The sequence below is a fragment of the Electrophorus electricus genome, chromosome 3, assembly GCF_041902795.1.
Source record: "Electrophorus electricus isolate QZ-2024a chromosome 3, ASM4190279v1, whole genome shotgun sequence".
Lineage (NCBI taxonomy): Eukaryota > Metazoa > Chordata > Actinopteri > Gymnotiformes > Gymnotidae > Electrophorus > Electrophorus electricus.
In genome coordinates, this window is record NC_137499.1 from 24466991 (window position 1) to 24534490 (window position 67500).

The 67500-nt window shown below is 40.1% G+C and overlaps 2 protein-coding genes across 4 annotated transcripts; both read right to left on the bottom strand.

Annotated features, from left to right (window-relative positions):
* Positions 1 to 16147: 16147 nt before the first annotated feature.
* On the bottom strand, positions 16148 to 36968 carry LOC113575302 (uncharacterized). Of its 3 annotated transcripts, none has more exons than XR_014119911.1 (6): positions 36297 to 36531; positions 35052 to 35136; positions 34539 to 34604; positions 34285 to 34398; positions 17293 to 18125; positions 16148 to 17101 (listed from the first exon to the last, which is right to left on the bottom strand). XR_014119911.1 is itself a non-coding variant. In XM_081707684.1 (6 exons), the coding sequence occupies exons 1-4, from the start codon at positions 36846 to 36848 to the stop codon at positions 34342 to 34344; spliced, it is 333 nt and encodes a 110-aa protein (XP_081563810.1). In that variant the 5' UTR covers positions 36849 to 36968; the 3' UTR covers positions 16148 to 17101; positions 17293 to 18125; positions 34285 to 34341. The 3 variants fall into 3 exon arrangements, 1 of the variants encoding a protein (XP_081563810.1); XR_003410400.3 differs by having other exon boundaries at positions 34993 to 35136; XM_081707684.1 differs by lacking the exon at positions 36297 to 36531 and adding an exon at positions 36724 to 36968.
* Positions 36969 to 41465: 4497 nt separating this feature from the next.
* sox8a (SRY-box transcription factor 8a) lies at positions 41466 to 45018 on the bottom strand. Its single transcript, XM_027006768.3, has 3 exons — positions 44389 to 45018; positions 43846 to 44078; positions 41466 to 43661 (listed from the first exon to the last, which is right to left on the bottom strand). The coding sequence occupies exons 1-3, from the start codon at positions 44790 to 44792 to the stop codon at positions 42940 to 42942; spliced, it is 1359 nt and encodes a 452-aa protein (XP_026862569.1). The 5' UTR covers positions 44793 to 45018; the 3' UTR covers positions 41466 to 42939.
* Positions 45019 to 67500: the final 22482 nt, after the last annotated feature.

The following is a 67500-nucleotide window of genomic DNA, read 5'->3' on the forward strand; positions in this document are numbered from 1 at the left end:
CTATGTAGCCCAGTACACTGGATCTGAGCTAAAACCAATGACTAATTTGAAAGAACCAGAAGTTGGACAGTTGGCAGTTCAGTTGGATTTTGTGTGTGTGTACTATCATTTGTTCTTACTCATACTAATACTTTGTCCTTGAAATATTTCTGGCTCAAAATATCTAGATGGACCACTGGCATCTATAGATACTGTGGCTAGCACAGTAGGCCATCAATTAGAGACCGCCAGAATATTAGATGTCAATAACATCCTCTGACATGTCATATGATGTTTGTGTGATGATACTGTATTGTTTGAAGGTATAATTCATTCCTTCCCCAGAACTGTGTGTGAAATATAAAAGACATGCCCCGTTTCATGCTGAACGAGAAATGAAATCCTGCCAGACACTTTGAAATGATTTTCAAAGATGTATTTGAATGACTGCTTGTCAAGAGACACATACTACATGGAACAAGTAGAATAGGTGCACAAGAGTCAGGTTATGTAAGTCCCAGAACATTGCAGAGACTGAAGCTTCTTGCTGGGCCTCTCAGTCATCTTCCTGAGGTTAATTGAGAAAATAAATATAGGCTTTTTTCCCTTTTCCTCCACAATGTTGTCATGATGTTTAGTTATAAAACAAAAGTTACTTCCATCACTGCTCTTAAAGGTGCCATAGAATGGATTTTTTATTTCCTGTATATATTATTCCATTATTCATGTCTTTTTAATGATTCTACCAGCTAGTTAAACTATTCCATTAAATTTATGTGATAAAACTTTCCTTTGGATTGAGACAATTACTACAGTATCTATTGTTGGTTCATGTTATTTTTGTTTATTTCTGAGATAATTTTGTCTTGTTGGAATGGTGCCCTGTATATGTAAATTATTATTATTATCAATAATAATCATGTCTAATGGCACATCCTGGTTGGCACCCTGACAGGAACAGGAACATGAACACACACACACACACACACACACAAACAAACAAACAAACACACGTCACCTTCCGCAACCACTCCCCTTCATTTCAACCACTCCCAATCAGCCATTTATTTATGTTCACCTGTTGCTAATCACCTCCCTTCCTACTTCAGCCTCACAGGTGCCATCCTCCAGTGCTTCACAGTTAGCCTGCTATGAACTAAAGCCAAGCCCAGCTCACGTCAGTGGACTTCTGAGAACCTTTTACATTTTTTAGAGTTGTCTTTGTGATTAAATCCTGCTTTTTGGTGTGTCTCGTTCCTTTGCTGGCATTTCACATGTAATATATTAATTAACATAAATAATTCATTCATAACCCCTACATTTGGTTTACCCAATATACTGTAGACATAATCCCCTCAAAATATTAACATCTTGGATATTTGAGACTTTCACGTCAAAGTCTTGTTTTCTTTTAAACATTTTACTAGAGTACAGATCCACAAAAACAATATAACCACCAACAAAATTTTTACACATGGCAATGTTCATATTAGGCTGCCACTTAAAAACAACCAGTCAGCCATGGTTGTTTGGTCAGAAAAGCTGGGGGTTGGATAACACAAATTATATATGGCATTATAAGGGCTATAGTCTATAACTGTATTCCTACAAGGTGGTCCTGATAAATTATTTTTTTAAATTTAAATAAAAATTGTAAAATGTGGATGTTGAATGTAAATGTCAAAGAGCAGGTTATCACCATAGTGACCATGAAAGGTAAGGAAAAATTTAATTGCTATACAAGGCCATTGTTCAGCTAAAACACAAAATCAATTTTGTTATATTTATATGTATATATTTATATGTATATCTATAGCGTAGTCAAGCACCACAACAATTAATTAAATGGTCAGTTCTATTGTGGTAACTTTCTATCAGGATTGTGTGCTTTCTAATGGACACTTTGACAAACGTACATGCACAGCTAACAGCCACTGTATGCACATTAATGTGATACAGGGACTCCCTCCCCAACACACGCCACACTCTCACACCTCAACACTGTGTGACTCCAGTGTGCATACAGCTAGCTTTCTAAATAATAGCACAGGCTGTGTGTGACTCCTTCACGTGTCCACGTGTTCGAGGTCTGATCAGTCACAAGACACCGAGACAGCACACATACTGGGCATGTTTCAAAAATGAGCATAAGGCAGAAAGCTCTCTATTATTCCTGAACAATGGCCACCGGTTTTGCATCTGTGGCTGTTGCTGTGACTATATACAGCATATGTACGTACACAAAGGTGTAACAAGACCCATGCATTCAGTGTGCTTACAAGCCTGTGAAATGACCAGGTAGTGAAAGCCAGTTTAATCTGATAGTTGACTCTTTTATTTGGTGTTATTTATACTGCTGATGTTCAAAACAGTATATACCATTTTAAATGCAATGTCATAACCAGTACAATGAGAAAAAAAAGTGTGATATGGTACTCTGTTCATATCACAACTGCTGCCTTAGCATAACATCCATAATGCACACTTGGTGACTGGCCAAAAGAGGATCCTATCTCAGCTTAGCGTAGTCAAGCAGAAGACCAGGCTCATGTGACTGCTTTTCTTGACCCTCCAACAGAGCGTAATGTGCTGATGACCAGGTTATTCTGCTCTGCTGGATCTGAAAGCTGCATTAAGCACTGCATTAAGAGGACCAGAAGTCTGAACATGACACTGAACATGACACAGCAAACGAAACTTTGTAAGCTTAAGCAAGTGTCAGCACAATAATTATTTGTGTATATTATTATATTCTATATTATGTCTATATTTTGTAGAAGTGGGAGGAAACTTCAGTTTGGTGTGTTTTTGGGGGCTCACATAGGGCTAGAGAGAGAGAGAGAGAGAGAGAGAGAGAGAGAGAGACTGTACTCTTTTTAAGTGTGAAGATGGCAGCAGCCAAACACAGCCACAGTGGTAAATTATTAATTGTTAATTGACTGTTTTAACTCACACCGACAAAGTTAGCCCCTATATGATCTTGCTAAGAATACCCCCTAGCCAAAATGAAGCATTATAAATGCATTTTAACAAGATTTCTTTCCACATTTATTTATTTAAGGGCCATTAGTAGAGATTTTGCACTAAAGTAAAATTTAGTTCAAGACTAAATCTGACTGGAAAAAGATGATCATTGATCTCACCAAACTGCACTCTACTGTATTTCTACAGCTCTAGGTTTAATTATGCTGGCTGAGTACTTCTCCTTATTGATATAAATTACTGATATAATTCAAATGAACTATGATGACAGTGGGGCACACAGCTCTATAATCTGAATTTGTAAACAAGGGACAAAAGCAAATTCTCGTTTTTGCCCCGTGTTTACATGTTCAGATTAAAGAGCTGTGTGCCTTCATTCATTTTATTGCAGCTATTTTGACTTTATCAAAGAATGAAATGTATGGAAATTTCATAGATTGCATTACCTTTTAAACTTTCAGACAGGTTTTCACCTCTGTGGAAGAAGCAATAAAGACAGTCAGCAAATTGTACCATTTTCTTTCTATTTTTGGAAAAGGCCTTTGGCAGTTTAAACCTCCATCATATCCTACGGCCAGATAACCTGAGCCAGAAAGATTTCAGTGATGATAGCTGTATGTTGCTATGGGAAATGTAGGAAGTCATTGAACATTGCAAATGCTGGCTTATAGCTTTGGTTAACAAAGTTTTGTTAGGGGAGTCTGCCTGATCTTTAAATGAAAATATGAGCATTGCTCTCAATATTACATACCTATAATGTATATTTTCTACATGTTTTACAGTGTGTGTGTGTGTGTGTGTGTGTGTGTGTGTGTGTGTGTGTGTGTGTGTGTGTGTGTGTATGCCTGTATATGTATATGTAATAAAGTTAAAACATGTTCAATTTGTCTTCCCCGGATAAGTGCCATATACAACCACAAGCATAAAAACACAACCATATTGCATAAATTCTGAATGATTTTACCATAAAATCATAACAAAATAATTCTCTTATCTTTTTTGTTTGGTTTTTTTTTTGGGTTTTTTTGCCATACTAGTTGAAATTACTAAACAGAACTGTTTTGGTTCCTGTGCCTAACCACAACATTCAAAAAAGGTCAGATCTGTAACATATGCCAGAAGAGTTACAAGATCAAGTGTGTTGTTTTCTTTATCACATCTTATCACACTATGGAATTATCAGTAATTATCAAAAATAATGTGATAAAATGTTAGCATATTTTGCTGTCTTATTCTGTGCCTCGTGGAAACAAATGGAAGATAAATATGTTGCTTTATAAGGAGTGGAAAGTAGCTCTATAACTGATTCCTGAGATTTATTAGGAGCAAATGCAAATTCAGCCAATTTGTAAAGCCAAGACATAGGGAACCAGACAGGGTTTAAATACATGAACTTAACAAGCCTAGAAACGAGGAACAGGTGAAAGCAATGACAGGCATGGAAAACCAGATGAGGGGTGGAGAAAACGAAAATAAGAACTGGAACAAAAATAAGACACAAGACAGAGAAACCATGAAACATGGAAGCCAGAAGGAACTAACCATAACAAGGTACACCTTGATAGTATCATGTTGGCCCCCATTTTGCCTTAAGAGCTGCCTAAATACTTTGTGGCTTAGATTCAAGAAAGGTGCTGGAAACATTGTTCAGACATTGCTTTTGGTTCATATTGATATGATAACATCACACAGTTGCTGCAGATCCATGATGCAAATCTCCTGTTCCACCACATCACTATTAGATTGAGATATAGTGACTGTGGAGGCAATTTGAGTACAGTGAACTCATTGTCAAGTTCAAGAAACCAGTTTTGACATGATTTGAGCTTTGTGACTTGGCTGGTTATCTTGCTGGAAGTAGCCCTGAGAAGATGGGTACACCTTGGTCATAAAGGGATGGACATTGTCAGTAAATAGTCTGGTTTTCTGCTGATGTAGCTCTTCTGCTTCAAGGTTCAATGTGTTGTGTATTCAGAGATGCTCTTCTGCATATGTCAGTTGTAACGATTGGTTAATTGAGTTACTGTTGCATTTCTATCAGCTCAAACTATTCTCTGTAAACCCTAGAGAAGGTTGTGTGTGAAAATCCTAGTAGATCAGCAGTTTCTGAAATATTCAGACCAGCCCGCCTAGCACAGACAACCATCCCACGTTTAAAGTCACATAAATCATCTTTCATCCCCATACTGATGCTCTGTTTGAACTGTAGCATGCTTAAATGCATTGAGTTGCTGCCATAGGTGATTGCCTGAATAGGTATTTGTGTCAACAAGCAATTGTACCTAATAAAATTGTACCAAATAAAGTGGGTGGTGAATGTATATACATATAGAAAGTGTATAAAAGCTATGTTTACTTTCTAAAAACATAATACTGAAGGATCACCCAGTCACAGCGGCTGTTTATCTGCCACACCAGTCTTTTTGATGCTTTATCTTGAATTTTCATTGTTTACTTTAAATGGAATTTTCATTGTTCTCTCATTAAGTGTGGCTTTAATGCCTTATAGCATTGAACAACCTTGTCCCAAAAATGTACAACACTCTAGGCAAAGTGGGTGGTTATGGTTCCAGTTCAATTTTTAGCAAATCAGAAATCTCCAGCAACACTGTTACAGTAGCTACAGCAGTTACAGCAGCCATTCAGAGTTTTAAAATGTGTAGCATGAATGCTCTATAATGCTCCCATTGCTCTACTCTGTGTATTTATCTTTCTGCTTTGCACATCTGCTCCACTTCAGGAAGAAAAGCTTATGGTAAACGAAGATGAATCATGGTAATTATGACATGTGTTCTCTAATTTTTGAGGATTTTAATTGGAAAAGGGTTATAGTCCATATACCAGACGTAAATCACACGGATGCACCACCCACTTCTCTGAACTAGATACCCACAATAATGAGCTCTCTGCTCTGCTCCGATGAAACAGTTCCGCAGTGGCATCTTTGTAGTGCACACGAGTGAGGCAATTAATGTTAATTAATGCTATAACTAATGTTAGTCATTTCTAGCAGGTATAGCTGTAGTTTGTTGGCAATGTGTATTTGTTTACTTCTGTAAATCGCATTCCTTTTAGGTTATATTAGCAATTTTAAAATGCATTAGCATGAAGGTTGCCAAGTTACAGTAGTTGATAAAAAAAAATGGAAGATTTATGGTTAAGCAATGATTTATTTTTGATGCATTCAAACTGAAGTGTGGCAAGCTAACAGCCTAATAATGATTCCTTGGTTAATTCCAACATGGAGATCAGACAAGGAATTAAACTGAAAACAATTTATTATACACTATAATATAGTGTCTTTACCTTTGTATTAACTTGCATACCATGAATTTCCTTTGTGCTGTATATCCTTTTTAGTGTGCCACCCCAAGATTTTCCGGGACCTCCATCTGACCCAGAAAACCTGATCCAGTAATGTGATTGGCAGTCTTCACAGCACACTGCAGTGGTTTCCTGTTTGAGGTGGAGCTGTTTCCCTACCAACCAGTGACACTGCAGGTCATGACACTCTATAATGCTGCTGTAGCACATCACAGTGTGCACATGCTGGCCTTCTCCAGTCTCCATAGGAACGGGAGGTGCTGTTGAGAGTTCTTTCACAAGGAGGAACTGTTCACTCTAACATATATGCCCCCACAAAGTTATAGATTTCTGAGAAATTAAAAAATCTAAAGGTAACTCAAACAGCATCCATCATATTGAATCATTTGTTTAGTTTTCCATCATAACAAACCAGTGAGATGTTCTTCTCTGTTTATACTTTTTTTCTTTCTCTTTGTTTTTCTGTATTATGTTTAGGTCTTTTACCTATTTCACAGCACTAATTCATTCACTTTGCATATTTATTGTTTGTTTCATTGGTTGGTTGTTTTTTGCTCACATTTCCACCCTTCCTGAGATGACCTTAAACTAAAATGTAAAATATTTGTAATTTAGCTAATTTGCCATATCTTATTTAACATCTTCAGACTGAATTACCCATTACCAGCTCATCAGAAGCTATATAAGTAACTTATAATAAGTAACTAAAATCTTAGATGTTGATCAAGCTTATATTCAAAACTTGAAATTCAAGGAGAAGTTGATATGTTTTGTGGTCTAAGACATGTGAATCCAATAATGTTGGCATTATATATGGAAGAAAAGAGCTCCAAGTGGGCAAGTAAACTTAGATAATAACAAAGTGGTGTTATTATCTTGGGTATAAAGCACTGTGATGCAAAGTTACCCCATGCCCCACTGCCCAACCATCACATCACATACAGACACCCCCCCCCCCCCCCCCCCCCCACATACACACACACAAACACACAAACTGATACATGGCTTATAAGTAAATCAGATGACTTTCAAATATTAAACCAGCTTCCATGCATTTCACTAAATAAACGCACACACACATTTTACCAAATAAATACCACTTACACACACATGTTCACATGTGCACACACCAGTCTGTACATAGTACTGTGAGTTCTTTAGTTCCTTTGTCCTTCGGGGTCATGGATAGACTTGGAGATTAGCCTGGACTGGTTCCATATTAGATCGCCAAGTCAGAGAGAGAGTGAGAGACAGAGTAAGAGAGAATGTGTGTGTATGTCAGAAAGAGAGAGATTGAGATAGTGTGTGTGTGTGTGAGAGAGAGAGAGAGAGAGAGAGAGAGAGAGAGAGAGAGAGAGAGAGAGAGGGTGGGGGATCTATTTCAGTGCATTCTTCAGGTCTATCTATGGGTTACATTGAACGTACTGAGTGTTCTTGATCCCTCAGGGTTGCTCTGTATTCCCAGCAAATTCCAGTCAGACAGAAAGACCAAAACATACACATACGTGGTAGCCAGGTCTAGCATGCACAGACCTAAAGCCCTGGGCAGAGACTTTTACCTAAGTCCAGCAACTTAAACAGGTACATGACAGGAGTGAAGCAAAAAAAATCGATTTCCGCCCTGGTCCTGCTTTTTTTATTTTTTTGCACACATTCCAAAATGTTTTATTTTTCTATCTTGTTTCCACCAAAACAGGCTTTTCTGAATCAACCTCTGATGAACTGTGTATGTAGCCATACACCTTCACTACAGGCCATATAACTTTAGAATTACATTACATCCAGTATTCCTGAGATAATTCCCCAAACTAAATAACAATGATCAAGTTTCATCTTTCCTGTAGTGCTCTGAGGGTCAACAACTGTATCATCTTTACCAGTGCCCCTGCCACATTGCTAGGCTGCCAGAACTGTGCATGAAAATGTCTACTCTTGTTTACGTTAGCGTTATTCCAAGTCACTAACTGACAAAATAAAAGGGCTAGCCAATGATGGGACATAACTGAAACAGCATGAACCTGGCCAACGTATAAGCTTCTCATGCAGCAGACTACAATGAACTATTGTCCATATCTCCTTCTTCTCCCAGCTCTCAGATGCTCCAGCTTGGGTTCAAGTTCAAAGCCAAGGCCTACGGAGTAGGAAAACGTCACAGGATGGAATACCAGCAGTAGACACAGCAAAAATTGTGGCAGCTGTCCTCTCACTTGAGTACATTTACATTTCACATTTCTGACATTAGTGTCCATTCTAGTTGAAATGTGGGAGAGAGAATGTATGGTTATCTGGAATTGATTTTCTACAATGAAGTTTTCCTTTTTTTACATTTTCACTGCCAACTGAAAAAAAAGAAATTGAGAAATTATTTTTATAAAGTCGAATTTATTTTTTATACTATAATATACAATGGCTCTAACATAAAATATGAATTTACTATGCTGTAGGTATACTGCAACACACCATTCAGCAATAGAAACTCTCTCATAGAAAAACACATGGCACATCACCATGCTGACGCCAGAGACATACAGAAACAAACAGGAGCATCAAGCAGAGAATGAACCCTTACTTTCATCTTAAAGGAGGGAGTGTACTCAGTTCCCTTCAAACTAGTCAGAACAACTTTACAAGCCATCACCACAGCCTGTAGTGAGAAGTGTCCAAACTGAGCTCTGCTGTGTTCTGTGTTATGCAGTATTATGTTATGGGTTCTGGTCTGCTCTAGTGGAAGGAGTGATAGAAAGGGTTTATTATTAGCCATGTTCTGAGCATCCCTCACTCTCTTCATCCCAGTTCTTATGCTCCCTCATGCCATTCAGCATCTATTCCTGAGTGGCAGGACCAGAGAAGCATCCATTAGAGACCTTTACTCAGCCCCCAGGCCAGTTATATATGACTGCAGCAGGCCAACATCGGAACTCTGTCACAGAGATTGAGGGAGGGAGCTTTCACAAAGTGGTGCTAGAAGGGTGTATATGGCGATGAGTAAGATAGTGGGTTTAATTTTTTAGGATTTATGAGTAGAGGGAAACCATCATGCTCCACTGGAGATGTTTCCCAGCATACCCCATAGTGGACACTTCCACAGAAGACTGTAATGGTGAGCTAGTGGCCCCAGGACAAGTGGTGTCAGTTCCTGTTCACTCAGTCCCTGCAATTCAGGTTATTTTCAGCTTGACTGCTTAGGACAATGAGTTCATTCGGCTCTCATAAAACTAGAAGAGCTTTATGAGAATCACTAAGTAATGACAAAGGCAAAGCCAATGCATAAATATGGAGAATATCTTGCCAATTATAAACGCTTGGCGCCTCCAGAATTAAGTGTGGACTGACCAGGGTCAGACCACTGGACAGTAAACCCCGCACCAACGGATCATGCACTGGGTATAATAAGAGTATGACTATGGCAGACAGCAAGCCTTCCCCCAATAGAGGTGGCTTAGGTGAAAGTTGGAGAGAGAGAAAAAGACAGAAAGAGAGTTACTGGATGGTGAGTACAATGGGAAATGTCTTCTGGCATTGAAAACCAGTTAATTTGAACTTCTTATCACTAGTATCAATATAAAAGAGTAAAGGTAAATGTTAAATGTAATGTTAAATATAAGAGATTTTGCTGCAGTATACAGTGAGTGTTGTAACTTTTTCTTGAAAACTCCTTAACAATGCCAGAGAATCAGTTTATACACCCTTAAAATCTATGCTGTATGTGTTTACGTAGCTCTGTCTAACACCCCCACCCTCCACCCTGCCGTTTTATTTTGCTAGTCATGTGATCTGATGATGAAGCAGGGGCCTTACTGGTTCAAATTCCATACTGGAGCCTATTATGTATAATTAACCTTGAAGTGTGGGCCCTTTCACTCTCTGTCTCTGTTGACCCAGGAGTCATTTGCTGGGCAAAGTCTGTGCGGCACCTACCACTAATGGCTTCACTCCAGCACTCTCTGCTTCCAGTTAGCAGGTGGGTGGTGCCAGCGCATCCCTGACCTTATGTTCCCCACACAGACACAACAAACCCGAGGACCCAGCTGCAGACACGTCCATCAATCCCAGCTCCAGCTCAGTGAACACTGCTGCCTGGGAGCGTGGTGATCTGTCTGCTGCACTGTTTCCACCAACTCATTACAGCTTTGCCATTTAGTGTGCTATAGTAATTGCAGGTGTTCCCATTGCACACTAGTACTGGGTTGTATAAACAGTGTTGACAGGTGGGCAGGTGACATGACACCTTCAGTGAACTCGTGATGATTATAATACACTTGCTCCTAACAGAATAAGCTCTTCATTAAACTTTTCAATGTGATAACTCTCCCAGTCTGGAATTGTAGACTCCTGGTGTAGAGACTTTAACGTTATAACATCTTACACCAATAGTTTTCCTTGCTGCCAAGCCAAAGTCAGCAGTTCACTGATATGTTTTATCATTGTGCCAGAGGGTTGTCCTTACAAATGTACATTCACATCACACAACACAATGGCACACCCATTACAACTCTGTGTCATACTTATCTGACTATGACTGTGATAGCCTTGGTGATGACCCTTTTTGGCGAATATGTTCAGTTCTCAGTGTGGTGACATTGACACCCCCTGAAATGGCTTGCTGCTCATGTTGCTGTCTCTTACCCAGTTCTAAACCAGCAGCAGCAAGCAGCCGCGGGAGAGATGTCAGTGGGATGGCTCAGACGTGGACGGGATGGAGAGATGTCAGAGATCTCAAATGTGGAGTCTGATCGCCTTTTTGTTAATCCAAGCACCTGTGAGGCTTTTGTGGTCCAAGATGTTGACAAAGCAATTCGGCTGAGCAAAAAAACAAAAGAAAAAAAAACAACCTAATTTGAAACAAGTACCAAGTACAAACAAAAGAGTGCTGTGTTCTTGTTTTGCAGGAATTATCTGGCAATATGGAGGCAAAGTGCTTGAAGATGTACATCACACAGCATCTGAAGTTATCACTGATCATTTATGTAAGGATGACACACACACACACACACACACACACACACACACACACACACACACACACAGTTTAACTGCTCTTAACAAAAAGCAGCTGTCAGAACATGCCCACTTAGATGTGATTTTCTGCCTTATTATTCACATATATTTTATTTCTATTTCTAAAAATGGATTTATACTGATATAAGACTCTTTTAAAATGAAGGCAAGGAATCTCACCAAATACATACATTTGAATAATCACCATTAGAAACATTTATTTGAAGGTACATACTAACAGTTTGATTGTGAGTTCTATCTTACAATTGAAATTTACTGGACAGCAGTGACTGTCTGTTGCTACAAATGGTAGTAGCTAACATGAACTGGATCAGATACAGGACTGAAAATCCAGAGTCTTATAGGCTAGGGAAACAAGTCTTTTCCATGACAAAGTCCAAGAAATACTGATGAACTCTACACCATTCCCAAAGTGACAGCTGGCCTTCGAAAGCTAAGAGAGGTCACGCCAAATTGGCCTAAATTAGGAGAATGGTCTAAAACAAACAGCAATCGACAACAGGTTTTTTACATTAACCCAATGTATGTTTGTTGTGCTTTGTTCAAGTACATCTGATAAGTGTGGAAAAGGCCTATGAACACAAGGCTGTCAGAATTGCTTTGTGGAAGCAGTGGGGTGGATGTGTTCCAAGAATTAATACTGTGGCATCGTCACAGACTAGGGAAGCAGAGAAGGGCTCATCTAGGCTCCCGTAATGCCATGCTCTTTTCCCAGGTTTAATTAGTTTAAATGTAATATTTAACCTGTGTGTTAATATTTAACACATTTGATTTGTGCATATATGGTTGATTTAAGTTAGGCATGTTCTTATTACATTTAATTGGGGAGTTATAAGTTGTTACTGCCCTTGTAAAGTATATGTCTGCTACTTGAGCCCCACCATTTGCTGATTTAGTTATTTGTTTCTTTCTGCTTGATTTTGTTGTGTGAGCCTTCAATAAAGAGCACTTCCTTGAGCAGAAACATTGACTTCTGGCTTTCTTCCATGCCAAAGCTATTACATTAATGCTGCATTCATGAACATGCAAAAGGAGGCATCACGGTGCACCAAAGCCAAGATGGCACGAGCAACCGTCATCACCATGTGGCTGCTTCCTGTTTTCATCTACCATCCCGGGCTCGCTCCTAATGGAGCTAATTTCGCCAGCTCCTTGGAAAGGAACACGTAGCCTCGTTTTCAATCCCAAACAAAGCGGATCTGCCGGTGCCCACCGAACGCCCCGCGCCACGCTGACTCACCGCGCGTTTATCAGCACGCGCCGGCCACGCTTCTGCTCGGCTTCTGGCGGGGCTCACGCTGAGGTCCCCGTCCTAGCTGTGACTGCGCATGCATACGGCGCATTCCGCTAACTAGGGCTCGGGTTTGACGCTCATTAGCGAGTCGGCGTGTGGCCAGACGGGTTGTGCCGTACTTTTAGCGTCACGCAGCGCAGAGGAGGGGACAGGTAGACTGCACAGACATAAACAAACACAATCCAGCTCTGATAAATGTTGTGGAACAGCTTTTACCAAGACCTAAAAGCACTGCGGAAAAGGAAAGAAAAATGGCCTGGTCACCTTCTCTGTTCTTTGCGATACACTTGTAAACAATGTGGTGGTGCAGCTAATCTAATACTGTGCATTAGTCAGGGAATGGAAGTGCGCTTTTAAAGGAATCACGCCTCTGGCTAACAACGGATATAGCAGAAGTCGTTGTATAATTCTGAGACTGAAAGCTGAGGTTTACCGAAGACACTCTTTTTAAGCTGTGAAAGGGTAATGTGTTTTACATAAAACTACCCCAATGTCACTCTGACCAGTAGTATGGTACTACAGCTCTGCGTAAGAACCATAAAAACGCATTAGGTAAAATCCTGTTTAACACGGTCGTTTCAGTATCTGGGGTTAGACTCAGTTCAGTTTCATCAAGTTTATTCATGAAATAACCTGAATCAGTGTAACAACAACAAAGATTTAGAAAAAAAAATGCTTTGAGAAATACATTTTATATATAATAATCTTTATGTTTATGAACTCATTTAGTTTTATTATATGTTTGGATACCAATATTACCAATGTTAATGTAGTCAGTTTATTCATGTTTAGCAGTCAAAGAGCTATATTAATGTTTTCAACACTTTTAACACAGTACATTACAATTTTAGCAGCTGAAAGGAGTCTAGCAACAGACAGCAGTTATAGGGCTACATGAGGAGGCTGAGAAAGGTTTTATTTGTTAAAGCCTTTAGCTCTTTATCTTTTAGAATGATATGTACTGCCTGTATATCTACAATAATGACTAATATATTTATATATGTAAACCCTGTCTTACTTGCACCTACACTATATTAGGCATGTCTGTTTTATAGGTGCATGTTTTTATCAACATCCCTCCAACTAATTCATCACTGATAAGTTTCTGATTACATCAGTAGTGCTGAGCAGATATTATTTGAGCTTTCTACCCAATAACATCCAGCCATTGTCCAAATCTGTCCAAAACATCCAGCCATTGTCTAAAACTGACCACTGAGAAGACAAATTGGAGATGGCTAATCCAAATGGACATGGCACATTACAAGATATGGTGTAATTATACAGCAGTTCCAAACAGGTAATTTTATTGGACGAGACATTCCATGAGTGCTGATACAGAGTATAACAGGTCTATGACTTTGAACTATACTTTACAGATACATTCTATTAACTGTTAATTACAGCAACAATAGCTATCTATCTTACATTGTAACAAAGATCGCTGTTAACTCATCTGTGATTTAACTAATAAATTCCGATTGTAGAACTGTTGTATAAAAGCAATATCACACTTGAGGTTGTGCAGTTATCCTGAATATCAGCATGACTGTGATTCAGTTGAGGGGACGAAACCAGAGTCTGAGGGTTGAGGATAATCACAGCCATGCTGCTTTTCAGTATAATCCCTCTCGTGTGATATTGCTTAACTGAGCAATTACAAATTGTTTCCAAGAAAATGGGTAGCGAGTGAACATAAGTGCCTTTTATAGCTGTTTAAATACAGTGGCCCTTTTTTGGCTTGTATGATGCCTCCCACTGCACCATTCATCTCTAGTGAGGTTCTGACCACAGGATATTATTTAGCAGTGTTGTGCAGTCACACACTTAAGAGAAGTAATAGCAAAGATGTGGACAAAATTATATTAGCATATATTTCTTAAGGGATATAAATTTTTTTTAAAATGACGACTTCAGATAGGCTCCTTTGCATATTCTTGGTTACTGCAGGATACATGTGGGTTTTTTTGAGTGAAAAGGTGCTGTACTAACCAAACAAAACTGCTTGTTAGAATGACTTTAGCGGCTTACTGCTGTGAACTTGACTGCTTACCCCTGCTGTTGAGGCACTCTGTAATATTAGCAAAATGGAAATCTGATCAGAATTTATGACCAATCACATTTATGATTTTCACTTAAGGGGTTAGTCTGTAATTGTCTGACCCTCCCTACCGCTATGTGTTGTATGACAAGTCACAAACTTCATTGTCTATGCACATGCCAGCTTAGGAATCAAAGGTTGCATTTTGACTGCAGGTGAGACATTGTGGTGTGGCATGGATTTGTGTATTTGTGGGCAACATAATGTGTTATACAAAAAATGAAGCTTTAGGGAATTATACAGATAAGTGAAGAGTTGTACAGAGTAGATCTGCACAGAATTTAGAAGAGTAATGAAATACACCCCATTTTTGTTTTGTTGATTGTAATTGCATTTTGAGCTCTTCTGTATTCTGAAATCCATCCAACTTAATAATGTGAATATGGTGGGTGGGTAGGACTTAATACAGAGAGGGTACCTGCTTTATACACTGCCCCGTTATTGGGTGGTAGACTGCTCTCATTACAGGTTTAACTGTGGCTGTTGGGCAGAGTTGGGGTGCCTATATGTCTAAGTGAGTTCCCTTTGCCTATGAAGGTTGTTGATGACTCAGTATTACAATTCCTTTATTACATTTGGCACCACAGAAAGAGCTGTTGTAACCCTTCCTGATTTGCCTTATCGTATGCTAAATAAACACAAGGATCTCCCCAGTTCATGGGGGATACTATGGTTTAGACATTTTATTATGATAATGATGCCTGTCACGGCACAGCCCCCTTGTCCCTGATGTCTCCCTGTGTGTGTGTGTGTGTGTGTGTTTGTTTGTTTGCCTGGCCATGCCCTCCATGTGTATCACACCTGTTCCTCGTTTTATGTGCATGTATGTAAAGTCTTGTTTAGTCTTTGGTGTTTGTGTTTGACCCTCTATGTAAGCTTGTGTGCTTCATAGTTCTTCATTGTGTTACGTGTTCAACGCGGTTCGTCTCTTCATTCTGCCATGCCTCCCGCGTTACAATGCCAGTGAGTACAGTGGGGTAAGCCATTCACCTTTGGGTCCCCACTGTAATGTCTTACAGTACATTGTCTAAAAAAAGCAAAAATTGAATGTGTGTTGAGGGATGAAATTTAAGACTGATTTTTTTCCCTCACAAAACGAGAACTTCACACAGCGAAGAACCCAGCTTTGAGACATATGGGCATCATTGTCCATTCAGTTACATATACTGTAACCATAACTTGTAAATACTGCAGTCTTCTTCCAGTAAAAACTTCTTTCAGCAGTTTAATTAATCTATTGACAGCATATTTAATTAAGTGATATTATTAGTTGTAAAAGAGCTCATCATGTATATGATGAGCTGGGTAGAGGTAGAAACAGGGGTAGAGGCATGAAACAGGAACAGGTCATGTAGGAGGATAACTCCTTCGTGGAATAGAAACTATAGAATGCATGACCACGTATGAAATGCAAGGCCTTTTATGGGAGTACAAAGTATGCACTTGTTTTTACCCTGTTCAGTCTATCTCTGTCTCCAATGGTATTTTTTATATTTCAGATTTTACATTGTCAAGATATTCAAGACTTTAGATGATCAAGATGAAACTGCTGTATCCACATACATGTGCAAGTCCAGCTGAAGCAAGCATTGGTGGGGAATTCATTACATTTACATTTACAGCATTTAGCGGACGCTCTTATCCAGAGTGACTTACAAAAGTGCTTTGTCATTTACTCATAGAATATATCCAAGTACAGTACAGTAGGTTAGAATGAAGCATACCAATGAACAAGAATACTGTAGAATACAGGGATGAATGCTGATACCTAGAAGTGCAAAATACATAAAGTCTATCTTAAACAATGATAAGTGCTATAAACAATAAGTGGTAGAGTTTGTTAAACAACACAAATAATGCCGTACAATAAGTACTAAATTAGTCAGTTAATATGGGAGCAGTGTCAGTTTTCCTTTAAATATTCTGCAAATAGATGGGTCTTCAGTCTGCGTTTGAAGATTGCAAGGGATTCTGCTGTCCAGACAGCAAGCTGGAGTTCATTTTACCATCTTGGAGCCAGGACAGAAAATAGTCTCGATGCTTGTTGTCCATGAGACCTGAAGCGAGGTATTTCAAGCCAAGCCATATTTGAGGTTCGAAATACTCGAGGTACAGAGTGGGCTTTGACCATTGACCACATGTATGAAGGGGCTGGTCCATTTTTGGCTTTGTAGGCAAGCATCAAGGTTTTAAATCCGATGCGTGCAGCTACAGGGAGCCAATGAAGAGAGCGCAGCAGTGGAGTAAGGTGTGAACTTCGGAAGATTGAAGACCGGTCGTGCTGCTGCATTCTGGACAAGTTGTAGAGGTTTGATGGCTCTTAGAGGAAGACCAGAAAGTAGTGAGTTGCAGTAGTCTATCTTTGAGATCACAAGAGACTGCACAAGCACCTGGGTAGCTTCCTGCGAAAGAAAAGGTCGAATCCTTCATATGTTACAAATGAGGAATCTGCAAGACTGGGTTAGATTAGAAACATGAGTTGCGAACGACAACTGGTTGTCCAAAGTTATGTCCAGGCTACAGGCAGCTTCGGATGGTGATACCAGGGAGTTCTCAAAGGAAACAGTGAGGTCATGGTAAGGGTTGGAAGTACCTGGGATAAACAGAAGCTTCAAGTGGTGGGCTGTCATTCATGACACAATCTCAATCAAGCATGCTGAGATACGTCTGGAGACCTGCGTGTCAGAGGGTGGAAAAGAAAGAAATAATTGAGTGTCATCGGCATAGCAGTAATAGGAGAAACCGTGAGAAGCTATTACATCACCAAGAGAACGAGTATACAAAGAGAAGAGAAGGGGGCGCAATACTGAGCCTTGTGGAACACCACTGGAGGGTCTACATGGTTTGGATGTGGATCCTCTCCATGTCACCTGATAGGACCATCCATCCAGATAGGACTGAAACCATCTCCAAGCAGAGCCAGTCCCACCAAGCCTGGAAAGAACAGAGAGAAGAATGTTGTGGTTCACTGTGTCAAAAGCTGCCAAAAGGTCTAGAAGAATCAAAACAAATGACTGTTTGGCAGCTTTAGCAGCATGAAGTTTCTCAGTCACTGCTATGAGGGCCGTTTCTGTAGAATGTGCCGGTTTGTAGCCAGACTGATTGGGATCATGCAGCTGGTTCTGGGTGAGAAATGGAGACAATTGATTATAAACTGCTAGTTCAAGGGCTTTTGAGAGGAAAGAGAGAAGTGATACCGGTCTGTAGTTGGTAATGCTGGAGCTGTCGAGTGTGGCCTTCTTGAGAATTGGTACCACCCTGGAGGTTTGAATGCAGTAGGAATGCATCCAGAAGATAAGGAGATGTTGATGATGAAAGAGACGAAAGGAAGCAGATCTCTTGCGATTGTTTGGAACAGAGCAGAAGGAATTGAATCCAGTGGACATGTAGTCGGATTGCTGGAAGTCAGGAGTTGAAGAATTTCATCTGTGGAGAGAGGAGAAAAAGAAGTCAGAGAGTTGGATGTTGGGGAATGCATATTGGTTGGCGGCGTGGGAACAGAGGAAAACTACGGGCGAATTACTGCAACCTTCTCCTCAAAGAAGGTTATAAAATCCTCCGGAGTAAGAGATGAGGAAGGAAGGGGAGGGGGAGGATTAAGTGAAGAGCTTGTGTGGATCAGATGATGATGATTCAAATTTCTCTCTGAAGTAGGATGACTTTGCAGATGTTACTTCCAGTGAGAACTTGGAAAGGAGAGACTTGTATGAGCTAAGGTCTGAATCTACACGAGATTTCTTCCACCGCCTCTTTGCAGTCCTTAGTTCTCTCCTGATAAGACGTTTGGTGGGGAAAGGCTCTGTAATGGCATGAAATTCAAAAGAGGAGATGGAAAGTGTAGAGAAGGAAAGTGAAGTGAAACGCCACTCTCAAGACATTAGTAAACCTGTGCCGCCAAGACGCCTCGGAGAATGGGTAAATGAAAAGGCAGAGGACTGGGCAGCCAGGAAGTATAGGAAGTAGAGGGATGCTAATGCTGAGATGAAGTCAGCCTTCTGGACAGCAGAAGCTGCACCCTGCAGCCTAACAAATATTCCTAATATTCCAGTGTAACAAATGTTCCTAGTGTTTTTGTAAGATCTATTTTATATTCAGTCAAGTCAAATTTATTTATATTGTGCTTTTTACAACACAAGATTTAACAAAACAGCTTTATAAATGTTTTGGTTCAGATCCCTAATGAGAATGCCAAGGGCAATGGAGGCAAGGAAAAACTCCCTATACAGGGATTATTAAGAAACCTTGGGAGGACCAGGACTCAAGAGGGAACCCATATTAAGCAGTCCATAACCAGTCCATGCTTTATTACATTATGTTTAGTCTAAGTAGTTACTTCAGTGTAGTGTTGAGAGTCTCTGCTATGCTGTTTCTGCATCTATTGGTGTAGATGGAGTATGGATGGAAATGGCAAAATCAGTTCAACCACTGGGGGCACTGAGACATTTTCTGGAATCTCTGCAAGTTGTGTGTGTGTGTGTGTGTGTGTTTGTTTGTTTGCATGTGCATCAGGTTGTTTTGGTGCATGCACCATATTCTGCCCGTGTCACTGAGTCCCACAGCATTAACAACCCCATCACATAGTCCAATGAACAATACATGATTCTGGTGCCATGCACACATCATCACTCAAGAATTAACAAATCAAAAGCACACATTTATCGCTCTCCTGTCAGTCGGCATCTCTTGATAGCGTGCAGACAATTACCAGACAGTCACACACCTGCAGTCAATCTCTGCTGACTATCTGTGTAACCAAACACTGCTAACAAGAGTAGTGTTTGTTACAAACACACACACCTGCAGCCACACTCCTCACACGCAACCCAAGCCATTCTCACGCAACTGCTCAGTCTTTTCCTCTGCACTCATGTGTCCCCCTCCCCTTCTCCATACATTGTGTGTCTGTTCAGGATTAATAGGGTTCACTTTTCACTGGACTAACCACTTTAACCTAACTCAACTCTGCCCAGGTCTACTGCACCTTTAAGTGACCTCTGAGTTTAACTCATTGAACCAGTTGTGCTACTGTCTTAAGCTGGTTGAAATTTGAGCTTCAAGATTCAATTCAATATTCAAGAATTGTTTTTTGTCATTCATCAGCAAAATAAGACTTATGTATGATGGTGTCTCAGATTTCTTTTGGAAAACATAAATAAATGAATGTGTATGTCACAGTGTTTTAGTTCACAGATCACTTTTGTCATTTTACTGCTGTTATGTTTGTTATACCACAAGACCATATGAATCTGAAACTGCATGTAGCATCCTACATTGTAAAGCATATGAAAAACATATGGCGGGTAACTGCTTTAGAAGTGCTTTTTTAAATTAAAAGAATAATGGTTTAATAATAATTAATAATATTTTCTTAAGCAGTGGTAACTCAGTGGTTAAGGTATCTGACTTGTAATCAGAAAGTTGCCAGTTCAAGCCCCACAACTGCCAGTTTACCGCTGTTGGGCTCCTGAGTAAAGCCCTTAACCCTTAATTGCTTGAAAGTTGTACTCAGCCAAGATTGTAAGTGTTAGCTAAATTTTGTCACAGTAAAAATTGTCATGAAACTATAGTTTTTATAGAACTCAGTCCTTAACATTCACACATAACCCTTGTTGTGAACCTCATAGATCAGTGTGAGATGCTCTAAAATTAGAAGCATATGTCTGTACGCTTGAGGTATATAGCTTGTGCTGCATATGAGCTATTTTCCACCTGCCCTTCTTTTCTGGAAAACTACACAGTCATTATGTATGAAAATGGCTGAACATATGCATGCTATACATAAGCATCATAACCAATCTTTCATATTTCCATGTATCTGTAATCTTCTGAACATTCCCTGTCATATAGTTCCTGGCCATTGAAAATGTTCTTCTGCACTAGAGTTGGGGTAATTGTGATTTAAAATTACTGCAAAATTGAGCCTTCTTTTTTTTCACACCTGACAACACCCAGTATAGTTCAAGAAACCTGAAGTGTGGTTTAAGGGCTTCTGATTGCATAATGTGCAAGGTTACAAGTCACTATTTCTAAGAATAGGGTTGTGCAAGTCACCCTCTTGTTGGTGAATAAACTCCAGATCTGCAAGCCATCATGATTATGGATGCTATTATGTTGAGGGAAAAGTGATGTAGCTGATGATTCACCAAAGAGCAGCTACAAGGCCTTTTTTCTCTCTTTTTCCTTGTCTTTATTCTCAGCCTTGCTGCTTTCTGACAGGCATGTTGGCTAAGTAGGAAATGGGAGTAATAGTGGTCATTAGCACTAGGCCCATGCTACTGTGAGAGTGAGTAGGTGACACAGAACTCTCTCCGAACCTGCTAACCTCCAGGACAGCAGAGTTGATATAGGAGTGGTGATTCTGGAGCAGTTCCCTCCTGGCTATTTTTGATTGGGATCAAAAGGAGAAAGAAAATCATTTTCATTTCTCTATACAGGCTAAAACCCAATTAAATATAATACTTGAGTGAAGTACAGTGAAGCCACTTTGAGCTCTCACATAAATGCTCATGAAGAGAGCTCATTTTAGAAAGTACATATATCCATATTTAGTGAATTGAATACTTCGATGTATTTCCTGTAGTGAGGATTTTTTTTAAGCTGGGACACCCAATAGAGGATGGGTTCCCTCTTGAGTCTTGGCCCTCCCAAGTTTCTTATTTAATTCCATCTGGGGACTTTTTCCTTGCCACTGGTGCCTCTGGCTTACTCATTGGGGATGGACCCATACATTTTGTGACAGTGTGTGTTGCTATATAAATAAATTTGACTTGACATGCATTTTCTTAACATTTGTAAATCATGTTACTCAAACTATTTTATTATAACAAGGTATCTATAACTATTTTCTCCTTCACATAGCCACACAAACAGACACAGACGTGCACATAGAGAGGTATTTGAGAGACAGTATGGTAAAAACAAATTCACCAAAGGAGTTCCCTTGCGATATGCAAAGTGTTTCTTTAATTCTATTTATTATTTGCACAAAGAATTTTGTAGCATTGGTAAAAGAGGGCTGATTTATTACTAATACTTCATACTACATAGACAATAAGTGCTAGTGGACTTTAAGAGAAAGCACACAGACTGAAAACTATGCCAACAGCAAAGCCCCTTCCATCTGTTGTTCGTCACTGTGGTCATTTGTCATTCTAGAGGGCCTGATATGAGGGCTTTCAGCACAGCTGGGAACTGGGTGCAACAGAGAACAAATGAACAGATAACACTGTGTATTAATGGCAACAGTGTGACCCCTGCTGCTCTGTTGGTGTAAGTGTAAGATCAGGGTACCTCTGGTTAAACTGAAATGCACAGTTGTCTTTCTAAACCCAGACTTGAAATGCATAGGTTAAATAGATAGACATTATATAAAAAAAGGGACTTGGTTATCCTGCTGTTTTTAGTGAGGGCCAACTGAAGTCATTTGCGTCACTACATGATCAGTTTCTCGTGCAGTGAACAGCAGTCTGTGCGGGTGTCTAGATGAGGCAAATTCCTGGCATGTAGTGCAAATAACTACCGCGTTTAGTAACTGCACAGGAAATTGTTTTTATTAATAAACTAATCAAGATTATATCTATGTTTTCTATCCACTGGTTTGTTTGATTCTACATATGAAATTCTGATGCAGTGCTTTTAAAAATGCCATCATAATTCAGTGCAGCACACTTTTGCTGTCAGCATGAGTCATTTTCAATCTTCCCAAGTTCACACACATCACTCCACTTCTATTTTCCCTTCATTGACTTCCTGTAGTCACCTGCATCAGATTTTAAAACCCTGACACTTATCTAAAAAGCCAAAAATGGACCTGCTTTCTCCTACCAGAAAACACTTGTCTCACCTCATACTGCTCCAATGGTTCAAGACATGCTGTACTTTAGGCATTAAGGGTGCTTCATGCCTAAAGTACAGCATGTCTTGAACCATTGCTCCTCAAGACACAGGGAAGACATGCCTCAACACTCTTTCTGTACTAGCATCCAGATGGTGGATTGGCCTCCCACTATCTATCTGTATGCTAGAGTCTCTTGTGTCTTCAGAACAGAAGAAATTTAACAATTCCTAGTCCTTCACTTATTTCTTTACATTTATACATTAAAATAGTCTGTAGGTACTTTCTGTGTGTGTATTTTCTCTGACAGTGTTCTATTCTTAGACTCATGCCTAGTATTGTAGCATAAGTATTTATTTCATGGAGTCAAGATAGCATATGCAAAATACTGTACATGTAAATATAAATGTTAGAACTTACTTGAAAAAACTGTTAACAACTAGATTGATATGAACATTTGAACACAGATGGCATCAGAACAAGTAATTAATTAAAGGACCAGAAATCATGACCAGATTTGCTTCATCAAAGCTATTAGACAGGCATGAATTAGAGCCAAAAACTAAAGAGAAAACTAAACAAATTCACTCAAAAACAAAAGGCATTATATCTCTTACAGGAATATTTCAATGAGTTTAACATTATGGGGCATAGTTGTTTACCACAGATAGGTGACTGTCATCATCAGCATCATCATCATTATCATCCTGCTTTTTACCATGATTCACAAGTGGTGAACATTCATTAACACAAGCCTGATGAACCACTTGAAAAACTAGATTTATGCTCCAAGATTATTAGTGTAATGGACTGGCTGGCAACATAAATAAGAAAGCGGGATATACATGCAAGATTCCTATCTCCATCCTCAGTTGGGAATAGTAGGATAGACTGACGAGAGACTGACAAAAGAAAGTGAGACCAAAGATTTGAGCATGAGGACAGGACAGAATAAAACAAAGGAACAAAAAAACCCAATATTAAATGCACAGAAAAACTAATAAGCATACAGTAACAAAAAACACATGAGTGTCATACATGGCTAAGGAGACAGACTTGGGCAGTGTATAAGGTGGGCTTGAACTCAGATCAGCTAGGTGATGACACTAACAGCCTACTGGGAGAGCAACCACACTAATGATGGTGGACCCATGTGCAGAACAGTTAGATCTTGGATCAGGTAAAACAAAAGGAACAACTAAACACCATGCCAAGCATGGAAAAAAAGGGAGAACAAAAGGACGCTATGGGAAGAATGGCAACCCCAATGCACTGGGGAAAACCAAACTAAAACTTCCCAAACAAAACCAGAAAATGGGGAGGAACTTGAATGGCTAAGGGAAGCCTCAGGAGAGAGACAGACTCGAGAGTGGAAAAGACATGTAAAAACACCAACACCCTCGCAGGGAAGAACTGAGGTGTAGCACTAGAGCTCACAGACCTCAATACCTGAAGTTACCGGCTAGGCGCTTGGCTCAAAACTTTAGCAAAGACCCAGCACTGAATGATTGGGTCACTGGGCATTTATAGATCTAGCACAGCTGTTGGGCATCAAGCCTGATTAGTAGCATGGTTGACTCGAGGCCTCCCTCTGGTGGCCGGAGGGGGCCTCAGCCTGGTGGCAACCCTTACACAGTGGTAGCTCAGTGGTTAAGGTACTTCACTTATAATCGGAAGGTTGCTTAACTGCCAAGTTGCCACTGTTGGGCCCTTGAGCAAGGCCCTTAACCCTCAATTGCTCAAGTTGTACTGAGTTATAATTGTCGCTTTGGATAAAGGTGTCAGCTAAATGCCATAAAGGTAAAGACTTGGGAAGCCATGACAGAACCTCCCTTCTAATGCAATGCTCCTGAGGTGTGAAATGGTGGGTGTGCCAAAAGCAGCCTGGGGAGATGTTTCACAATTGGGGGGCCAGGGTTCAGGAACCAGACACTTGACAAGACACAAGTAATGGGAAGGGAGAAGGAACAAAAGAGTCAACATAGGACTGAACAGGGGGTTGGATGACAGAACCCATCTTCCATTAAGATAGTAACCAGTCCATGCTTTATGACATAATGTTTATTCCAAATAGCCACTTCAGAATAGATGTGGAGCCTCAGTTACTCCAGTGAGTCTAGGGTGGGTGGGCTGTTTCTGTTGGCCATGAGACTGGACAGAACACTATAAAAAGGACTAAACAGGAGATATTGAAGGAGTTAAAGACTGTATAGATCCATTTTGGTCAGAAATAAAGAATTCTATATGTCCTATCTTTTATAAATCTTTCTTTACTATCCTTTGTTTCTTGCAATGTTATCTATGGGACCATGTGAGTTCATGTGGTCTATGAGGAATAGCAAATATACATTTAAATAAATATTACACAAGGCAGATGTCCTGAATTTAAGTGCACTTTCTGATGATGATGCTTGGCTAAACAGTTTGGTGACTGCATATGCACTTAATTAATGCAACTGCAATTACACTTGAATATGAACAAGTAATTAAGATATATAGTAATTACATGTAATATGTGACATTCCCTTGATTTACCATTACTTCAGTACACTTGCAATGTCATTAGATACAAATCTGAATAACTTAATTATTGAAGATTTTAAACACATTTCCCATATGTTATTATTGATTCCAGTATGTGTATTCACATTCAGTAATTATAACAATAACTCTAAACTTTGTCTATGAACATAGTCTATAAACATAAAATGTTTAAACACTTACTTTAATTCATGAACACACACATTTCCACAATTCTGAATTAATTGTAACAATTGAATGAGCACCCAATCTGAACAACACTAACTCCTGCTATGACAGGAGTTCTGATGTGACAGTCCTGTTGTGACAGGTCCTGATTAGACAAGATCCAAAAGAGGGTTTCCTATTTCTTAAATGCACATGAGCCTTTTCAACATAAGATATTGAACAAAGGAATGGATGAACACAGACATTGGCATTAGCATAGGGGGCTATATCGTGAATTGTCATGGAATCAAGATGTATTCTGGATAGGTCAGGGTTATCCCAACCACATAATGTTAATGAACTTCGAAGGTTCCTAGGAAACTTCCAGGAAACTTTCCAATGCTGAAACAAATAACGAAGTGGCAATTGCAAGCTGCTGGCTTTTCAGAATGCATTGGAAGAATGTCAGCACCAGCTGGAAGGAGTAGAACTCCCTTTCCTAATTATCACAATCTCAAGTACATTTATAATGATACATGTCTCAACCCTTGCCAAGCATGTTGGGCTCTCTACACAAATTTTAAATTAACCCTCACCGACCACCCAACATCAAACAACAGAGTGAAACATTTTTCCAAGTTTTCCAAGTTTGAATTTACTTCAGGCCCAGAGGAATGCTACGTGGTCCCTGTTCATTCCTGATTTCCATTGCTATCCAGTGATTATCTCCTCTCCTCCAAATTGGTGTTGGGGAAGGGCTATGTTACACGGACTCCCAGCAGTACCCCTGCGAACCACTAGAGGGCAGTGTACTATTCTTGTCTTGCTTGATTACTTTCTATAGGTGTCACTTGTCTTGTTAAGTTTTTTGGTTTTTTTCACATGTCTTTAAATCTCTGTATGCCCAAAATGTCCTTTGTGAAGTCTTGCCAGTGTCTGTTTCCACATATCTTTACTACTGACCTGGTTTTTTTTTTCCTTTTGTGCCTTTGTACCTGGTTTTGGTTCTCTGCTTTTTGGACTTCTCGCTGTGCACTCTGACCCTGTTTTTGGATTGTTTGCTAACATGTTTTATTATTAAGCTGAAAATGGCTTCTCAACACTCCAGTGAGTTGTTACACCCAATTAAATTTACATGTGCAGTTTAACTGGGTAACAACTGAGACTGGCCATTTCACTAAATGCTTTTTATTTCCCTCTACATTTGCTTTGATACATGTAACTTTTAAGGCAATTCAAATGACAACTCTTCCTCTTCTAGTAAATTAAAGGCATAGTGTGTCAACCTCCAAGTGGGATTCAACTGTGAAACAGCTGCAGTCTCCAGGCTGCCTGTAGTCTGTCTGTCCCTGTAGCTCTTTGTGAAATCCTGTTATGAGAATTGGAATTAGTATGGTGCAATTAGGAGTTTCACCAGTTAACTTCACAATTCCTAAATTTGATATCTTTTCACTTTAGGGGGACTTCAAGCTTTTGGATGCATTTTCTTTACATTTAAAGGTTTGGAATAGTAATAAAATACATATGAATCTTATAGTTAATAATAGTTAATAGCAAATAAAGCTGAGCCTAAAATGTTTTCAAGTCTGCCTTGTTGATTTGGGTCATAATTAATGTTAATTGATTGGTCATTTCTTAGTCTTTTCGTTGTATTTGTTACAGACTAGCAATAAGATGTGACCACAAATACTTTTTCAGGACTGATAAAGGATCGGTTAATACCATCCATATAGAGGGGATGCTGTCTTATGAAGGTAATTGAAGACACAAAACCTCCAGTGGATTCTGTGGAGGACACTTAAAATAGTCTGAATGACTCAGTGATGTCCATGAGCTTGAACATTACATGAATGATTGAATCCTCCAGAGATACACTTTTTGACAGTGATTGGTGAGTCAGTAATCCATGAGAGATTTTAACATCTGATGTTAACATGAAGCCCAAGTGAAATAACTTGAGTGCTTGAGTGATACACCATTAGATAACTTTTATAGAAAAAACAAAGAAGTTATATACAGTGAAAAAGATTTTGTGATAAGAAATTCCTGTGACCATTGAAATAAATTATCAGTCGACAGTTATAGGAATGAAGAAGAATGAGAATCAAATTACTTTTTTTTTCAGTACAAAAAAAGGCATCAGAAATCAAAGGTTTCATTCACGAGTACAATATGTATGAACAATTTGTGTTTTTCTTAGACTCCAGCAGTTAATTCATTACACTTTTGCTTTAGTGATCATCCTTTCAAACTCAACTGTTTTTATAAACTACATTAGAATATTCAATGGTTTCGCTCTGCATGAATGTGCAAAGTGCTGGTAAAGTGGCATTTATGACATCTTAAGCCTCGACAATCTCATGGGTCAATATTACTATATGGGGTTCTTTAAGGGTATTACTTTAAGGCCAAGCTTCAGAGTTGATTACATTAACCTTCCTATTGGAAACCAAGCTACTTATGCAATGATCAACTGGCATCCAGAGCCCTCAGCTACGTCTCCTGCTACTTCCATCCGAATGCTCCTGTCCCACCCCAGGATTCAGAGAGACCACAAGCAGAAGGAAATTGGCAAACAAGCTCATCCATTCCAGTGTCAGCATATTCCGTGGCATCGTAAGATGTGCTAAGCCTAACACAATGTTCACATGAAATCATGGCTCTGCTATCTCGGTAGCCTATTGCAGTTCCTACACATGGTGAGCGCATTTAATATCGTGATTACGGATATGGACTCACTGCCAGTCTGGTATCAGCTAATTGTAATCAGGATAAGTTATCGAGAACAGTGAAAAGTGATTTATAGTCATTTCATAGTATGTTTTCATATTGAACACATTATGTAGCATAATGCATATATATATAGAGTAGAGCAACAGGAACTTTTGAGGTTTCTGCACACATACATAATATCCACATATGGACCACAGAAAGATCACGGGAGAACAGGGCTCATCAGCTTATACCTAAGACATTGCTGCCACCATCTGGTAAGTTGGACAGAGAGCAAATTGTCTGGGTAGTGAATTTCCATTTTTGTTTTGTGTAGAAGGTTTAAGTTACATCTTGTGAAGGTTTTCTGAATAGGCTTTTGTGCCTTTGATTGCCTATTTGGCAACAGGGTGATTCGCATCACTAAAACGGAGTCGGAGGCGTGAGAGGTTCAGCGTGATCAGGATGAGCTTACTGTGCAGCCTACTATCATAGCTTCATGGGAGAAAACAATTATTGAAAAATGTATTGCCTAGTGTATTGCATAACCTGTTAGAAATGATCGTGGATTACAAGTTTTTTATTTGACAGAACAAATGGGAAAGAATTAGGTGCTAGCGCATGCACCAGCAAGCAAGTCATGCTGCGTGGTTTGAAGTTCAGGGTGTTAGTCACACTTGCAATTCTCAAAATCAAGATAATAAAAGCAGAACTGCATTAAAACAATTGTTAATTTTGAGAAAAACATTTTTTGAAACAAATCACAAGCATACACACCGGACACTTTCTTTACTATACCTTCGCATGTGCATTCATGTTTCAGAAACTGTGGACAAGGGCCATACAGGTTCAAACTGACAGGAAGGCTATGATAATTCAAACAACCACTGTTTACCACAATTATGAACAGAAAGTCATGGCAGAACATATAAGGATAGACAACAACAACAGAAGACCACATCAGGTTCTATTCTGGTCAGCTGAGAATATGATTCTGAGGCCAAAGTGGACACTGACATTGAAACTGGAGGTTAAACTATAAAAACGTCTGATGAATCTTGATTGCTGCTGCAATGTGCAGTTGGTCACATTTTACAATGGTTACAACATATAATGGTTATTTGCACCAATTTGAGCTTTGGCTGCACCATGCCATGTTCATGGCAATTAGGTTAATTGTACTTCACTGGCTTCCTCAGTCCCCAGATCTGAATCCACTGTACCACTGGCATATGCTGTAAGAGGAGATTCTCAGCATGAATGCGCAGCTGACAACTTTGCAATGATTACATGTTGCAATCATGTAAACTTGGACCAAAATCTCAAAAGAATGCTTACAACACCTTGTGGAATATGACTTTGACTTTGGAATCCATGCCCTGAAAAACTGACACAGTCCTTAGAGCAAAATGGAGTTTTAATGGTGTTCCTAATCAAGTTGAATCCAATTAGCTTTTCCTGGGCTGCAAACTCCAGACTCACAGTATAACGGCATAGTACAAAGGATAAGAGGTAGTACAAAGGATAACATAGTCAAAGTGATAGCATGCATTTTCCTTCCCAGAACACTAGATGGCATAAACAATCCAGGCAATCAACAGAACATTAAGTGGTCCAGTCTGTTAAGTAGTGTATTGAACAAGTTTTGATGGCCCATACATTGAGGGAGATTCTTGAGGAAGATTTTACATCACATACATCATTCATCATTCTTGTGCTTTTCTGCATTCATACCATCCAAAAACATTTTAACTCATCTTTTTAAGTGTATTTTTTCCCTTAAAATTACATTTTTGTTTTATGAGATTTACAGTATTTTGCAGCAGGTGGCTTGCTACTGCATTTCTATGTACATTGCAAACTTAAGTATGAGACTTTTTTTTTTTTTTTTTTACATATACTAAGGTATCTCAGTGCATCAGGTAACAGGAGTTTTTAGTGTAATATGGCAGCCCTGGTCCGCATCCCGCCTTTATCCATGAAGCCCCTCCTGCTGTCCCACCTGCAGGACATCTGTCTCGTGGGGCTTAGCCCGCTTTGACAAACGGAATTCCCGCTTTCAGTTAGGAGATAATCGCCCCATCTGTTTGAGCCCACTGCAGCCCCCCTTCCCGGAGCGGAAGCCTGCGGACATGTGTGAGGCGCGTGTAATGCGCTTGTCCACTGCTGGCCTGCTTTGGAAGCAGCTATCAGAGGCTGCCCACTGCTCCGTTATGCTCCAGGGGAGTGTGGAGAGGACAGGGCAGCTATACTGGGGTTTGACCCATGGAATGGAAGGGGTCTGGGGACACATTTCCAGCTGTTGTTATGGGCTGGGGCCTTAGTAACAACAGCAGCTGCAGAAAGCCAAGAAAGCAAAAGTGATTGCACTGCTAAACAGTTGCTCCATGTTAGCCATATCAATATTATCTTAATGATGGGCACTTCTAAATACTGTAACAAGGGTAATAGTGAAAAGGGGAGTGGTTATTGGGGCTGGCAGGGTTTAAAAGGATCCCCAGAAGACATGTATTTTAAACTGGTTTGTTAAGCAGTTTCTCTAACACTCTGTACTGTGCTGTTTAACTAAGAACTACATGAAACACACAGTAGTGTTTTATGGAAATCTTGATTAACTGCCCTTTTTTTTTTTTTTTTGAAGTGTAAATTTAATATTAATTAATTAAAAACCCTTTTACATAAAGTAGCTGTTTATACACAAAGTAGCTTTTCAATATCTGCATTTATGTACAATAATTCTAGCTTTTATTGCATTACATGTATTATTATTAAGTAATGTATAACTGTGGTAAAAACAAAAAAAATCACACCAAAGAAAATTTGCAGTTTTATACCTCCAGGAATCCACTTATTTATTTGTTTGTTGGTTTTGTTTACATATACTATATTGAAATGGAATAAATAATTGTTAGATTGTATAAACATTAGTTAGCTTGGTAGCGAAACAGACATGAATGCAAACGATAACAATAGATTCATGTCAAATGATAGCATGACTGCTCTGTGTGTTGCATGCTGGAAGTGACAGTGTTGGTTTTATGTTATTAGTCTGAAACAGAAGAACATGCTACCCTCCAAGTGTAAGGGAAGTCCCCTGATAGCTCCCAAAGTCCACCCCTTACTTTACAATTCAAATGATCATGGTTACTGTGTAAGTGTTCAGACATGGAAGTGTGTGTGTGTGTGTGTGTGTGTGTGTGTGTGCGCGCATGTGTGTGTGCGCGCGCGCGCGCGTGTGTGTATGTGTGTATGCATGTGTGTGAATTTGTGGGGGGTTGGTATTTGTGTGTGTGAGTATATATGTAGGTGTGAATGTTTCCATGTATGTGTGTTGCTGGAGGAAAGTAAGTAGGTAAATGTGGAGACACTTTTCCTGCTAGAGCCAACGAGTCTGCAGACTAATAATTTGCTGATTGACACTATATTGGAAAACACCCAGTCCCACTCTAAGCCAATTCATATGATATTTTCTAAAGAATTATTTATTTTTAAAATATTCTTTTGTGTAACAGTTTAATTTTTGATAGTTTACGTGTATAACAACTAGGCAAAGAAGTGTGTAAAATCCAGATAGTGTGGAATTAAAGGTTTTTCTGGAAAAGTAACAAAAAGGTGCTGAATGAATGAAACACTTGAATGGTGATTGGGGGAATATGAATGTGGTGCTCACAACTGAATATATGCACACGTGAACACTGAGATGCACACACTCGTATGCACACACACGCATGCATGCGCACACACAGAGCTGTATATGTTAGTAATGTTTCTGTAAGTTGCATGCACCTGGTTCCCAGAAATGGTTCAGGAATGATTTTAAGGTAAGTGAAAGATAATTGATGAAGATAAAGGACTTAACAAGGAGAGAAGGAAGGTTTTGGCACAGTGCCCACGGTGATTTCATGAATATGTTAATTAAGCTATGTTACAAGAAAAGGAAATCACAGATCACATAAAGATATTCTGTTGGCAACTGCAGAATTGTAGAACAATAATATATATTACTAGATAATACTGTATGTATTACTAGATTTCAAACCTAAGTAACAATACAAATCATAGGAGAAAAAATTTAGGTATGGGAATAAATACTATGAAATTGTAAATTGTCATTTTTATGTCTATACTCCATTGTATATTGTTTTCAAATTGTTATGCATATTATATAATACCTCATACCATTATTCTCAAATCATTTTAGACTAGTTTCTAGAAAAGTAACTGCAATGTATTGTAGTAAAAATTGTGTACATATAAAATGTTCTCATTCTTATTCTTCATAGCAGCTATTTGGTATTATGCAACACTTTTACATCAAATTACATGCACTAAATCTAGACAAGTATAGGTAGCATGGACTTGAGTATGGAATAGATATTTATAAATTTATCTATTTACTGTTTTTAGAACTACATCAACCTGTCAAAAATTCAATACTGTTTCAATTTGTGAATTGTAATTATACCATTTGTACAAGCTTCATACTACAGATAGAGAAATTAATGATTAATATCCTACTTGTGTAATGTTGGAGAAAAAGAAGAAAAAGAATTCAAGCTTCCCTCTGTCCTGCGCTAAAAGCTTACAGCCTTCCACAAGATTCAGGCAGTGACACAATAATATCCTTCATTATTTGGGGATTTGGTGACCTGCAATAACCTCTAAGTCTCTCAGCTTCCTCTCCTGGGCTTCCTTGTACCTCCTTCCAGGAACAGAGGCAGGTCTTCTCAGGGATATCAAAGAGAGGAAGTAAAAAGGCGCCGTTTTATTACAAAAGCCACCCACCGAAGACTGGATCACTTTACATACTGAATCATATAATCCAAATCATCCTGCCTGCCACTTGGCCTGCCAGGGAATGAAACAGTAGCTACCTTACTAGCTCATGGCTTGGGCGAGTGTGTGCACGTGCATATGTGGGAATGCATGCTGACATTGGCACTAACCCACCCGTGGGAGTTTGGGAATGCAGACCTCAAAACACCTCAAATGAGTAAAAAGGGATCCAAATATATCCAGGACATCATTTGACTCTTTCCCAATATTTTAGTTTGGAAAAGCAGCAAAATATCGGCCTAGGTGAGGAACCCTGATGTGCCCCTCGTGCACATACTTTCATCACCCCCTTTTAATTTCACTGTGAAATCTCCAACAACCCCATCCATCCACTTATTGTTTTTTGAAAATCTGTTTTGCTGTTGCCCTCACCCCTCCGCCAGCTCTCTCTTTTCCTGCTATTATTCCTCCCTCATAAATCTTTTTAAACAGCCCCTTGGCCCCACCCCCTGGCTCCACCCCTGTCAAAGCCAGTTCAAGCTCATTAGAGCTTTTAATGAATGGCCAGTCATTAGAAGGCAGGGGCAGGCAGTGCTCACATCCACCAATGTCATTCACCGCAGCCATTTGTGGTGACATTACATCATCCCACAATGAAAAGCACTTAGATCAAATCTGGGTCCCGTTTCTCAAAATCATCATAGTGATCATTCTAAATGAGAAAAAGTAATACTCAGTGTAATGTACTTGCTCTATTACTTAAAGATGAGCTTTGTTTTATGACGCTTTTGGGAAACCCAGCCCTGATCAGTAACAGGAAAAGCTGCTTCCCTATGACAGCTTAGATGTAAGATTTAATATTAATGTACCCCCAACTGTTTGACACCAGTTGTGGTGTTGGACTCTATAAATGAAGTCTGGCCTACTTGGATTCATCTTCTGATCTTTCAAAATGGTGTGAATCTTTTTTTTTCAAACCACATTATAGGATGGGAATTTCCACAGGAAATGTGTCTTTGCTCTGCAGGTAATGGAAGCAGAATGCAAATAGTTAACATAATGCCACTGGCATCACTCTGCTAACAGGTTACTGCAGCGAATACAGTGATAACTAGTAACTACTAACAATGTAACTACAACTAGTTACAATGATTGTTAATTACATTGAAAGTTCTTGAAGTACGCATTTAAAAGTCTCACACTAACACAGCTAAAGACATCTAGCACAAAGAGGGATATCAATGATTCTGTATTGTAGCATTTGAACAGAGTGCAGTTTTGTTCTTTTCTTTTTGTCCAGGACATTTTGGTTTGCAGCATGGCCGGTTTAGAACTGATGACATGAGAAATTGGTGTAAAACAGAGAGATGACCTCAGTTGTGCTGGCTCAGTATTGTCTGTCATCATGAAACACATGTCTTTAAAAAATTTGACCATGAAATACGTTTTGTCCTTAGGACAGTTGTGTCCTCTTTCTTGTGTTTTGATGTGTTCTTCTCCTAACATCAGCTCTTAGTAAGGACCTTACTGAGCCCTGGGCAAATGGCTGCACAATCGTTTCTGAACACTCCTTACCTGTGCATATCATATCTCTTTAAGCCAATCTGGCCAAAGCTCTGTGCATGAATGATGCTAGTGCCTCCATCTGGTGCAGTCCTGTGTCATTTTGAGCCACTGCTCTGAATCCCACTGCACAAAGGAAAGAGCACAAGCAATTATCCATGTCAGACCTTGCTCTCAGTTCCACAGTAGACAGCCAGCCAGCCAGAGTAAAAGATAAAAGGAAAGCCAGAAACCACAGGCTCCATCTGGTTCCTTCTCATCCTCACCATGTTGGGCTGGCTGAGGTAGGAGCTGCATTTCCCGGGGCCGCGGGCAACCTCTGAACCTATGACCTGTGAACATAACCCAACCACCAGAACATTGCCAGTCAACCCATATTAACAGATGCTGGTGAGTATGCTGATAGCTTCCATTCACCATTAGCTATATTAGCAAGTTTCTTATTCAGTGAGCCACTCTTTGTCATTGTCCATTGTCTCACATAATGTCAGAAAGAACATGTGTTTTGAATGGAAGAGGTTTACATGATGCTTCAGTGTTGACTGTTGGAACAAGGTGGATCAGTCTCATTGCTCTGTCTCGCTCTCCCTTCCACTCTCTCTCTCTCTCTCTCTCTCTCTCTCTCTCTCTCTCTCTCGCTCTCTGCTCATCCCTGAAGAAAGGCGCCATAGCAAAGGGCCGCGGGTGACCTCGGTAACCGCGGTGGGTTTCTGCGGTTACCTTCTCACAGCCTTAAATGAACCTCAGCATGCTTCTAAAAGAAGAGACCTTCCGCCGACCTCGCCACCACGAGCTCTTCTATCCCGTCGTCTCCCAGCCGCCCCATGGCCAATATCTCCCTGGAGTCCCACACACGTCAGGATGCTGTCGAAGAGGAAAATCCGCATGGGGTTTGTGTATGAGGGGCATGTTTAAAAGAGGAGACGCCAAGGTCATGGGAAGCTCACTCTTTGTTTACATCCTTTGCTCTCTTATTAAATTGAACAAGAGCAAAACTTTGATGCATCAGTGCCCCAACTCTAAAACATTTATTGGTCTTGGTGTACATGAAACTGATTAACACGGGGATCCTTTTTTTGTTGCACACAGACGGCTTATACTTTCACTTGCAATGCGAGCATTTTGCTCTGACCATTCCAATTTCACCTTTTTAACATCACCATTTGAATAACTAGCCATGTGTAGATTCTCACTCACATCAGAGACAATGTGCTTTGATAAAAACATTTTTTTTTAGTTAAAAAATGCATTCAAATGGATATTTTAGCTTTTGGTTCCCCGGGGTTCCAGCAGTAACTGCTTGTAGAATATACATGAAGCAGTGCCTTTGTTGCTGTTATGTCTGTTATGCCTACTTGTTTATTTAATGATGAACTCATCGATGTGTGCATGATGTGTAATGATGTGTGTGTGTGCATGTATGTGTGTGTCTATCATACTATCAAGATTGCCTGCATCAAGCACCTGTGACCCTCCTACCCTCCTGATAGCCTCTCCTCTTTCTTCTCCTATCCTCTGTCCTCTCCTCTCACCTCACCTTTTGCAGTACCTCCCCCAGTGAGCTTCCCATTGTATCATTCACTGACTAAATAGATTATTTTGCATAGTGAACCCCATCCATATCAAAGCCTGGACAGGGAGAGACTGTGGACTCCTTCCAAACTCCCTGAAACAGGCCAAAACCGCATGGGAGAACAAACTCTCTTTTCCTCCCTCTCATGCTCTCTCTCTCCCTCTTCACTGCTCATTGTCATACAGCGAGAAGATATCAAGTGTGCTAGGAGCATATGTTGTTGATCAAATGGATATCAGTGACTCACTTCGTTTTCGAAGTATCAAAATGGTGGTCCAATATTTTGTGGTCTGCATTATTTGGAGAAGCTATTGGTTGCTACCTCATTATTTTTAAAGAAGTCTCACTGTTCACCGTCTTGAGAGGACCTCTTTGATAAAGATTACATATAAGGGATATACCACAGAGTATGGCTCAAAATTTGTCACAATAGAGTAATTGTTTTCCATACCGGGTTGTTTAGCCACACGCTGCTAGCGGTGCTAGCTGACAGGATTTGCTGCTCCAACGGGGCTCACGCATTGCTATGCCAACACAGCACTAACGTTTAAAACTCTGGTCATGCTGTCCCTGCTTTTCGCTGCCAAACAACAACTCAACTGCAAAAGAGGAAAAAAAGACTTTCTCTCTCTCCCTCTCTCTGACCCATTCTCTCACCCTCTAGTTCTTTCTCAAAATTTTCTCTACTTTTTTTCACTCCCATCCCTCCTGCCCTTCCCCTCCCGGTCTATCTCTTTCTTTCTCCACCTCCATCCTGCGAGAGTATGAGAACTCTCCGCAAATGTTCCTCCCACGCGCGACATTCCAGGGGCGACAGAAAACCCACACACTGGTGGCGGTCTGTCGAGACACAGAAACAATGCCTGAAAGTGAGCTACCTTGCAGAACACGGAACATCCGACCCAGGCCTGGATGGTCTGGTAAGGATCCATACTGCTCCAGGTTTCGTGTTTGTCAAGTGAGGACACTGGTCTAAAACCCCCTTTAAAATGAATATGATCATAATGTAGGAGAGATTATCCTAGATCAGTACTCTTCCTCTTCCTTCGAAAATACTGGTCCATCAAAGCAACCCTGTCTCCTTTATGGATGTTTCCGCTGATGTCTAAGATACTCTCGCCACATTTTCTGCCATCTCCTGTTCTTTCTGACTTCTAATTGGCTACAAATTCACTCTGGTTTCCCAATCACTTTTGTCCCTTTCCATTCCAAGGCCCAGTTCTGAAAGGTTCACGCACATTCAGCACAAAATCATAGTGACTACAGTGTAGTACGAACTCCTTAAGCATTTTGTCCTTGCTGTAGTCAAAGAGTAATTGTGCACAAATGAGAGAACGTGCACACTGCAGTGGAGGTAGTCATTTTGTTTCCACATAGCTGTCTCAAACCCTTACACAAAGGATGTCTTTCTCCTCATAACTATGCTCATGGACACTCACTGTTTACCTTCACCATACCTCTCCAGTAATGAACGCTTAATTATACCAATCAATCAGTGTAGTATTGTTAAAGCTATGATATGCCATATATTGGCAGGCAGTGGGACAGACAGCATATGAAAACCTGAGAATGCACAAATCACTGTCAATGGTAAATAAATATGTTCCTGATAATTGCTGTAGGGGCAGTTTTTTTCTAGGATTTTTGGCATTTGAAAAGGATTTAGATATTTCAGTTTACAGCTAAGGTCAAATTATCATACAGATGTAATTTATGGAAGTGCAGTGTGGAACTATTGGACACCATATCTTCTGAGAGGAAAGCTAAATATGACATTCATAAATATAAAAGAGAGAGAAAGAGAAGTAAAACATCTAATGACAAAAGCATCTAATGACAAATAAGAAATGCTAAGATCCTAAAATTATGAAATAATTTGCAAATTATGGATAATCCCATGACTGGACTCATGCCTTGTTGTGATAATGGAAATGTTGTACCATACCTACCATTCCTGCCATATTTCTTAATCATTCAGGGAGCAACAGTGAGCAACATTAACAACTTGATAAATATTTTTTTTTCCATTGCACAAAGGTACTACAGGCTGTCTTGTTTGTACATCAGTAATATATATATATATATATATATATATATATATATATATATATATATATATATATATATATATATATAAACAATATTTTAAAAATAAAATATTAATTTAAGATATGAATAGAAACCCTAGCATACAGCAATGTTATCCTTTTATGACTAAAACTATATTAAATTTTAAAATAGGTATTATATTATCACATAGTATTATTTTAAAACTGTAACTATAGCTGGACATGGAAGAGAATAATAATTAGGATATTTAATTATACCTGTACAAAAATAAAGTTTTTACTATTTAAAAAACGTATCCAAAACGTATCCACAAATGCGTTTAATGTGATCCAGAAATGTATAACTGCAATGGGTCAAGTGAAATATACTCATCATCTATACTGAAAAATATTTTTTTCAGTATGCGTGCGAATATCCTAAGCAAATTTGTTCGTTCTCTATCAGATTGGCAGGTGTGGTTGGTATGTGCACAGTAGTTGCATAGCAGCTCAAACTCAGATAGACACAACCTCAGTATAGAAGTGTGTCCCAGAACAGGCATATGGACACAGTCTGTTATCCTGGTTCCTTCAGGCATGTACAGGAACAAAAGGAAGTCACTGTTGATTCTGTCTGAACTGCTGGTTGCTTTGGCCAAAATCTGTCAGTGACTGCTGGTAAAACACAGTGTTTTGTTTAGCTAAACACAGGACCAGAAGACTGGGAAAAATTCAGAATAATAAAGGAAATCATTCAGCCATGGACAAAAAGATTTAAAGTATCAGGTTTGGAGGATATAGTAACTCAGGAAGTGTGCTGTCTCCTTCCATGTTTGATTAATGCAAGGTTTAACGAATCCTCCTCTGTTCTCATAACGAATCCTCCTCTGTTCTTAGAGCTCATGGATGGTACCTCAAGGTTAAAAGGAAGATGTCACACAAAAGTCCTGCAATAGCAAATAGGTAATAGAGCCAAGGGAAAATTATATATTGTCATAATGCATCTTAACATAAAGCTACCAGCTTTCTCTGATATATGCAATGTTAGCAAGGAAGCTTTCATTTAATGGCAGTTTAGATGTATACAAATACATTTCTGCAGGTGGTTAAATGGACTGATTCTATATGTCATTCCCATTCTAATTTACCCTATCTTAAAAATTAATCACATGGAGGTGCATCATACGAGAATACGTCCAAGAGATGAGGGCAGTTCTAACACGTGATATTGACATTTTATGTCCAGTTCATTTCCCTTGCAAATCCACTCTGAGTTCACATGCACACACTCAAACACACACACACACACACACACACACACACTCTCTCTCTCTCTCTGTCTCCTCAGCCTCTGAATGAAAAAGCCTGCTAGGCTCATTAAAAGGGATGAGCCTATTGCTCTGATAAATGTCCCTCTCTAGAACAATGACATTTGGTGGGATGGCAATCGCAGGCCCCTACCCCTTCACCCCTAACTCCCCTTTTTGGGGTTCAACAAGTTTTTCTTATGCAATTCTTCCTTCTAAACACTCTGCATCTATTTGAAGAATGTGGAAGCAACAGATGGTACACAAGGCAAAGAGTGCATGTGTGCACATGGAACACTCGCTTCACTCCATATGTCCATATGTTTCTATGTGAAAATACTAATACAACAGAGAAGATGCAGAGGAGATTTTGTACCTCTGAGACTATTTACTTCCCTTTTGCTTGGGAGCAACTCTCTCTATCTCTCTGTCATTTTCTCACTGTGTGTGCATATGTGTGTTTGCGTGCATGAATGAGTGTAAGTGCACATGCTTATGCATGTCCCATCTCTACTGCTGTGGATGTTAATGGATGCATGAGGTTTGAAAATGCGTTCATGCTGGGCAGGTCAGTCAGGACAGGTATGTTACACCCTTATATGTGCGTTATGTGCTAACATCAGTGTTTTGGCTCAAGCCGTGGTTAAGTTCTTATGGGAAAGCCACTTCACTTTGCTATTGTTTAGCCATTTACAGTAGAAGCTCCTGAAGGGTCTGTCACCAACTGTGGATGTTGCCTAGTGAAACAAGACCCAAGCACCTTGAAGTGCTTGTTTCAGGGAGCTGCATTTAAGTCTGCTCCTTCTCAAGAGTTCCTCCTGAAACTATTTGGCGAACAATGGGGGTAGAAGAAGAGTTTGAAGGAGAAAAACAAGTCGTTTTCCAACCACCCACATCCCATCTGCTCGCGAAATGCCTGCTTTATTATTATCAGTGCTGTTGTCACAGTTATGATTTTAAGTTTGCTTGTTGCCGTGGTTGTCGTTGTCACCGTTGTTGTTGGTTTTTTTTCTGTTTGAGGAGAAGAATTGCACTGTGAAACAGTGCAGTGGGGAAAAATTCCACCCCTGTGTGCATCTAATCGTCCATTCACAACCCTCTTAATGACTTGTCAGTTCTCCTGCTCTTCCATTTTCTGTCCAATTAATTCTTTTCTTGTGCTCCGGATAAAGGCAGACAATAGGGCCCCTCCACCACATAATAAATCATTAAAATTCAGCGGCTCTCAGTGCCACTTGGCAGTCTCCCTCCGCCAGTTGGGTACGGCTGCTCGGTATGCATGCCAGTGCCCAGTTTGAAATTCTACTCTGCAGAAAAGAGCACTGGAGAATTCTCTTCTTTGCCCTACTTCAACTGTATATCAACTTTAGAGCCAGCTGGGATATGTTTTCATGAATTTTCCCACATTTAAAAGATGAGTCATGAAACGCCATGCCAGCACTTTACCCCAGTATGTGGTGTTTTAGTTATAGAACCCTTTAATATCTTTCCTTCTTCTTTCCAAAATTAGAAGTGCCCTCTCCTGTGACCCTTAATGAAAAATGTCTTGTAAAATGAAGACTACTGCTTTTCTGAACAAATAATTAAAATAGAATATCTGGACCTTTAATAATTTAAGGAGTTATGAAATTCTGTTATAACTACTTCACAACACGTTTACCTTTTCAAATTAAGTTTACCACAAGCCAGAAACTGGCAATGAGAATGTTATCACAGATTTTAGCAATATTGTTCAGGTACACTTAATCCAGGATATTAACTAATACACTGTAGATTAAAAAAACGTTTGTTTGTTTTTTATTTATACTGTTTACATATATATATATATATATATATATATATATATATATATATATATATATATATATATATATATATATATATATATATATATATATATATATATATATATTGTGTGTGTGTGTATGTGTGTGTGTGTGTGTGTGTGTGTGTGTGTGTGTGTGTGTGTGTGTGTGTGTGTGTGTTTCTATAGGCTATTCGTTTGTGCACTCAAACCTCAAACCTTTTAACTTTGTCATCTGCCGGTTCCCGTAAGCGCGAAAGAGTAGCGGCAGCTGTGGATAACGATAGTGAATAAAAATGTCGTTTTCAGCAGCTGTTTTAAAGGGGAAGGTGGATATACAGCAGTTAGCGACAACTATCATTAATTTGCAAACAAAAAAGAGCAAATGAGGGAAATGTATGGTATGTATGTACAATACAGCAATGGCTACGCCTTTGAACAAAATCGAGAACGCCGCACGGTTCAAGACGAAAAAAGGTTTATTATTTTTCACAGATATGGCCAGCAATTAAGGTTAGCTTCTTGTAAAAATGCACTTGTTAACACACACACACACACACACACACACACACACACACACACCCAAACACACACAAACACACAAAAAACAAACAAACAAACAAAACAAAACCAAAAACCTCATAGCCGGGTATTTTTTAAATGGAACAACAGGGAAAGTGTACAGAGAACAATGTTTGATTTTCACAGCTGAAAGCAATCAACATGTTTTTAAAAATATGATATGAATTTAAATGGCATCAAATAAGAAGCCGGTAGGACATTTCTGAAGCAACAGGTTTAAAATGAACGGGAAAAAGAATTGCGTTAAGCTCACGCAAGACTGAGGCAATCAAAATCACGCAAAGGCAGCACGTACTTGCACGTATTTCTATACTGTTTGTGTCAATATGTGGCAAATAATTATTCAATTTATCTTCAGTGAACAGATTAGAATTCCGGGTATGTTTTTTAAGTGCTACGTCAGCTCGTTCGTGAGCAACGCGGGAATGGCCAACCTGTGCGAGTCGCGATGCCCCATATCACCCAACCCCACCGTACAGCTGACGCGTCACTCACTGTGTTTCGGTGTTATCTTTCCACATTTCCTTTACCATAACATCATGACTAATTGCAATTCGATAAGCATGCAGGCACCTGTTCTATCACGTGGTATTACATTGGTCTGAATCTGTTGATTTTTCTGAATAACATGGAATGAACATTGTGGTTTTATTTTCTTTCCAGGAATGCGTTGTAATAATACAAATGATGTGAAATCAGCACAAAATTCAATATTTGTCTGTACTAGTTTATCATCCCCACCAATTCACAACCCCCAAAAGCTTTTTACATCTATACAACTGAAACACACAAAAAATGATATCACAATTAACATAAATACATAGGGAATATCTCTAAGCAAAAAGAAAACATTTCTGATTAAAATTAAGAAGTGAGTGACCAATTGATGGTGAGAGGTTTTACAGCTGACTCTGTAGCAAACATTGCTGCTTCATATTTTTAAAATAATTGGTCCCAGTGCACGTGTATTTGTTTCTCCATCTGCCTTGTAAAAGGATTTGGCTTGCTTGTGTACTTCACTCCAACACAACTGAGGGCATATACATAGTCACTAAAAAAGAGAAGTTGAACCATAGGAGTGCAGGCCTGTATGCAGGGAGAGGACCAGTGACAGGTGGTCCTCACCAAGGATTTCCACATGCTGTGCAGGCACCAATACATCATGTTCATGGCTGTGTGTGTGTGTGTGGGTGTGTGTTGGGGGAGTTATGATCAATTGTACAAAATCAGCAGGCACTTTTTTCGTCTTTTTCTTCTCATAGCTGGGCAAATGTCCCCACAATTTTCTCAGCTACCTCTATTCCTTCATAAGTGCATCCAGAGTATGGACAAAGTTTACAGAGGGAGAAGCATTCAAGGCCTTGACAGGGTGGTATAAACTGGCGAGTCCCAGTTTGCAGTGGGGCTATGAGATGGGGGAATGGACAGGCTGTTGAGGATAGGGCCCCCGTAAGCCCTCCGTGAGGAGTGGAAATAGGGGTACTGGTAGAGGCTGGAGGTGTAGCCAGAATATGGGCTGTAGTAGTTGGTGGTCTGCAGGTCCGCATAGTCACACTGGGAGCTGGGGAAAGAGGCAGCGCAGCTCTGGGTGCCGTATGAGCTGTAATCGGGGTGCGATGGTGACCCATGTGAGTGCTCACTGTAGTGGCTGGGGCTCAGCTGTTCCGTTTTGATGTGAGGCCTTTGCTGGGCCACGTCTCCTGCACCAGCGGGAGAGGAGGAGGAGGTGGCAGAGGCTATGGCCCCTTTGCGGCTCCAGCCAGCGCCGGCATGGCTGTAAGACACAGTGTAAGCGTTGGGGTTGGGCCCATGGCCAGGCTCCGAGGGTATGGAAGGGGCTGCTGCTCCAGCGTGCCCGTTCACTGGAAGATACTGGTCAAACTCATGCACATCAAAGGCCTCCATGTTGCCGATGACATCCGTGCTGAGCTCGGAGATGTCCACGTTGCTGAAGTCGATGTTCTGGCGCCCTGCATCCAGGAGTCGCCTACCTTCGTGCTTCAGGTCTTGCTTCGGTCCATGATGGAGGTCGGTTTTTGGGGTTGTTGGTGGTGTAGGTGGCCCATGTGGCTGACCTAAAATTTTCAATAAAAATTAAATCTCATTTTCTGAAGTTATAAAATCCATGGTAATAGTTATTAAGTAAATTAAGCAAAGCTTAAATAGTGAAATAAAGGCTGCGATTTGAACGACCATATTCAGTGAAATTCCATACTACTGTAATTTGGATTTCCTATCCATAGAGTAGCAGTCACTCACCTGAATGGTCAAGGTGGTGATGATCAGCTAACCCAGCCAGGTTGCCCATTCCTGGCTCAGTTTTGTACATCTGATGGCTCAACTCAGCCCCAGAGTCGGAGTCACTTTGCCCTGGCTTCACACTCTTCCGACGTCTTGGCTGGTACTTGTAATCGGGGTGATCTTTCTTGTGCTGGACCCGCAGTCTCTCTGCTTCCTCTACAAATGGTCTCTTTTCATTCTCTGATAACAAGCTATGGTAGGAAGTAAGAAACAAATAGGGAAATTACAAATCATATGTATAATGTCTAGGCTAGTCAAAATGTATCAGAGTCCATCACATGGTGAACTGTGAATGCTCCATACATTCGTTGTTAATAAGTGATAATGTTAACGTTTGAAGCGGTGTATTCCTGCCAGATATCTATATCTCTATTCCAGCAAAATGTAATGAAAAGTAAACCTACGCATAAACGGCGCATGGGAATCACAATATCATAAAATCAATAATGAGAAAATATTTATTCAAACAAAACCCTTTACTTTTTTAAAGATCGAACTTACCGCCACAGCTTCCCCAGAGTTTTGCTGAGTTCAGCGTTGTGCAGATGTGGATACTGATCTGCAAGCTTTCTTCGTGCTGCTTGTGCCCACACCATAAAAGCATTCATTGGCCGTTTGACGTGAGGCTTGGTTTTGAGCGTACCGTTACCCCTCACCGGCATCGGTACAAGTGACCAGTCGTATCCCTTAAGTACTTGCGATACTGCATCTCTGATACATGCTGGGAACCTGTCATCATCATCATCTAGTTTTTTACAAAGACCAGAGTTCAGCGATCCATGCCCGTCCGATCCGGCCGGTGAAGACGGGGCATCCGAGTCCGACTCGTCTTGAGACATTGAACTGGACGTACCTGTCGGACTGCAAGGTGGGTCTGTGATAGACTTGTCGTGCTCCTCCGTCATTTTGTCCTCTGGCCAGTTTCAGGTGGTAAAATCCGTCTCGTGTTTCACTTAGTGAACTGCACGTCAACAAATTTACGCCAAAATGTTGTCACATACGTTACACTGCAGGAAAGGTTTTAGAATCCTGGAGTGTGAATTTTGTTGATAATGTTCCGAGCAATTGAATCTCGCTCAGCCCTTCAGTTGTGATCTCGCTGTGCAACTTGGTGACAGTCGATAAAGACTTTCGATGAAGTTGGAGCACGTCACAGTCCTCTTTTACTCCTCATTGGTGGACTGTCCTAGAATACTGTATTCTGATTGGCCAAGGACACAATCTCAATCAAGTCATCTGATATAATGCTTTCAGCAGTAGATATAGGCTACTTCGGTATTAATTTACAAGTAAGAGATAATCAGTTTTTATGATCGATTATAGTTGTGATATATAGTATAATTTATTTCAAAGTCGCTCTTGTAAGCACTGCGCCAAGTAGTTGACCATGTTATATAGGCTCTAAAGTTGTTATTTAAACAAAATATAGATAAATAATACATTTATAAAGGTTTCTGACATTTAATTAGAAAATATAATGTATTGTTATTATTATTATTATTATTATTATTATTATTCATGTTGATTAATTTTGCCCAGTATAATAAAGATTTAAGATTTAAACAAAAGTTTACACGTTTACACTTAATATAGGCCTACCCTGTGATGTTAAAATCATTATCCAGCTCCACTGTACAGAAAAAAACAACAAAAAAAACCCTACAAAGTCGTGGTATAAAAAAGGTCTAATGAGCTCGCATTAGAGGCACGTGCAGGATTACGCCGCAAAAAACCGCCTGTCTGTAGGCTGTATTATGTTTTAAGCAACAAGAACTGCCCGACTGACGTAAAGATGAACTTTGCATGCTCAAACTATTGCCTCTAGTGTTATCACCTGTCACGTTCCCTCGCAGCTTACAAAGTTATGGCAGGGCAGTTTGGTTATTTTCATCGATGTCTTCACTTTGTCTTAGACAGTTTCATAAAATACTTTCGACCTTATTATTGTCCACATATTTATTGACTTAAAGAAAACCAATATATCGATAAAATATTTTAGAGAAATATATACTTATGCAGAACCTTCGGCTTCGTTAATCTTGTTCTATTTATTTCTCTCAGGTATAATATGTAACTTATATTGGTTTAATTTTAGGTTTCATAAGATGTGTTATATCCCGGACGATATCGCACACTGCCGAAGTAATGCCTTTAAAGAGAAAAGAAGATCGAAGTGATGTCTCATATACAGTGTAAATCATATACATTGAATAATATACATTGTAAATCTAGCCAACGACTCAACGACTCAGAGTTCTCGATGGAAGATTTGCACGCAGGGTATGCGACTGCATTTGAGGGTTTTTGCGACTTTAGACAATACAGAATCATATCTAACAGTTATTACTATTATTATTATTATTATTATTATTATTATTATTATTATTATTATTATTATTAACAACAATAATAATAATGATATCAATGACATTTTATCATAATGTAAGTAGGTTAATGGACTACTATGATATCCGTCTAAACCTTAGTCTACTTTCAAAGATGTACTCTCGTGCTTTACCAATAGGCATCAGAGGACTCTGTGACGCGTATTGGCGTGCATTTTTGACACGTGTAAGGGCTGTGACGCAGTGTGGAGGTGAGTCCTGACAAAAGAAACAAACTGGTCATTTTCTGACTTGTTAAGTCCTTTCTCTACATGTTTGCATTTTCATTTTATAGAGATTTAATATTGACAGTTGAAAATCCATATCTATATTTTAATTCTTGTTTTAATGGAACCCCCCCCCCCCCCCCCCAAATAAATGTTAGACTTGGAGGTGTTGGGTAGGTGTTCTTTTCATATAATAATTTGGACTGTTATGTAGCTAATTCACTTTTTGTAGATCTTTCAGTTCAGATGTACAATGGAGGGCCCTTGTTCTTACTTCCAATAGCCAACGTTCTTTCAGCAGTGCCAGCACAATCCTAATTTGAATGTACACAAATGGACCAGACTTATATTCACACATTGTGGATGCCATATAAAGAATACTCCTGTTGTAGTAAAACAAAGACCTCTGTCAGCCTTTGATACCATGGCAATATACAGGGGCATTACAACTTCAGGCCTACCTAAAAGTCTCTTTGTTATTCCCATCATTACAGGTTTCTCAGTTAAAAGGGAAGTTAATCTCTGACAGTGGTCTGTTTGTTAGTCATGACACACATTACAATTTAAAAAAAACCCAGAGCTTTAAGAGTATTTGTGAGACACAGAGTGTGCACCCACAAGAGAGAAAGACAGAGAAACATGAAGATAAGAGAAGAGATTGAATCACTGCCTTTGTGAGTGCGTCTTTGTGTTCTTCTATTGCAAAGTTGATTTTTATCAACTGGCTTTCCCATGAAAAGACAAGGTATGTTCTGCTTGGCAGGCATTTTAGTTTATTGAATGCTTGCAGTAGGTGTCTGGGATATCAGAACAGAAAGGATGGATTTTATTCACATGGAGAAAGTAACAGGAGATTCTTTTTGCTATGTGGATTCTTTGTGCTCTTTAAATAGTAACACATTGGTAGTATATAAGTGATGTTGTATTGCAGTGAGGTAAGTAAGTCTTGCAGCTTTTCATAATTTAATGTGGAAAGGTGATATAGAACATTATATCTGACATAATCAGCTGATTTGAAGAAGATTTGTAATTCTCTTAAATATTTCAATCATCCTTTTGAGACAGGGAGTGTATTACAGAGTTGCTGTTTGCTTATTGTTTGTTTTCAAATAGGTATGCTTGTGATTTACTTGAGGTTTCAGGGTTTAGGCTTGTTCTTGGCAACACACAAGTGGAAATTATCTTACCATGGGTCACCCTGTATTAATTACTTCAATAGTAATTTTCCTTCAGGACACTTATGTCTCATGTCTGCTGTATTTTTCACAGGAGTGTTTCATGAAATCATTAAAAATGATATTTGCTCTAATGTAAGTTACTACAGTAACATAAATGAAAAGGCACCAAGTTATTTGATTTTAAAAAGGATTCCACTAATGTTCATGTTCCATATCCATAATAAATGTTCAGCTGCTGCAAGGAATGCTGAAAAGACAGGGGCATCTGGCAGAGGGAAGAGGACAGCAAAAGCTCTTGCTCAGCAAAAAAAATACAGGAGGGTTTAGTATAAGCTCACAATTAATGCTAGGAAGTCTCCTTGCCCACAATCCAGAGGGAAGCATAGCACTGATTAGCAGCTGGTTTCACTTGTTGCCAAGCAGAGGGACTGGTTGGTGGTTTCGGTCTTGGGTAAGGAGAGGGCAAAAGCGAGAAAAGAACTGTGGTAAAATGAATCCAGTGCTTGACCTTCATGGCATTCTGTGTTGTGGAGAAGGCTCTGTCTATAAGCACTCCATGCTCTGATCTGAGAGAGAGAGAGAGAGAGAGAGAGAGAGAGAGAGAGAGAGAGAGAGAGAGAGAGAGAGAGAGAGAGAGAGAGAGAGGCAGAGGCATGAAGAAGGACTTACATGAACCCAGACTGGGAAGGAGGGTTTTAATTTCAGCTTTTGTGATTTCTCAAAAGGAGGCCTTGGTTGGAGATATCCCTAGAAAAGCCTGCACTATCTTGGATGTCACACACCATAGTCAGATTTACCCCTATACTCTCAATCTTAAATAATCTACATTCTCCAACCAGTTACATCCTATATGTCTCATTCTGTTACCTTCAACCTCTTACCTCAATGCAGAAATATTTCAAAGTTTGCCATGTTATTACTGTTCCAATGAAAGAGACATGACTTTCTTTAGTTTTTTCGAAAGGCATGTCCCAAAGCCATGTCAAAGGATATTTACCTGTGTCCTCTGCAGAAGAGAACGAAACCTTTGTGGCAAATCCATACCACAACTGCACATGGCAGTTGCCCATTTTCCACATAAGAATTGCAGCTTTTTCAGTTTGTTGTATTTCAAATGATAATGGAAAGGTACAAATGTAAGAAATTAATGTTGTGATCAATTGTGTATGGGTACAAGTCACATTTAGCAGAGATTGCACAAAAGGGACAATTTCTAACACCTCATCTCATTACCTCACTTCTCCTCTCCAACTCTCATCTCCTCCTGTTTTGTGAACTTTGAGCTTGGATGATGTGTCAGGGAGGGGAAGGGACAAGTGGAGCTAATGAGGAAGCAGTTCTAGGATGTAGCCACTATTCAGGCTGCAAACTCCGAGCTTGAACTCTTCCCTGCCCGTGTCTTATTGCCCTCATCTTCACTCAGGCTGCTGTGCCAAACCACACAGTAAACATGCTCATACAGCTACTGTGCCACAACACAGCTCTGTGAAACTGAGACCAAATTACATGTCTCTCTGCCCCCCACCCCCCACCCCACCAGCTCACTCATTCTTTCATTCTCTCACTGTCTGTCTCTGTTTGTACAGTTTACCACATGGTACTCAACTTATTCATCATTAGGTGTTAAAATAGATAAAGTTGTAATGTATATTATAACTTCCCAAGACTTTGATGTATGCAAAAAAGAAAGAAAAAAAACTCTAGAAGTAAGTATGCACAGCCAGTCCAGCCCTCTGAAAAGACAATTGTTATCTTCTGGGCCTGTACCCTTATAGATGTGTTTTGCAGGTTGTGGGGTGTGGGGTCTGGTGTGAGTCACTGGCCCATGGACCTACAGATGTTCAAGCAGACTTGCCATTTGAAATTTGCTGGTTCTAATCATGCCCTGCCCCCAAGCAGCTGCTGCAAGTTAGGCCCACCCATTGACCCTTGACCCCAATGTCTCCTAAATTCATCTATAAAAATATCTTAATGAGGGGTTTACTGGGCCAAATGGAGTTTTTATTTAAACCTATTAGTAGACCCTGATAGAGTCCTGAGAGGTGTGCACAATGAGGATATTTCAAACTGAAGGAAAGAATTAGTACAGACAGCTAAGTATAAACTGGTATGCAGTCATTCTTTTCAGTGCCACAAGGAAATTTCAAGTACTTCCAGACCCTGTTTTGTTTTTTCTTTCTTTCTCTGAGACACACTGCTGTCTTGTTAGTTAAAGCATACACCAATGGAGAATGTTGGGTTTCATTATTGCAGATCTTGTCCAGTGCGAGAATGCAAAGTAGTTTATTTGGTTAGAAGTACCTGACAGAGTTAGCAGCCCACGCCTATACCTGCAGGCATGAAATCAACTCTTTTTTTTCCCGCTCTACAGATGAAAGATGTGTATGATGCTTTGGCTGGCAGCCACTGACTATCTTCTTATTTTACTCAAGATGATGGACACCGATCACTGCTGCTTTTATTTCAATAAGACAACTGCAAACAAAATTTACGGAATGCTCGCCTCCTGTGAGGCACGTGGTTTGGCCAGCTACAGGCAGGGGGAGGACCTTCGTTTGTAGCCACGCCTGCACACACCTGCACCTCGTTCTGTCTATGTATATTTAAACCCATGTCAGGGTGTGCAGCGTCGTTGGTCATTGTTGACGTAACGTGTTAATGTGGTGTGTTATTGTCAATGGTACTGTTAAACGTTATCTTCGTTATTATTAGATGCATACGTGTTTATCTTCCATATTTTATGTTAACCATTTCTTGTTTGTATTAATCATGTGTGAATCTTGTGAGTGCCGTTAGTGTTCTATGTTAAATGTTAATAAATAAACGTCCCAGACGTTGGAGTCTGTGCGTCCTGCCCCTCGCCCTGCGGCACTCGGGCCACCCCAAGTTGCATATATATATATATATATATATATATATATATATATATATATATATATATATAATTATACACCCCATTACCACTATACCACCACTCTGTCTGCATATGGTCCAAATAAAAGCTCGTGGTTATGCTCCATCTTATAGCTCGTCTGCGTTTTTGATCCCAGCTTCTCATAAATCATCTCCCTAATTTTCATGACGGTGCAGGGACATGTAGCAGTTTGGGGCCAGTGCACAGATCCGCTCCTTTGGGCTCTTTTACGGGAAATGGGACGCCTCCATGCAAAAACGCAACCACCATAGACACTCCGTTTGGGCGCAGGCCTGTCACATGTTGTCCCTGGGGCTCTTCTTTATGGGCCTGCTCCTCTCCAGCAGTGCGTTTCGTCTTTGGCTAAATTAAATGCATCACTCAAATGAGCGCACTAGCAAAGACTGTGTGCCACGCTAGGCTCATGTCGACTGGTTGCTCAACGCTAGTTATCGGCGTCTACTCCCATTAGGAGGAATGGAGAAAATCAGAAACATAACAAGAGGAGACTGGCCACTGGCTAAATGTGAAATGAATGTGAACACTTGTGACATTCAATGTGGCCACTGCATCACAGGAAGTCCTGCCTTAAATAAAAAAAAATTAAAAAATCACATCTATCATATATTCTTTATCATTCTATCCTCTTGTTTTGGAGATATGTGCATGCATATGCACAAAAATCTGATTTTTGTGTCATTACAGTTTGCGCTAATAATCCACAGTAATCAAATCCAACATTACCCAGTAGTGTAAGCCCAGTATGACATTCTTTTCAACTTGTACCAGTGATTTGAAATATGTATTTGAAATTATATTTCAGCTACCAGTTTTGAGGATATAAGTCTCTCCCCATTCAAAGACATAGGAGCCTGGTATTTTATGACTTGAAATAACTGCCCAGAGGTGTTGCCAAGATGGTCAACAAGTGGACAGACTTGCCTATAAGAATTTTGGGGAAGTCTGGGTTAAACGTTGGCATTAAGGAAGCTGCCCTTTCTTTTCTCACCACTACCCCTGTCTCACATCTATGCAATGGGGGCTTTTGTGACAGATGACCATGTTACCACATTACCTGGTACTGATATAATCAAAGGGTAGAAGGGTACAAGGATAGGATAGAGTATAGAAGGGTAAAAGGATAGAATGTAGAAGGGTAGAGTATAAAGGGGTAGAAGAGTAGAGTCTGGAAGAGTAGAAGGGAAGAGTGTAGAAAGGCAGAATGGTAGAATATAGATATTTAACTGGTGCATATATTTAACTGTGCACCAGATACAGTTTCCACACTATGTAATTTATAGACATATATAATGGTTCACCAACAAACCTGATAAATTTAGTCATTAACTTAGTCAACTTTGAAACATATTTTTAGTACTGTTCATCACTGAAAAATTATATTCAGCTGTTGCTGACCCTATATAATGACACATGGATACTGCTTCTGATTTAGATAATGATAAATGATAAACATGTTACCAAAGAGCATGATCACTGCTTAAAATGAATAAAGACTTACTGATTTCATATTGCTGGAACTTTTAACCTCACAATCTGAGACAAAATATTTTAATCAGAATCATTTGTCAGAATCAAATTGTCTTAGTGAGTGCACACATAAAATACCACACTAATTAGACAAACTCGATTGTTTCAGATATGTATAAAGAATAAGCAAGGCATAAATAAAACAAATCAAACAAAATGTAAGTATTTTTAATAGAGGTGTAAAAAAGAATGCTGAATATGCACATATGAGAAAGTCCTGCAATGAAAGCATGTGCTAGGTTATAGGTTACAGTGCTGAAATGCTTTATGTTAATCCTGCCATTGTTTTTTGTTTATTTGTTGAAGACTGCATTTGCAATCTAGTCATTAAGTGCCAGTGCAAATCAGAAATAAGGCACAGCTGGGAATTTGTCTTTCTGTGATCTGCAAATTGTTGCAGACTGCTTAATGAAGGCCCAGACTGAAAGGGGAAATAAGAGGACAGTCATGGATTTTGTCCTTCTGCAGCAAGTCTGATTTTCATTTTGAAGCATCACTCAGGCAGTCATGTAGCCACCGTGTAAAATTCTGAAGCGTCTGGTCAATGTACTGCAGATGTGTGCGTACTGGAGAAAACCAAAAACCTGTTGTCATATTCCTGGAACTGGTCTGTGATCATATAGTCCTTGTGACATGGTGTGTTATCATACTGGAAATGTCTATCCAAGTGTGGAAAAAAGGCATAGATAAAGAGACGAACTCGATTATCAGAGATGTTAAGAGGCTATGCCATTTGGATGTTCTTCTTCTAGACCCTGATGGAGTCATGTCGCTTGCTCCAGTCACGTTCACAGTCAATAGTAGTCTATTCAAAACAAAGTCTGATAAGGGAGGCAATCTGATATCACATTCTGCACACCAGTGTTGAATTTGTACTGGTGTTGCCTGGGAGTGGCCCCTGTGTTTTCGTTTTCCTTTGACTATGTCAATCTGCATCTACAGTGTCACCAACCACTGGTAGTTTGGGGTTTTTTTTCTGTAAAATCTTGCATAAAAAGGCCAGCCGCTGCCTCTGGGCAATGCTAGTGCTTTGTCTAATCAGATAATTGTAGCTAGACATATACCTATGATTACCTTGTAAATATAGTTAACATTATTGCATCAGCATACACATTGTAAAAGCTGAAAGCCTACATATTGATAGAATGATACAATTATTTCATAAGTGGTAAAGTCAGCAATATTCAATCTTTTGTACCATCACCATCAAACATTGTGATAGCAAAAGTGAGTAGTTTAATAGCTGTGCAGCTGTGTTTATTGGAGTTCATCTTCAGTGTTAAGGATGTTTTATATTTCTGCGAACATTTACATATACGTGTCTGTATTACAACACACAGAAGAGTACGTCAAAGATATCCGGGTGACATACTACTTCCGCCAAGTATTCCAGTATGTGACCAGATCTTTGTGGTGTACTGCATCCCATTATGCAACAGTGGCAGGAAATATTTCCCAAGTGGGCAGATACAGTCACAGGACCTCATAGTATGGTTTGCGTTTGTTGCATACTGGACTATACTGCATACTACTACAGGGACCAGTATACAGTATATTACTGAGTGCAGTATGCAGTATACCGTATACAGTAGGCTATTTTGAACAGAGCCAACTATATGTTGTGGTGATCATGGAGCTGTGTGTCAAGTAAACACTGACTGGCTATCTGGTAATGTTGGTTGCTGGTCATGAGACCAAAGCAATACTCAACCTGAACTAGCTAGCTTTGTTAATCATTAAATAATTCTCAACAATTGTCAAAGGCAAAACTCCTGAATTCATCCACCTAGCTAGAACTGTCACCTACTTGTTGTAAAATGAGAGCAAAGTGGTATAGGGAGATGTTTTCACTGTTTTTACTGTTTATTCTTGCTAAGCAAAGATTCCTGCTTCAGTAGCTGAGCTCTTCAGTCTCATAGGACAACCAAAATATGATAAAGGCTTTTGTTACTACAGCCGTGATATATGTCATTGTGTGACTAGAGATCACTTTGTCAAAAAGTGTCAACATGTCGACAAGTGTGACCTCAACCGAATACCACACTCCGCAGTCATGTGATGTGTGAGTTTTTGGAAACTATAATTTGTGTAAGAAGAATCTAATAAACTGGCAATTTATATGTTTAATGTATTTATTTATACTCATATATTCAATATAATGATTTAAACTCGTATATAAAATATAACAATTCATACTTTTTGCTGAATCATAAACCCTAACAGAGAAAAATCTCCCCTTTTCCTGCTGTTGAAGGTATTTGCCTTGCTGCAGGGTGCATTCATCTTCTTTGCTACTTCACTTTTTCAAACTGTTCCCTCTCTGGACAGCTACAGTATTTTCAGTGTATGCAAATCTAAAACCTCCAACAACCCAAGTCAGCGCTGCAAGTGCTGTGTGTTATGTTTTGTGTAACACTGCACATAGTCATGGACTTGACCATTTGTACTTTGCATCTCTTCTCTTCACTCTCTTGTACCTCTTTTTTTATATCTCTTTTGAACCCCTCCCCCAACCCAATTTGTGTTTCAAGTTTTTTCTGTTGGTTTGGGTTTTCTAGCCTGTGAATGCTTTCTTCCAGACTATTGCTTTCTGTTGGTGCTCATGTGCATGCTTTTTGTTTTCAGGGAGTTCTAGCCAACAGAACTTTATTTGGTGTCTTTATTTCCATTTCCATTCCAAACCAATGGCTTGGTCGTTATCACATTTGCTAGGGTCTCGGGGCCATTTCCCTATCTGGTCTGACTCTCTATGTTCTCTCCATGTCTGTGTGGGTTTTCTCTGCGGTCTCTGGTTTTCTCCCACAGTCCAAAACATAGGTGAATTGGCTACCCTAAAAAATGTCCTGGTGTGAATGTGTGAATGTCTGTATGCCTGCATACTCACTGATGGTGCTCTATCCTTGGTGTTCAACTTTCTCCCCTTCCTGCACCCAATTCAGTCCCCCAGGGGCTGATGTTGTATGCTGTGTGCAATTGACTGCCACATCCCTCTGGTGTGTTGACTGGATGTAAAAGCCATCTGTTTATTGTAAAGTGCCCTTGGGTTATGAGAAAGGTGCTATATAAGTGTAACTTCATTCATTCTTTCACTTTTGAAAATAATAATTCAAACAGATTTAAAATTTCCCTTTGGACCCCTGTGTCTCATGTGCATGTACAGTTGTGTACCCTATGGGTGTGAAGAGGGACATACTTCCGTGTGGCATGGACACCACTGTTTGCCAGGTCATGTGCATGGGAAAGACAGGTCATGGGGACACTTCCTGTGAATTTTAAGAGTCAAGGAAAATAAAAAAGGGAAAGTGAATTGGAGCAGTATGAATATATAAAGAGTCTTTACAGCCAGCTATATGAATATTCATTAATATCCATCTAATAGCATTTTTTTTTCAGTTGAAGACATTTGAATATTTACAAAACCTTACATAGCAGCCTTTAGATACTATCCATGAAACCTGCTATGGTGTGTGTGCGTGTGTGTGTGTGTGTGTGTGTGTATGTGTGTGTATGTGTGTGTGTGTGTGTGTGTGTGTGTGTGTGTGCCCTCTCTCTCTCTCCCTCTCTGCTGGACACAGGTAGCTATTCAGTCTGGTACCAGTGTGTAGAGCATTGAAATTTCATATCAGCAGAAGTTGATCAAATCATTGACAACCACTCTTCCCCTGCCACACCCATCAAATAACAGAGGCTCTCTCCTGTGTTTTTTGGTGTGTGTGTGTGTGTGTGTGTGTGTGTGTGTGTGTGTGTGTGTGTGTGTGTATGTGTGTGTGTATATTTATCTGAGATAATAACATACAGTACCACCTGCTAATGGAGTGTTCTCATTTGTTTACTACACTCTAATGTCAACTTGATTATAAGTTGGAAAAATTGGAATAAGCTTGACCTGCTAGACAAAGGTCATGGGTTACCTTCCCAGGGGGCACACATACTGTCATAATGATAAATATGTAAGTTGCTCTGGATAAAGTGTCTGTCAAAATGCTGCAAAAATCGTGCACTAACATTAGCCTGTCTACCTCAAATACTTAAGAAAATAGAGATCTTACTATATTTCTTCACAGCAAACTATTATAGTCAATGATTAGTTATAATTTTATTTGTGCCACAGATGCTTTATCAGTTTCCTTTCTTCATGTGGTCGTTTTATGCTCCTAATCTGAATCTAATCGTATATTTAATAGTATATTTTTACTAACTGCGTCACCCTGCTGTGTCCTGCATTGGCATTTAATGACAACCCTTGAGAGAAGTTAGGACTATTTTATTTTCCCCTATAAATCTCCCAGTTACTTACACCTAGTCTCATGTTCAACCCAACACACCCCCCCCCCCCCAATTTAACTTTTAATATGTTGGGTTGCTTGATGCTTATTACATCATACTACATCTGTCTCTTATTACATCATACTAGATCTGTCTCTTATGACATCATACTAAACCTGTCTCTTAATACATCATATCATACTATGCATGTCTCTTATGATATCATAATGAGCATAACTGCATCATACTATGTTTGTCTCTTTTTGAACTCTTCCTGTAATTCCCATATCTTACTGTAAGGTGTTTCTCTTCATTTTGCATTAGAAAGTAGTTTTTCGTGTGTGAACGCATATGTTTATGTTTATATGCCTTTGTGAATGTTTGTCAGACAGGAGACATTTCTAGGCTGACACAAATAATGCACATAAACTCCCACAGAACAAGCAAGTTAGTATATGTCTGCACACATGTTCAGAGGATTAAAAGTTAAACTAACATTTAATCAAAACCAGTAAGTGTGCTTGTTCCTAAATCCCTGCCCACTCACCCACCACCACCATCGTATTTATGGACGTATATTTATGGAAGCAGTAAAGTAGGCTTCTGTTGTTAATCTCACTGTGTCAACTCCCACCCCCCACTGCCTCCTGCACCCCCCCAACTCTGTTCTGGCTCCACACCCTGGCTGTCTGGGGCTGGACTGAGCTCTGGCCCAGCTGTCAGGAGCCAGAAAGCTAGGGGAGAGAGTGTTTGTGTTGCCTTCTGGAAATGGTGGAATGGGTCAGTGGAGGGAAAACAGGCACCATCATGCACTGTGATGAACCGCTTATGGCTGTGTTACACCACAAAGACCAAGCCCATGGGGAATGTGTCCAGTGTCCTGTACCTTTCTGGGTCTTGAGTGACATCCATTACTGTATCTGTCGCATTTGCAAAATCCTGGTTTGCATATTGCTGCGTGATGCAAAGTTTGAATATTTGACATCTACATGTGGAATTGCTACTGCTCATTGCCTGAGTTGTTTGTATATGTCAGTTGGTTTGCCCTCAGCACTATACAGTTTACCTCAGGTGGTTAGTTAATGTCGATGTACCTTTCACTACAAATACCCCAATACAGTACAAAAGGGTAATCCACACAAATGACAGAAAATCCAAAAAAAAAAAAAAAAAAGGCATTGCCATGTTTCTCTCTTTCTCTCATCATACTCTCTCTCTCCCTCTTTCTCTCTCTCTCTCTCTCCCTCCTCCCCTTCCTCATCTTCCTTTCCTCTACTCTTGTCACAGTTGTATGTGGGGAGATCACAAAGAGGTGCTTTGTGAGAGGATGCAGCTGCCCAAATCCGACTCGATCCAGCTGAAGAGAGAAAGGAGCAGGTGGGTCAATGGCGCGACCCCTCCGTTCCCAGAATATCAGGCTGCAGCATCGTCCCTCAACACACGCACACACACACATACCCAAACGCATGCACACATGCACACACTCTCTCATAGGTGCCTCTTTTTGTGTGGCATTAAATAAAGCAAATAGTAGCTAGAGAAATGTGCAAATACAACGTAGCAATGAAAACAGAAAAAACACAGCCATTACCTGCAGAGTAAAAAGAAAAGGCACATGTAATGGATGTACCAACAGCAGGATCTGGGTGGAACTGAGTGTGTGTTATGGTGCAAATAATCATGGCAGATACCTCTGCCACTAGTGTGCAAGCACAAAACATTGTTCGTATCTGCTGAACGTAACCATTGTATGTTTTGTGGAGTATTTTTCTGTGGAGGAAAACAAATGAACTGAACATGTCAGTATGATTCTGCTACTGAGACCCACAGTCTCTATATACCTTTGGGTTCTTTCTGTTTTGTGTTTATTTGGAATGAAGGCAACAAGTCAGCCAAGCGTCATTCAAAGTGGTAATAAGACATGCTTGTGGCGAGAGCAGGCGATAGAAAAGATATTATCAGGCCTATGGGGTAAAGTTGTTAACAGGCCAAAGAGCTCCCAAACAGCGGGATTTTTGTAGGGCAGTAGGGACTTTGGTAAGATGACCCTCATCCGGCTTTAGGAGAAGAACGGAATGAAAGAGAATACAGGAATAAAGCGAGGAAGTTGCGCAGAGTTCTTGTGCTCCTGCTTTTCACAGAACAGATCAAAACACTCCTTCGCTGTCATACATTCATTCTCTCTCTCTCTCTCTCTCTCTCTCTTGCTCTCTCACTCGCACTCTGAATGTAACATATCATAACAAAGATTTGACATCAATTGTCATCAAAAGGATACAGATTTGCCACATGATTTTAATGAATGTGTTGATTCAAACAGCCTAGCACATGAAAGCGAGTGGAGGGAAAGGAGCCTTAGCATAAATCAAAACAGTGGAATAGTGCCATGTCAGCAGTTGTTCCCGCTTGACATTAGCCCAGATTCACCAATCAGTAGTCTCCCTGTCATCTGCAAAGCGTCTGCTCTCAGACCTTTATGTGGTGTGAAGAGTGAAAATATCAATAGATTTTCCCTTTCACTTTCAGCTGTTTGTGCCTTTATAGTCATGTTTCATAAACCCTTCTTTTGATAATCATGAAAGCGAATTGCAATGAGCATGGAAGGGGCAGGGTGGGTGTTGCAGAACCGGTCATCGTACACACAGTCTGGGGATGTTTTAACCATTCACCAGCATCAGCCATAAACAGGGCCCTCTACAGTAGTCGCAGTGTATTCCTGAGACTCATCCACCCCCTGTCTCAGCCCCTTTCTCTTTGCCTGGGTGCTTTAAGTGTCTGCTGTGGTCTCTGATGAGAACAGGGCTCTCTGTCCTCAGCCGCGCCTGCTCACATTATGGCTGACCGGCGTGCCCGACCCTGCATGCCCCCGAGGGCCCAGGCCTGAAAGGCTCTAGTGTCTTCCGCACACTTAGTATTCCTGCAGGCCACATCCTTATCACTCCCGCTAATACTTGCACCCCCAGCCCATTCATGGGCCTAGCTAATGAAGACAACCTCTACAAAGACCAACCATCACAGCACTTTTTAATGTTTGCCCTCGTGCTTTTCCCTTGTTCTCGCTATCTGCCTGTTACTGACGATTAGGCATCTTTACACTGCTGAGATCTGAGGCGCTATTGGCTTAATTGCCTTCGTAAAGTTCATCATCGTCAGGTTGTAAAGTTCATGCTGGAGGAGTTTATTTATTTCGGAACAATACCAAGAGTATTTGTGGTGGCGTTAATGGGCCGTAGCCATTTTAAAAGGTTAGAATAAAGTGCCGCATTAGAGATAACATTAGGCCTGTTGTTGATTATTGGAATATGTGTCTGTCAGACCTGTTGTAGGCAAGCATGTCAAAGTGGATGAGAGGAATGGGATGATGTCCATCAGAGAAGCCTGACTATCTGCCCAGTCTGACGGCATGCACAGAGCTTTTTCTACTTTTGAGCTTTTGACCACTGCATAATATTTCTTACTGTCTCTGTCTGTCTCCCTTTCACTATGCTTCTCTCTCTCTCTCTCTCTCTCTCTCTCTCTCTCTCTCTCTCTCCCATCTGCTAATTTGGAGTGCTTCATGTTCACAGATTTGATTAGCCTGTTAGTGGCACAAAGTACAACATCTTTCCAAGAATTGTTGGAAGTTTGGTGTCATCCAGCACTTGTGACTTGGCTATGACTTTGTGTTGATAATGATTAAAAAAAATCAAACTCTCTACCCAACCATCTGGATTCCAATTTCTTCACTTTTTGTGATAGCAAGTCTGATAAATGATCTATAGACTGAATTCACTAATGGCTTTAACATATGTGCTGACCATGGGAATGAGTATATCTAAGTGTGCGTTAAATGTATTAGCTAAACATTTACACTTGGCTTGAGCAATGTGAATTCAGTCTTTTCTAATTATGGCCTTATTCCCGGCATCGCTCCAGTCTTTCGCCACCTCTTATTTTGCCATGACCTGTGTAGTTTCTGTAGGCCTGTGTCATGGTTACACGACGTATTTTTAAAGGGTGCTGCTCAGGATGTTCGGGCTGGTTGAGGAGGTGAGAAAACTTGCTGGAGTGGCTTTGGGTTTCAGCACCCAGAGACAGGAGAGGAACAGCAAGTGGGAGGCGGTATCAGCGACCAGATTGGCTGTAAAACAAAGGGTGTCATTACCACCTAGTCACTGTCATTTTGTGTGTGTGGGGGGGGGGGGAGTTTTAAACCCAGGAAAAAGGCAAGTTAACACTGCTTTATAGTTTATTTCGTTTTCTTAATTTACCTGTTAGATAGTTACTCTTATTTTACTTGGTGTTACTTTCTACCTTTTGTTCTGTACAAGGGCTGTTCTTTGCAGTTAAAAGAATCATGGCAATATAATATTTTAGGAATTCTAAAACCTATAACCTGATTTGTACTTGGATTAGCTTTGGAGTGGTTAGCTTTCTCCTATCAGTGACCATGAGTCTTCAAAAGAAACTCTTTGTGTACTCCTGACAAAGTGAAGTATATATAAAACATAACAATAAAACACAAGAAAGCCCTGGGATATATTATTAGAGGCCAGCCTCTGCCTTCTGCCACTGCACCACCAAAAACTCTCCAACCACAATAAAACATGTTAGTTCCCTATTTTGGAGTTAAAGAATCTTTGAGTTCCCTGTATAAACATTTCTTATATAAAAGCTTTGAGCTTTATATTCATGTACCTCAAAAGGTCTCTTCAGTAACAACCTGAAAGCTTCCAAAATGGTTTGTACTGAAGTCTTTTCTTTATAATTTATTTTGTATGCATGTGTGTTTGTGTGTTCATGTGCACTTACTTGTGTGTTTGTATTTGTATGCAGCTCTCCTTCCTCTTTTTAGAAAGGTACTGCTTGGATTTTAGTATGAAAGGGAAGTTCTTTGGATCATACATTCTAACTGTCACCCAGACTAACTTCATTTTCCTAGTCCTTAGCACAGTGGAATGGTGCAAGTAATGATAATAATCATAGCTTGCAGCTAAGTGCTTTGCATGGACAAATGACTGGCCTCCCAGACAGTCAGCGACAGCCTGATAAGCTAAGGTGAAACATCCCTGATTTGCTTATTCAAAGCCATTTTCCCATTTCCCAGCAGTCAAAGCTCTAGAGCTCCCTGAGCCTACCAGGATGTTTTGGATGCAAAGTAAAATGCAAAAAGAGGGATTTGCATGCCCTCTCTCATCGTTCCCTGCTCACCTATTAGTCATGGACTGTGCTTTCACTACTACCATCTGGACGGTACACATACCGTTATGCTTAAGGCAGTTCTTGTATTAGATCATTGCTCATGTGCAGTGTGTGAGCATTTTTCCTTTTGTGGTTTACCATGGAGGGACCGTGTCACAATGCAAAGTTGAATACTTTTTCTGCTCCTTGTTGAACTACTGCAATGTCATGCCTTCTCCCAGAGTTAGCCCTGCCCACTGTTTACCTTAGTCCTAGCCACTGTTCACATTAGCCTTGCCCACTGTTCACATTAGCCCTGTTCACTGTTCACCTTAGCCCTGTTCATTGTTCACCTTAGCGCTGTCCACTGCCTTAGTGCTCCTCCCTGGCCTCAGTAATTGGAAGGTCCTTGTACACACCAAGAAAATATTCTGCCCAGGTCTGCTGCATCTCTCAGCTTGGTGATGTCATCCTTTGAAGCCAACATCTGAACAGCCAGAGGCTGGTTGCTGGGCTTCCTTATTTTTCAACAGTTTAAGACTATGCTATAAAAACTGTCCTCCTTTAATGGCATGACACTTGGCACATTTGTCCAAATCAAATAACATGTTATACATCTAATATGCAAATCTAAAACCAGTCAGGTGAATTGTTTGGCTTTTTAAAGGGTTCTGCGCCTGGTGATTCGGCCCTGTGATGTCCCCTGCCAAATAGTGCTGGGGCTACAGCAATGCTGAAAGTGGTTTTTCCATTAGTGCTGGTGTGGAAAGCCCTGTGGTTCCCTCATCTCAGGTGCCAAGTGTATAATTTTCCTTAAGTGCTTACAACTGTAAAAACCAAAGCTGACTCCCTGAGACCCAGACTAATTACAAGCCAATTAAAGAACAAAAAGACTAGGTAAAGCTGTTAGAAATCACAGAACTCACATATTTTATGTGGTCTAATATATATTTAATTCTAGAGTTTTTATCTCTTTCCTTACTTTTTTTAAGACTAAGCATCCTGTAATTTATGTTGGCCATGAGCTACTCCCTGCTGCCCTCAGTTAGTCCTTAGACCGAACCATGGGAAATGTCTCAAATTACAATATAAATACCAATGTTTAAAAACATAATTTTAGGTTAGAGTTAACATAATGCTAGGTGTCTGCCTCACCTCCTTATTAGCGTAAACTGCACAGAATGAGTGGCGGCAGGGCCAAGCTGGTGGATTTTGGCCCAGCGCCTGTGCAGTCAGTCTGGCTTTGTGCAGGGTAGCTTGGCGCGGCCGTCAGAGCGTGACCATGCACCTGTCCCAAAGGAAGGCCTGGCTAATCGCTCTAATCCGGGCCCGGGCTTGCCATGAGCACAACGACGTGTTGAGGGGAAACCAACAGCGGGGAGTGGAGAGGGGAGTCAAGCAGAGTGTGGGAGGGGAGTGGGGACAGGGGTGTGCTCTGGAGTTTCTCCATATTGTTTTAGTAAAGCCTGTGGATGTGTAATACCTCCACCCCCTGTCCCAAGTTTCCTTTATTTCGTTTGAGATTGTTTCACTAGTGCAGGTCTGAAGGTCTAACTTCCCTTTCCTCCTGTTGCATCATGCTGCCGATCCCTAAAGCCCCTCCCTTTTTTTGCTGACTCATCGTTTTAGACCTGACCTCTTTATCAAAAGCCCAGCCTGATATTAGCCTAGTTCCACAATTCACAGTGGACTCCTAAGAACTTGAGTCATTCCTTGGGAAAGAACATATGATATCTACTGAGAATCCTCAGAATATGTTCACATTCTGTTGATGAAGGGTGAGGTTCTGCTTCACTGGCGTGGAGCTCAGACCACACAATGTGAGAAAATCTGGCCAGCAGACACACCTATGTTGGTGTGTGAGGTTAGGATGATGACACCTAGCTTTTTCCATCACAACTTTGTCTCCAAAACACTGAAACACTATTAAATTAGAGACGTCCTTTCCATGTTTTAATCCCATCCCTATTATGGTTCAACCAAGGAATGAATGAGAAGTATGAGACTGCCAGCAAGCATGGTTTAATAACTAGTGAACACTAGCATTCATTCACTCTTACCAAACCTTAGCATTGTTTAAATCAACAATGCTTCAAAGAATGAAAAACTAGCATTGCCAGTACTTCATTGAGTCCCTCTTGGCAGGGTATATGACCTGTTGCAGTACAGTTCTGCAATCACTTATTGGCTGTTTCTGACCTTGTGGGAGATCTAAGTATTTTTCTGAGGTTCACCACTGTTAGCTTGTTGTCGAGTCCTTTAAGTGAAGGAAATAGTTTCAATAAAGCATAAAAAGAAATGCCAGAGAATGGGCTCTCTTTCTTCTTCCATCTTGACAATTCCAATCTCCTTTACATCAGACCTAAATTAAAGCCAGTGAATTCAAGGAAACAGTCATAATTTTTCATGGGACTAGTTTAATTGAAGGGTGTCATTTTGAAATCTCCATTTTTACAATACTGAAGTTAATCATATTTTGTCAGACTCATCTATCTGGCATTTGTGTCTTTATAGACTTGTTTGTTCCTGTTTGACCACTGCAGCATTCCTGGAAATGTCAAGTCCTGGATCACATACTTTAACTAGTCTCCGGGGCCAAATCTTCATTTTGTGCTCCATTTACGTTCTCTCGCTATTGCCTACAGAGAGCTCCCCAAAGTCCTTTATATATGTCGTAACACATAAATATGTTTTGCAGCATCTTAAGGTAATCCAAAATGCCAGTACTATAATGGAATTGGATACACCAGGTGAGACCTATCTTTTTTTTAATGGACAAGATCACAGCTCAAATTAAGTCCCCATGACTCAGTATGATTGCAATTATAGTCATGGCTGTGAACTCACACTTTTACACATCTTCACATCTTTGTCTTGTTAAATTGCTGGTATTAAGGCTTTTTTCCCCTCAAGTGTTATGGAACTTATTTTAATTGGGAACTGCGGCCGCTTACACAGTGAACATCCACCAGGCTGGCTATGTGACATGTATACCGATTTAATGATCTCTTTTTTCCATTATCCACTCCCAGATTTTTGTGGTCATTAAGAAGACCAACAACTTTGAAAATTGTAAAATGCAGAATATGTGGCTATTAATGCTAAATGTTAACACAATGTCAGTGTAGATGGAGGAACTTCTGGCAGTGTATAGTACAGGCATGTTTCCTGTCTACAGTTTGTCTTTATACTTCCAGTTAGGGTCTTTCTTTCTATCTCATTCTGTCTCTGGTATTTTTTCTGCCTCTTTCTTAGTGTGTGTGAGGTTTGAAGTGGTGTCCTCAGGACTTAGCTTCCAGACTGCTTTGTTTTGTCTGCTGCCTGGGTAGAGTTGTGGGCTGGTTTGAAACTGAATCTCAGTACTGCTCTCTGGAAGCCACAAGGGGTGGTTTCCTCTGCAGCTCCTGGCCCTTTTGTCTGGGGGCCTGTGGTCCTGGTCCTTTGTCTGGGGGCATGTGGTCCTGACCCAAGCTTTACTTTTTGTTCACAGCTGGCTCTGTTGGCTTCTACCTGCTTAACACAGAATAAGACACAGCTGAGCTGTACACTTGCCCTATTGCAGACCTTTGAAACCATTGTTCCCAGCAATGTTTTTCCAGTGAATGGGGATATTGAAGGGCTATAAATGTTTTCAAAAGGAGTAGATGTGGCACATACTTTTTATTTCTTATTTCAGTGGAACCTCCAAGAGGAAAGAGGCTTCGATATTTCTGACCAAATGAAAGATTTTGCTTTACCATAGCAAGTGACGCCACCATAATGAACCTGCAGAAAAATTAAAAAAGAAATGGACATTTCACACTTTACATATTGCCATGAATGAACATGAAGCAGTAGACAAGTAGGGATATTTGCCATTTAGAAAATGTTTGTTTTCATGTTACTACAGGCAATCTGTGCTGACCATTGCTTATTAAATATTCCCTTATCAAACACCAGTTCCCCTAACAAAAGGGAGTGGGGACACTGAAAGGTTGCTAAGGGCAGGAAACTAAGATAACAAGCTCTCAGGTCTTACTAAAGTGGACACCATTTGTGTTGCGCTGTTGTTCTTGCTACTGTGCTTGGCTCCCTGGTAAAACACTTTCCCTCTGTCCCGATTAGCCACTCATCCACCTCCACCCCTGAGTGCCTTCCACCTTTCCCTTATAATTACCCCTCCCTCCTCCTGGCAGCCTTGGTGCAGCATGAAGCCTGTATGTTTTATTGGGGACTGTTCGGACATGGCTAATTACTTCCTGAGGGAACAGGCTCTCCAGCCTGGCCCTGTCCTGTGTGACTGACTAACAGAGTACATTATGAGCCTGGACAAGCCCCCTACTTTTATATGGTTTTTTGTAGCAGATCGGCATAAATCTAAAAAGGCTGCAGCTTGAGTCTCTAAAATGAGCAGAGTATTATGGCCTTTTTTAAATGTGTAAGTGGTCATTATGAAGCTGTTGATATTTCAGATTTCATTGCCTCTTGGTGTATAGCAGTTGATGTTCCTAAAGCTTCTGTTTGCTGGTTGTACTCTCTAATGCTTGCTGTGCTCACTGCAAAGAGTCAAATGCAGAACCTTTCTTCTTTTTGTATACTTCTGTAGCCTTATTGTGTCTCAGTTGTCTTTCACATACTTTGTGACTTTCAACGATTTTTCATTTTATCATGAGTTTAAGGTAATATCCAAAGGATTACAATGTTTATACTCTATAATAATATATTTAAAGCTTAATTTAATGAGAATCATTATTAAACACATGCCAACACATGTTATGGTTTTGCTTGTAGAAATTAATCATCTAGTCCTCAATGTTTGTTAACAAAACATTAAAGGTCATGCACATGTTATCTATAAAGTCTCTTCATTGTAAGGGAAGTGTGGGTTGTGGATGTGATTAACGGATCTGCTGGATCTAAATGCTCATCACCATTTTGCTTCCCATTCAGAAAGAATGAGATCTAAATAGTCTCAGCCATTTGGATAGGAGTGTGTTCAACACTTTTCTCATCAATAACGTAATTCAGGTCACCCAAATTCACTAATGCACCATTGCTGCCCCTTTAACAAACTTTCTCAACATGCACACCCAGCTATTATGTCACGCAGGTGTACCTTTACAATGAAAGTGATTCAGTTCAATTTGGCTAAAATCAGGCTCTGTTTTAAAATAAAAACTGGAAATAATTTTTTTCATCAGCAAAATAGAAAGTCACCTGGTAAAGTGACTAAACACATTGTAGTGTGCCTGTCTTCCAAATTGTTTTTGATCTTTCCAGTCATTGTACTTTTATATTCACAAAGTGTCTGTCAGCGTCTTGCTGTGTGCGTTGTTCCTCATGGAGCTACAGTTACACTCCATGCTTAAGAAGAAGTCGGACCGGCAAGGAGAGGCTAGTCAAATGAGCGAGTCTGTGAGGGTTTGTGTGTGTGTGTGTGTGTGTGTGTGTGTGTGTGTGTGTGTGTGTGTGTGTGTGTGTATGTTTGTGTGTTACTGCTCTCTGAGCTCGACCCCTATGATGGTACTATTGGGATCTGGGAGCAGATGGGTTTCAAAAGAACCTCTTCCCAAACAGGATGTGAGCGAGTGGGCCCACAGCTCAGCCTGAACAGGGATCAAATGATCAAATGGTGCTCGTCCACCTCCCACCGTTCCCTTCACCCTCCTTGGGGCGGGGACCACATGGCTGAGGGAGCAGTGGAGGAGGAAGAGGAAGGGGCTCCAGTGCGCACTGGTGGTGCTGCTGGACTCTCAGAGGAGGCTGTAGGCAGTGGAAGGTAAATGTCAGGGTCATAGCACCAGAAAGGACAGATCCCATCATCTTCTGCAGCTCCAGTTTATCCTTCTGTAATCTGGGAACAATCACTCTTCGTATCCTTTTGTGGCAGTACAGTCAGAACACTTGAATATATTTTCACTAATTTACTGGGGGTTTTTTTGGTTTTTTTTGAGGCT

Coding starts and splice junctions, on each gene's coding strand:
- sox8a (XM_027006768.3), bottom strand. CDS start 44,792: ATGACGGAGGAGCACGACAAGTCTATCACAGACCCACCTTGCAGTCCG. Junction 44,079..44,388: donor ACTCTGGGGAAGCTGTGGCG/GTAAGTTCGATC, acceptor TTCCTACCATAG/CTTGTTATCAGAGAATGAAA. Junction 43,662..43,845: donor TCACCACCTTGACCATTCAG/GTGAGTGACTGC, acceptor TGAAAATTTTAG/GTCAGCCACATGGGCCACCT.
- LOC113575302 (XM_081707684.1), bottom strand. CDS start 36,848: ATGATCATATTCATTTTAAAGGGGGTTTTAGACCAGTGTCCTCACTTG. Junction 35,137..36,723: donor GATGTTCCGTGTTCTGCAAG/GTAGCTCACTTT, acceptor CCTCTTCGACAG/CATCCTGACGTGTGTGGGAC. Junction 34,605..35,051: donor GAAGAGCTCGTGGTGGCGAG/GTCGGCGGAAGG, acceptor TTATGTTCACAG/GTCATAGGTTCAGAGGTTGC.